Raw genomic sequence first — 72089 nt, 5'->3', positions numbered from 1 at the left:
TTAAGAAATGTAGGCACTGCAATGAAAAAAAAGCCTGGTTAAAAGAGCATGACAAAAGAAAAATGAATGTGCTTTTTTCTCGTTCTTGGATGCGGAATGACTAGATTAAGGACCTTGGGTTAATTTAGTAACAAGTGTCAAGAGAAAGTAAGTAAATGGAAAAGAATATTGAATGTTATGAGGATTTTTTTATAGCAAATGAATGTATGCTTGGTAGCAGTTCTGTATCTGGCCCTCATATCTCCATGGAAATGACCTGATAAAGAGAAATTGACTGGTTCTCAGGTCTTCATGTAGACAATCTGATAGAGAAATTGTTTACAGTCTGTTGGAGAGCGATTGGCTGGGCGAAAAAAGAGAAACCGACTAGGAGATAATGTTCTCTAAAAGCATTCAGGGGTTTTCCCACCTGGGAGAACTATAAAGATAAGACAAAACCAGTTAGCACTTAGTAAAAACACAAGCTACACCATGCATTTCAGCATGGATAACCTTTTATCTGATGTTGTCAATCTTCATCTGTTCTTGACGTCTGGGTATATGGTTCCGATCCTCAGAACTGATCCAACAGATGTATATCTCGCTTCAGCCAAAAATCTGTCGAGCTGCTAGTCTACCAACAATGATGCCCCTCTCCACATTACCTCAGATCTCGTTTGCTGCTCTTACGACAAGATGCATCAGCCAGTTCTTCTCTCATAGCTAAGTAAAAATTTTTATATACCCTCTCTGGGTCTATATTATCTAATCAAAGAGGCATTACAGCGAATGCCTCTTCATCAACCCCTAAAAAGTGAACCACCAATTATGTGAATGGCCAAATCAGCAATTTTTTCCCTAGGGAAATAAATCACTGATCCGACCATAAATAAAACATGACTAACAGCACGTCAAAATGGGGGGCTTTGCCCCCACACCCCCAAGTTTGGGGCACTTTGCCCTCACAACCCCTAACTAAATATACCAACTCTGAGATTGCACTACAGTTGGGAAAGGGGCAAATTCATGCTGATGGCCAAGCAGTTTTTTTTCCCTAGGAAAAAAATCGCTGATTTGGCCATTTGTATAACAGCCGCTTTGCTCTTTAAAGGTTGATGAAGAGGCATTTGCTGTAATGCCTCTTTGATTAGATAATATAGACCTGTCTATCTTGCCTTAATAGTTCTCTGATTTCTTTTATTCTCTAGTTATAAATTACCCTTGTGAGTGTGTGATTTCCTTTTACCATTGCTATTTTTTCCCTCTGTCATCACTGGTAATTTTTTCCCTCTCTATCTTTACCATTGGTAACCTTTCTACCATCATTGGTAGATTTCTTCTTATGGTGTGACTGAATTTCCTTTCCTGTTCTTTCCTCATTCTGTTATTTCTCTCTCCTGCCCTTTTTATTCAGGACGATGGTGGAAAAACTTAAAAGCTCCACTACAGGCTTCAGTGTACAGAGTGCAGCAAAATAATGCCAACCTCTGATAACCACAAGCATTGTGTGTATTGCTTGGGTGTCTCACACTTGTCTGTTGACTGTACAATCGGTCAGAGTTTCAGCAACAGAACTCTGGCAGAGAAGAAAAACAAACTCATTCTCAAAGGGTTCCTTAAAGTCCCATTCTAAGAAACCTTGTCCGTTGACTGTACAATCTGCCAGAGTTTAAGCAACAGAACTCTGGCAGAGAAGAAAAACAAACTCATTCTCAAGGGGTTCCTTAAAGTCCCATTCTAAGAAGCCTTGTCCAACCAGTCTCCGGATCAAAATCCTCCCAATCTGTGCCAGCATCTCCATCAGCACCAACAAAAACATGTATTGGAAAGTTCCTCTTTGGGACCAAAAACTAAAGTCCCAAAGCTTTCAGAAAAGTCTGAATCTCTGGCACTGAGAGCCTTACCGATGCCATTGACATCGACCATGACAATTACTAAATCATTGACCACTACACTTCCGATACTGGCACCAACTGTTAGTCATGCTGGCACCGATATCCCCCACGGTCCTGCAGACGGTGCTGAAGCCTGATGTTTCCATCTAACCCAGGACCACTTATGTCTCCTCCTTGGATCCCTTTGTTGGACAACTCCCTACCCCTTTCATGGAGAGACCCCAAGTCTGTTTCTGGGTTGTTCCTTTCCCTCTGTCAGAAGTCTCTCAGAAGTGGATATTGTTAGGTTGGTGGATCAGATCCTGACAGCCAGGGGTCTTCTTTCATCTTCTCAGCCCCCTCTCTCCTTTGGTACAAGGGGTTTCATCCATATGACCCCTTCTTATTCTCCTCATCTAACCTCCTCCCAGCCTTGAGAGCTCTTGACTTCAACTTTGCAGATGGCAATGATTCCATCACCAACAACGTTCTTGACTTCGACACCAAGTCCTGATCTGATGCCTATGACACCGGCGGGTCCCCGGGACCGTGTCTTCGCAGTCAGGACCGAGGGATTCAAGCCAGAGCTGAGTTTATTTTATGGAGCCAGCCTTGCCACGTTGGGCTGCGATGACAGAGGACCCCACCTCTTTTCTGGTTTGTCAGGTGGTCTCTCAGGGCGGGGTGTGGCCCCGGTTCTGAGTTTCTCTGTTCAGGGCTCCCATCCCTCCTGAGGGAGGCCTGTCTTTCAAGCCATGGAAATAGCTTTGGCCACTGCCTCATCTCTGGTGCCTCTTGTGTTCCCAGAGTCTCTCCCTATGACCACAGGCCTTTCAGTTCTACCTCCAACCTAAACCCCTGTACATTGAGCCCCAAGGTCACAAGAATTGCCCACTGCAGGCATCCCCTCTTCAGATGTTCCCACTGAAGGACCTTCTTGATAGAGATTATGTAAGAGGAAACACCTTGATTCTCCCCAGGAATCCATTACAGAGGACACATTTTGATGAAGGGAAGGGGTTCCCATGGTCACCTCAGAAGACGTCTCCTTTGGAGACATTATTGAGTTCCTGCAACAGAGGGGTGATTGGAAGCCCAAAGACTCTTCCTCTGAGGAATCTGTGTACTTGCAGGCCTTTTGTCCTCACCCGTCTACCTCCTGGGTGACCCCACCTGCTGGCAACCTAATTAAGCTGATCACTCAATGGGCTTGGAAGGCTCCTGATTCTATAGCACCTGTACCCTGGAGACCTGAAAAGATTATTTCTGCTCCTGAGGACCATCCACATTGAGCAAAGGGCTTAAGAAGTTGATGCTATGGTGGTAGCGGCCGCCACCAAGAAAGAACTAGCAGAGGAAAGTTCTACTGTACATCCCTAACTGAGAGTCCAGGGCGATTGACTGATTTGGGAAGTGGGTCTATGCGTCATCGACCTTCTCTATCAAGTCTTTGAATTTTTTGGCACACTTTACCAGACTTCAAAGGGATCTGATCAAGGAGCTGTCAGATACCCTGGTGAGAACATTCATTGAGGGAGTCCAAGAAAAAGTGGCCTCCCAATTAGCTACCCTGAAGTCTATTTCAAATTAGACCATGAAGCTCATTGCGCATGCAGCCGAGGGGGCGACCAGATCAGCAGGTTCAGGTGTTGCTATTCAGCTACATTCTTGGATGAGCCTGTGTGAGTTTGTGGAACCATTCAAGTCTTCCTTCATCAATGCTTCCTTTTGATGGAGCCTCTTTGTTTGGACCCAAAGTAAAGGAAACTCTATCCAGGTGTGAAAAGGATGGAAAATATCTGTCTACTGTGAGCTTACATTTTTCCACTCCTCAACTATCTTACTGCAGGAATCAAAGGAGTGGTAAAATGTGGCCCAAGAAGTCCCAGAAGCCTTTTCAGGACACACATGGTACGGACTCCACTCGGAGGCAGGGGGAATTACAATGGAACACACCATGCCAGAGGCAGGGGTGGTCCACAGAATCAGGGTTCCAGAGACTTGTTCTCTGGTCAACCCTACCAGCGCTCCTGAAAGAGGGTCCAATTGCTTACCTCCAGAGGCAGTCCGGGGATGATTTTCCTTGCACCCAAATGCCTAGTGATGCATAACCACTGATGCTTGGGTGCTAAGAATCATTTCCAGAGGTTATATAATCCCTTTCACTCTTTATCCAAGACCCCATCAAAACTTCCTGATGTTACATCCAGTCAGACAGCTCAAGCAGCATTAGAGATACAAAACCTGGTAGAAAAAAGTCTTCCAAGAAGTTCCACTAGACCAATTAGGATCCGGATTTTACTCAAGATTCTTTTTAGTGCCAAAGAAAACAGGGGACTGGAAACCAATTTTGGATCTCAGTATTCTGAACAAATTTGTCCAACAGTCAAAATTCTGGATGGTTACGGTTCAGTCAATTCTTAGCTTCTTAGAAGAAAATGATTGGATGTGCTCTATCAACTTTCAGTATGCGTATTACCACATAAAGATGAACAAATGCTCAAGAAAGTTTCCCATTTCTGGCTAGGAGCTAGTCATTATCAATTCAGAATGCTGCCCTTTGGTTGCACCACAGACCCAAGGGTGTTCAAATGCATGGCAGTGGTCACAACACATTTAAGGCTGCACGGATTCAGAGTGTTTCCTTACCTAGATGACTGGCTGTTCACAGCTTCAACCAGGCATCTATTACTACAAACTACAGACTTCATTCTGGAACTATCAGGGCAATTGGCCATCACAGTCAAGCTTCTGAAGTCTCAACTAACCCCTTCTCAGGATATGGAATTAATTGGAGCTTGTCTCAATACTCTTTCTTGTGTGGCATCTTTTCCCCTCCACAGGTTGCACAAAATACAATCACAGGTACAGACCCTCCTTTGCTGAAACAATATTCCAGTTCAGCAGATTCTGCAGGCATATTGGGCTCCATGGTAGCAGTGATCACATTAGTTCCAATGGCAAGATTTCATATGAGATTTCTCCAATGGCTACTTACAAACCAGTGATTTATTTTAACCCACCCCATGAATCATTTGGTCTTCATATCCAGCCAATGCAGAAATGATTTAGCCTGGTGGATGCAATCTGAGGAGAGTCTTCTAGGCCACCCCTTTGTCACTCTGCAGCCCAAGTGTGCAATGACTATGGATGCTTCCCAGATGGGGTGGGGGGCATTATCTTGGGAAGACAGTCCAAGGCACATGGTCCCCCTCTGAGACCAATCTGCATATCAACATTCTAGAGCTAGGGACTGTAGTCTGGTAAATCAACAAACAAGGGGGAACCAAGTCCTATCCACTACGCTGAGAAGCCCTTTGAGTTTGGCAATAGGCCATAACTTCCAACTGCTTTTTGGTAGCAATGCACCTCCCTGGGGATTTCAAATATGATTGCAGTCAAACTGAGCAGATTCATTCTCATGCCTCATGAGTGGTCTCTGAACTCCAGGGTAGTGAAGAAAATCTTTCTTTGCAGTAGCAAAGATCTTTCTTCCCTGGGGCCAGACTTGCTGCGACCTCTTTGTCTCACCTCTGAACAAGTGCAGAAGTTACTTTCCCTAATTACCCCTCAGGGTAAGTCCCCCAGAGACAGAGATGCCTTTCTTCACAATTGGCCCCTGGGACTCCTTTATGGCTTTCCTCCCTTCCCTCTGATCCCTCTTTTTCTCAAGAAAGCAGCTCAGTTGAGAAGCAAAGTGATCCTCATTGCACCTTACTGACCTCGACAGATATGGTTTCCCTTCCTCTGGCTTCATCTACTTCACAACCCATGGATTCTGGACCAAGTTCTGGACCTTCTGTCCCATCCTCAGGGGCTAGTGCACCCCAATCTTCAGACCCTCAACTAACTGCCTGGTTTCTCCAATTCCATTAGTTGCCATGCATAATGAAATTCCTTCTCCTGTATGACACATTTTGTTGGCATCTCATAAACCATCCACCAGAAATCTCTACCATAGTAAATGGAGGAGATTTTCTATTTGGACTTTTGAATAAATGATCTGGACCCTTTTTCAGTGCCAGTAGAAAGGTTCTAGAGTTTCTAGATACCATTTGTGATAATGGAGCTTCTGCTTCTACAGTTAACATTATCTTAGCAGCTATTTCAAATTTCCATTTTCTTAAAGGCACCAGCTGTTTAAAGCCCCCTTTCAAGGATCCACTACCACCATGGGATTTGACTACTGTACTGCAATCTCTTACTTTACCCCCATTTGAACCTGAACCTACCTGTGACTTTTTTTTTTGGAAAACATCGTTTCTCATAGTCACTTCAGTGAGAAGAGTCTCCGATTAACGAGCTCTATGTTCTAAAGCCCCTATTTAGTTTTCCACAAAAGCAGGGTATCACTCAGAACAAACCTGACCTTTGTTCCTAAAGTAATTTCAGAGACCAATATTAATCAATCCATAGACTTGCCTGTATTTTTCCCAAATTTTCTAATAAAGCTGAATACTGCCTGCACCTTCTGGATGTGTACAGGCAATTATGCTTTTAGCTGGATAGAACTAAACACCTTACACAATCTGAATAGTTATGTTTGTCTTTTCCAAGTGCAACGTTGGGCAAATCTGTGTCTAAGGTTACTCTGTCTAGATGGTTAAGGGATTGCATTTTCTTTCATTTACTTGAAAGAAAAATTACATCTCCCTATGTCAGTGAAGGCACATTCTATTAGATCTTTGGCAACTTCAGCTGTTTTTCATTCTAAAGTTTCTGTGTTAGATATTTGCGCAGCTGCCACTTGGGCTAAACCACATACTTTTATTACTCATTGTAAATTGGACATGGTCTCCAGGGAGAGAGCCTCCTTTGGTTCTGTGCTTCTCAGGAATATTCTTCCATAGGGCCACCCAGGATCTAAGGTAGCTGGGGACTCTGTCCCACAAGTCAAGAATAGATGAAGATTGGCAACATCAGATAAAGAAGTTACAGTACGTCTTACCATAACGTTCCATCTGTGTTGTCAATCTTCATCTATTCTTCCAACCCCACCTTTGCATTTCTGGTGGAGCGATATCCTATCCTGTCTTTTTATTGTTAAGTATACCTTGGACAAGTTTTCTGACTGGAGTGACAGTGCCTTCTTCAGTATGATTGCAAATTCGATCTGAGGTAATGGAGAGAGAGGCACTGTGGGTAGACTAGCAGCTTGAGAGTTTTGGCTGATGCAAGCTATATATCGGCCAGATCAGTTCTGAGGATCGGAACCATATACCCACAAGTCAAGAATAGATTAAATTTGGCAACACAGATGGAACGTTATGGTAAGACATAACTTCTTTTTTAGGTTAACTCAAGTCTGTAAGTGTGGCTGTCAGTTTGGGGTATTTGTTTCCTATTAGGAGGGTAAAACTTCAATATTTGAAGATGTACCTAGTTTTTTGTGTTAGTGTTAATAGGTTTTAGGGGGTATTGAGGATTTGTTTTTGTTTAATGGCTTTCAGTACAGCAAAATGTTTTGTAAGATGTGACAAGAAATGACTATATGAAAGTTCAACCTGCCATACAGTGTATGCATGTAACACAAAAGTTGAAACTAGACGTTTAACAAAAAAGTGTTAGATATTACAGGTGAGAATAATAAGTTTTTAATACAATGATGCTTTCTGTTGTTGTGTATTTCGGCTTTTCCCAGTTAGGGGTCGCCACAGCGGAACTCTGGTCCGCTAAATGATTGGCAGTAGATTTTTTATGTGCCAAGTTGCCAGCCCTGATGCACAACATTCAATGAAGGTACGCCCATTCACACATGTCTCCACGCAGAAGATGCTCTAGCTGAGAATCGAACCAGACAGCATCTTATTGTGAGGCGACAACGCTACCGCAGCACCACCACCGCTGCGGATATAGTGTCTTTAAATGTCAATGGTCTCACAAGTAAAAAGTAAATACAAAAGAGAAAGAATAGTGAACTATAGTAAAAAATGTAGAGTGCAAAAACCTATGTTACAGGAGACACAGTTGGAAAGAAGTGAACATGTGAATTTGATAAAGAAAGATTTTCAGGATAGTTACTCAGTTGAATATCTAGAACAAAGGAAAATAGGAGTACTTGTATTAATTGCAAGAGGAGCACCACTAGTGATAGATGAGGATAAAATACAGATTTGTAGTGCTAAGGGGCTACTGCCAAAGGAGTGGGATTACACTGGCGTGTATTTATATTCCACCTAAAACTTCTATAATGGAGCTTAAGAAAATTCTGGGAGAAATACTTAGTTTTCAGTAAGGAATATTACTTTTAGGTGGGGACTGGAATTTGATTTGCAGCAGTGAAGATGTGTCTGGGGGCCCAGAAGGGAAACTGTAACAAAGGAGGGGGTAGATTTATGAAGAAATTTATGAAAATATTTGGCATGGAAGATGTGAACTCAGTAATAGTTCAGAGTGAATTTACATATTATTCCCCAAGATATAAAAACTGGACTAGGCTAGACAGAATTTATACTTCACAGGAATGTGCATTTAATTGAAGGTCTTGATACGAACCCAGTAACCGTTTCATATCGTGTGCCAATAATAACTAAAATAAAAACAGCGTAATGAAATAAAAAATGAGACACTGGCACTTTCTCAACTATCTGTTGAAAAGAGAGGAATTTAAGGAATGGGTAGTGGAAATTATTCAGGAGCTATCGAGAGGATAGAAATTACTTCTGAAAGTATAGCTAGAGAGTGGGATAAAATTAAGGTGGAGTTTGAAAATAGGGTAGAAATGAAAGAGAGCTATGGTTAATAAGTAACAAGAATTATTTAGAGGGACTGACAAATGTTAAAGTATTGCAGAATAAGGGGAATCTCGTAGAACAATGTGAGGATCAACTGCAGAAAGCTAGGCAGAAAATAAGGGATTACCTTGATAATATGCACAAGCTTAGAAAGATTGCTGTTAAGCAACTTTTTTTGATAAAAGTTTTTATGCTCTAGTGTTTTTACCACAATGACTCGGGCAACAGAAAGAAAGGGCTGTCACCAGGCTTAGGAACAAGAAAATTAAGAGATCCTGTAAAGGTATTAAATATTTTGAAATTCTATGAAAGTCTGTATAAAGCAGAGAAATATGGACATCAAGAAATGATACAAATGAAAATGTTTATGGAAGAATTAAATATGCCAATGTTAGAGGTAGATGAGGGTCAGTTACTAACTGTTAGGATAGAAGGAGATGAGATAAAAATTGTGATGTATAAACAATCTACAGGAAATTCCCTAGGAATAGATGATATTGCTGTAGAGGTTTGCAAGCTAAGGGGGGAAGAAACTGATGAAGATCTGGATGGTTTTGTTTAACAGTATTTTAAGAGTAGGAGAAGTGCCAACATCCTGGAACAAAGCAGTGATGGATCTAATACCTAAAGAGGGTAAAGATCCATCAGATCCAGCTTCATACGGGCCTATTTCAACACGAAACCATGATTATAAAGTGTTCATGTCTATAGTGGCTAAACAAATGGCAGAAGTAATGCCACAATTGATAGATATGGATCAATGTGGTTTTGTGGAGGGGAGGCAAACTTTTGACATCATTAAAAGAACATTGATGATTCAGTGGGATGCAGACTGCAAGAAAATACCATTGTTGGTGGGTCTTGGTGCAGAGTAAGCTGGAATTTTATGAGCAGGGCATTTACTGAAAAAATTGTAAGGTTGATTAGGAGGATATATGAGAGATTGGAGGTGAAAATTAAAGTGAGTGGAGTCCTCTCTGAGAATTTATGCTTGAGCAGAGGAACCAGACAGGGGTGTCCTCTCTCCCCTTTATCATCTGCATTATATTTAGAACAGTTGGCAAAGAAAATAAGGGACTCGGAAATTCAAGGATATAATTGGCATGGTAGTCAAGAAAAGCTGGCTATGTTTGGAGATATTACTTTATACCTGACAAAACCAGAAAGAGAGATTACAGTGTTCTTGAACATTTTAAGACAGTTTAAAATCTTTTTGGGATACAAAATTAATGAAGCTAAAACAAAGGCAATAGCAGTAAATTATATACCCACATATGAATTGCTTCAGCAATATCCATATTTATTGGGGACATGATAAAATGAAGTATTTAGGAGTATGGATTAAAAATGATTTTGGTGTGGCAGCTAAGGCTATTTGGGAAAATACTAAAAAGATAATACAAAAACTGAGAAAATAGAAGATTTGTTATATGGGTATGGATAGTAAGATAAAAGTAGTTAAAATGTGTTTAGTCCCATTGGTCTTATACACAGGTCAAGCATATTTTTATCAGACAGAGAAGAAGGTGTGGGTAATTAATAAAGAGCTGAAGGACTTTATCAGGGAGGAGAAGATGGCAAGAGGCAAGTGGGATAACATGATTCTTCCAGTAGAACAGAGTGGATTGGGATTATCTGATTTGAAGGGGTATTTTAGAACTACACAGTTAAAGCTCCTGTACATAGCACAAGCAGAAAACTATATTTCAATGTGGAGAGGGGTGATGATACAGGGGAAACGCTCAAGAAACAATGAGAGACTGGGATTTTGGATGCAGGCCTTTAAGGAGAATAAGAATAATCATACAGAATATTCTATCTATAAAGTAGCAGAAAGTATCCTAGGAACTAAGTCAACACGGGAATGGAGAAAGGAGAGTCTGCTGATAGGGATGACTGCAATTAGGGATATAGACAATAGGCAAGAGAAGGATGAAATTTATTGCAGAAAACTGGCAAAGGAACCAAGGTATTGGGAGCATATAACTAGAGAGGGAAAGATGATAGAATGGGAAGATGCTAAGAATTTATTTGGACTGCAGGTTAGAGATTGCCTTTCCTATCAAGGATTGATAGAGTATAGACAAAGAGAAAGAAATAAGGGGGCGGTCTTAAATGAGAGACCAGCACTGGTAGAGTTTTTAGTAGAATCTAGTACAAAACTGCCATTAAAAAGGAATAATTAGTAGAGTATATAAAATATTGCATGATAAATATAAGAATCAATCAGAGGAGTTGGAAAGGATTGGGAAGATAGATTGGATAAGCAATTCACAAAGATTCAATGAGAAGATACTTGTCGGTCTCCCAAATATCCAACAAAATCTAGAAGATTTAGGATTTTTGCTTGGAAATGTTTACATAGATATTTTTATACCCCAAGTAGATCCCAGAGAATTTTCCTCAGGAAGATAGCAAATGATGGACGTGTGACTGGGAAGAGAAAGATCATTGGGAACATATTTTCTGGGAGTGCAGTGAGGTGGCAGACTTTAAGGATTCCCTGCGGGGTGCACTGTTGGAGATGGTGGATGGGCAGATTGGTGTGACAAGGGAGATGATTTTTCTGAACTATGATACAGAATCGGAATTGCCTAAACATGGGAAGGCCTTGCTGTGGCTAATTTGGTGGCTGGCAAAAAAAGCAATTACCAGAAAATGGAAGTCAAAATCTAAACCAAATGTACTAGAAGTAGTAATATAGTAACAGAGATAAAACAACTGGAACTGAGCTCTTTAGAAAAGTGTAGGAGCAAACTACATAGGAAAAACTGGAATTTTGGAAACAATACATACAAGGGAGAAATGAGGTTTAAAAAAGGCAGGACTTAACTCATTACATCCAATTGACATTTCCAGGTGCATCTGCAGTTAACTCCTTCTGACGCCTCAAGGCATCAAATATTGCTTGTTAATATCTGCATCAATAATTACAAAACCATGCTATGTACGAGGTTTTAAATGATTTCATCTTAAAGCTTCCACAATGGCAAACTCAGCTGCATTAATATTTGACCTGTCTAGTGCAGGTAGAGATGTTAACTGTTATTTTCATGTTACTAATGTATATAGATATAATTTTCAATTTTTTCTAAATATTTCAACAACCAAGTAACACAGACAGAACTCCGTTGCCTTATATGAAAGCTCACAGATGAATAAAATGCTGCTGACAGTATGTGTGCAACTTGAGTGGTTGCTGAGATATTGTAAGTTGTTTACAAAATATTACAAACATAATAGTTACCATGTTTACTGTGAATTATAAAATTCAATTTGAGACCTAGAACCTAAAGAAAATACTACCACTATAAAAATAGTTTGTGCTGAATGGTTTGCCATTTATATTTCTTTCATAATCCCTTTGGTTCCAGAGAGAAGAACATTTGTTTGAAATGTGAGGATATCATTTGATTCTGTCAAAAGGCTTAGGCTCCATCCATTGAAAGTTACAGTGTAAACCTCCCGTGTTTTGTTGGAGTGAATTAATTAAATGAGCTATGTAATGTTTGACTGAAAATGTTTGGGTAGATTAAAAGTGATGTAGAATGTTTGCAACTGGGAGTGTGTCACTGTAGTTTGTGATGTAAAATGCTTGCAATTAGGATTGTAAAGTGGATTGTTTTCATTTATATAAATGGATGATTGCCTATGTTATAAGTGATGGTTAATAAAGATATTTCATGTTAAAAAGGGCAGGAATTGAATCATCTATGGAATTTTGCTTAGGGTATATGATATATAGGAATATATGTGACATATATTGTTTGTAAACGTGAACTTGTTAATACAGTTTGCTTTTATATAAATCTAAATTTGCCTATGTCACGTGATAATTCAATAAAGGTGCTTAAAAAACATTTCATAATATAAACTGGATGTTATATTCAAAAACAGTTAGGCATAGTGTGCAGTCATGAGTATTTTAAATGTGGGGGGGTTCTTTTCAGTGACTGCTGTATCTGTTAATATTAAACAACCTTTTTGTTGTGAGAAATGTAGGCTTTACAGTATACAAGAGAAAGGCTGGACAAGAACAATTTTAAGTTATGATCTTGGGCTGCTGAGGTAGGGATGGGGTGTAAAAGTGCATTGATTATATGTAAAATTAAGGTAATACTTTTCCTTGTTTTTACAATAGCAGGTGTCTAGATTAATCTCCATGACTTAAGCTAAAAACCTTTCTTGTAAGCAAATAGGTTTGCAAAATAGGACAAAATAACGAAAGCTATAAATAATACTAAGCTTCTTCAATCTGCAAAGATATTAGCTTGTTTTTTTTTTCCATTACCAAATGATGTCCTTCCATTTTACTGTTGCAGTATTCTTAATATGAGGGATCCCTGCCAAGGGTGGCCTGATGTCTGGCCAGTATACCAAAGCCTTTAGGTTGCTAATGCTATGCCGTACGTCACACGCATGCTGCCCGCACAAGGCATGGGGCATAAAGGTGATGTCCGAATGTATCATCCTCAGAACTTCTTTATGGCCAGTTTGAACACCATTTTTGACAATCGGTCTGATCAACCGAGTCATTGCTGGGTTACCTAGCCATTCAGATAAGTACCTCATTGGGTTTTTTTTTTTTTTTGCTTATCCTTTTATGTTGTTGTGGGGTTTCATATCATCCAAAAAGAGTAAATGCCAGTGTGGAAGACAGAGTCCACATAAAGACTGTCACGAGCAGTGTTTAGGTGCTGCTTGTGACCGTACATCCTGCACCATTTGTCAGGCTTTTGTTCCAAAGACCTTACATATTTGCTTTCCATCCCTCGCTATCTATCTTGAAAACCAGTGTCTAAAGCTTTTAGTGAAAGATGCTATGGAAGGCTCTCCCTAGATTGAGGGACAGCCGTCTTTGAAGAAGGCCAAAAAAGTTAGGTCAGATTCTTCAGCTATGCCTCTTGTACCGGACATCTCTCTCGAGGCTGTTGAAAGCCCAGAGGATCATCCAGTTCCTGAATTGGATTCCTCTGCTGTGACTGGTTCAGAGACTAGAATGGATCTGGCTTCTCACTCATCCTCGGAGGCCTTGCAGGCATCCATTTCAGATGTTCAGGGGAACCGTTGGCTGATTATCACCAAAGGTCCTGGGTGGGGGGGGAGTCCTCAGTTACTGGTAAGAGAGGAAGTCTTGATTATGATTATTGAATGTAGGCCGATGTCAGAGCCTCCTAGGTTTCATAAGGTGGATGTCCCTTGAAAAAAGAAGCAAAAGACAAAACATATTTTTTCTGCTCTTAAAGACCCTTAAAGTGAATGGTAGAATTTTACACAGGGTTTATTCAATGCTCTTATGAATTTGAAGCCTCCTCAGGGGGTCTCTGTCCCAGCTCCTCCTTGGTCATCCTTCCCCTCAAGAGGTCTAGGGATCAGGATTCCTCTAAGGAAGAAAAGGATTCAGATGAGGAATCCCTGGCCTATTCTAATCAGATTCCTTCTCCTTTGGATTATGGTTCTGAGGAAGAGGAGTCTGCTAGTCCTGCATCTCCTTTTTAGGAGATTTCCTCTGGGGATACCATTGCCAGGATGATGGCATTCTTTAAATGGGATTGTTCCCAAGTATCTGAAGTGCAGTGGAGATATTATGAGCTCCTTCAAATGGAGTCCCCTAGGTCCTCTGCTGTTCATTTTGCTTTGGCTGCTTTATTGGATGCCTTTTATTCTGCATCTCAGGCCCCAGACTCTCAGCACCATGTTCCTAAAAAAAAAACAGGTTTTATAACATAAAGTGAAATAAAACATACTGGTTTCACTGAAAACATGCCTTGTAAGAATGAGAATAACAGCTTGGGATAATAAGGTCTTGTTAACATGCAGAACTATTAAAATTAAACATTTTAAAAAACTAAAATCCAAGCTCAAAGTTTAAGTCCTGAGGATAACAAAGTCAAAAATTACAAGTAAATCCAAAACAAAAAACGGACGTGTGAAGGTTGCCAGTCTAGCCAGATATAATTGTGCGGATAATTCTATCATTTGTAAATATGAATGTAAACTACAGGCTTGTTGTTTTAAATGTAAAGAAGTACTGTTACATGTGGAACTGGAAATAAATGTGACAACAGTGCACTCTACTGACCAAAGTAAAGCCTATGGTGACCCTTTGAAGTGGACAGTGGTGCCAAAAAGTCTAGATGAAGAAATTATTTTTATTGTTTTAACCAAGAGTTAAATTGCTAGATTTAAACATGCAAATGTATTTTTATTGCTCTGTTCCTGACCAACTGCAAGATAAAGGGAGATGTTAAGAATGTAAATGTAGTTAATGTGTAGCCTGGGAACACCAGGAAAGTGTAAAAGATGATGTAATGTTTATCAGAACTGCAATAGCAATTTAAACAGAATCAGAAGTCATTAAGCATTTTTGTCTTCACTATCCAACTCAGCACTCAGCCTGTCTTAAGTAAGTTATCTTAGAAGTGTGTTTTCTTGTAGAAATAGCTAGGACTATAAAGATTAGACTGTGTATTTTCTGTGATGTCAGAACTGTACTACTGATTTATTTTAAGTATTTCTGTGTGATCTCTGAACTCTTGACTAGCATTGTCTGTGTAGTAGAAAGTATTGTTTTGTGGTTTTAATTATTCATTATTAAATATTTTAAAACATTTTAACTGTGGCTGGATTGTGTAGAGATAATTTAAGCTCTTAAGAGTACTTGCATGCCTTTGGTAAAACTGTACAAAGCCACTCTAATAGCTTCAGCCGTGGGCTATACTACCAATTGGATAATAATATTGCACAATAATTGGACGCCCTTTTATGGGCCTTTGAGTAGCTGATAAATATTAGCTGGGTGGTGGGAAGGGGTACTACCATATAGTCTGGGTAAAAGGGGAACAGCTGGAGAACCTGTGCCAGCCTTCCTCAGGAGTGTCTGTGTGGGTGTATAAACTTATCTCAAAGTGTGCGTGTGTCAGCTACTTGGACAGGGACACAAAGCACTGGCTGGACAGAGAAGGGTGCTGGAGATTTTAGCTTGCCTAGCTAGGCTGAAATCTGGACCCTATAGCTGTGCCAGTGGGGAGTCTTATTGAGGACCTGGGGAGCAAGGGAGCGACCAGCCCAGGACTGACTGTGATCTCTGTGTGCTCTTAAGGGAAATTGCACTTTACTGCATGTATTTGTTATCCTTTCCTCATATATGAGATGGTCTCTCTGGTGTTAGTGGTGAGGATTGAAGCTCCTTGATTGCTGGGCCAGGGCATGGGCATCACAAAGAGCGTTCAGCTTAATCAGCCATCTTCAGATCCTGTTGTTTCTTGTTCCTTTGGAGCCTTTTAAAGGGTTATCATCAATTGAAAAATCTTATCAGTCTCCACCTTCTGAGTGCTGGTTTTAAAGATAACCACACCACTGAGTCCAGCCTCTTTGTCTGCTTATAACCTATCAATCGCATTTCCATATACTCACTGTAATTGGATATATCCCCTCCCCTCAAATTATCTGTAACAAGTTGGATTGCCATGAATCAAAATTTGTGTTGGATTATGTATAATATGGGCTAAAGAATTTTGTTACTTCTTTAGACGTATATCGCTTAAGTGATGAAGAATATGTACTTTAAATGCTTTGTTAGTTTTTCTAATGTAGAAGCAAATACATTGTTCACATAGTGCCAAATAAACTAGATGACAAGAAGTACAGTCCGCATAGAGTTCAAAGTTGTAAACCCGTAGTCAGATGCTGAAACAAGCCAGAACTGTTGATGTAATTGCATGCCTTACGTCTCCTGCAAGGATACATTCCCAGACATCAAATGCATTCTTTCTGGATTCCGGAGGAAGTATCATCACACAAAACTTTTTTTAAATTCTTCTTTTAAAAAAAAAAACTTGGCTGGTCTCCAACAATATTTTTAATGCCTGGATCAGTCTGTAATATTTTCCAGTTATTCCTAATGACTTGACATATGTCTGTCACGTCATTACTGTAAGTTAAAGTAAATCTAGTCCTTCTTTCACGTGTATCAACTCTATGTGTCTGTCTTGAAGTTACTTCAGTATTACGAGCTGAATAATATGGACATCTTTTCGACCTTCTCAGCTCCCGTTCTTGCCAACGATTTCTTCCACTTCTGTCTTGGTATAACTTTGTTCTATGGAATTATTCTTCAAAAACTCAACCTCAGTCTCATAGTATATGTCATTATTGCATAGTCTTGAAACCCTAAGCATCTGTCCTGTTATAATGCATGAGTAAATATAACTGGATTGCATGCATGATTTCTGTAATGTATGGTTTTTCCAACATTTCTTCCAATGAACCTGTGTGTTAATATTATGTGCGGGACTGAGATCTAGTTTAACATCCGGGAAATTGATACTAGTTCTTGAATGCTTCATGTCAAAACTAAGGAATGTAGTAGTCTTCTTGAGGTATGCAGTAAAGGCATCCAATTCATCTTCAATGTTGGCTCACAATAGAAAAATATCAACAAAACAAAATATTGTCCTTTTTTCATGGATTTATATCATTAAAGACATATTCATTTTCCCAGTATGCCATCACTATGTTGGAATAGCTATTGGTGCAGGGAGTGCCATGACTACTCCCCATTTTTGCCAATAGTAGCAATTCTCAAAAACAAAAATATTTTCCAAGATGTTTAATAAGTAGCAAATTTGCTCTATGATGTTAGTAGCAATAGTGTTACCCAATGTTAAAAAAGTACAAACTGCTTTGATTCCATATTCATTGGGTATCATGGTGAATACATTTTTCATGTCCATGGTTACAAGGCTTGGTACAATGCCATCTCTTATATTATCTACACATTGAAATAAAGATGTTAGAAATTAGGACATGTCCATAAGGATGGTTAGAACCTTTGTAACAATAAGTTTGAGTTGATGTTCAACAAAGATCAAAGCAGGTTCAGTCAGCCACCCTGTACCTGATACAGTCGGGCGCATAGGTGGATCTGACTCATTCTTATGAACCTTTGAAGTCCTTTGATGATGGGGACTATAGGTTTTTCCACTATCAAATATTCATATAATTCCTTATTTAACTTCTGTGTCAAAAACATGTTTGATGTTGTTAGTCTTCATTCATTCATGATGGATGGGTCTCGGTTCCATCCTCAGAACCGACTCTGCTGATATAACAAGCTCACGCCAGCCAAATACTCTCAGGCTAAGGTTACCCATAATGTCCCTCTCCTCAGATCTCATTTGCCGAATAGTGTTTCAAGACGAGTCAGGCCAGCTCTCAAGCTAAGTGTTTCATTTTTTCACTAAATATTGACTTGCCTTTATAATCACATAGCTCCTTTAATCTTAGTCATTTACACTTTGTGATACTTTACTTCTTGTGCGAGTGAAAAATTTCCTCCCCTTTTTGGTATTTCTTAGTATCATTGTTGGTACAGCCCCTCCCTTTCCCTTTGGTAATTTATATATACCATCACTGGTATTCCTTTTCTCCCTTCTATTACGCACTTGGGTATTTCTCGCCTTTACTATTGTTGGTAATTAAAAAAAAAAAAGATCCTTTCTGCATGTGTGTGTGTGTGTGTGTGTGTGTGTGTGTGTGTGTGTGTGTGTGTGTGTGTGTGTGTGTGTGTGTGTGTGTGTGTGGCCTATGAAGACACTATATCTTTGCTACTGTTGAATTGCTGTTTTTTTCAATGCTGTTGGTACTGTTGTTTGGATATTAGTATAATGGCAGACAAAAAAGGCACTACTGGTTTCAAAACAGTGTGATAAATATAGCAGGAAGATGCCAAACTCTGATGACCATCTCTCCTGTGTCTATTGTCTGGGGGTACCACACTTAAAAGTTCAACTTCTGTGTGAGCTCTGTAAGGGCTTTTAGTGCCTGTACCTTAGCTGAGCATAAGACTAAACTAATTCTGAAGGGTCTTTTAAAAACCCCTTTCTCGGAGGCTTTATCTGAGGTGGAGGTCTCAACCCCTCCTAAAAAAAGAGTCAAAGAAGAGGACCCAGTCAGTACCATCATCCCCTCATCTTCAGGAATCGAAAACCACTAAGGCCCAGGTTCATACGGAAATGAAACCAAAAATTACTAAACTAACTTCAACACCTGTATCGGCACCGGAGTCTAAAACTCCATCCAGGGTGCTGCTGTCCTTGCCCACTGAACCTGCAATGACTACTACTCCCACAGTACCAACATCTTCGATGGACCACGGTACCACAGACCATCTTGGCACCAAAAATAGTCTCTCCATTAAAATTGGTCACTCCCCCCCTCATCACAACCTTTTGGTCCTTTGACCATGGTGCCAAAGGTCGAGACACTAGCCAGGACCAGATATTGTCCGTCAGTTGACCCCTTTGTTGGACACCAGCTAAGTCCTTTCCTTGATCAGCCTGAATCTCCATCGGGGTTGTCAACCTGTTCCACCAGGTGCCTTTCGGAGCTCCATGTAGTGAGACTTGTAGATCAGCTCCTAGTGGCCGGTGGCATCCCAACTCCATCTAAAACCTCCCTCCCACCCAGAGCCAAGGAATTTTCTCAACAGACACCAGCATATATTCCTCCTTTAGCCTCCCCGCATATTTTGGAGCCCTCGATGCTGATGCCTACCCCAGTGCTAGCTTAATCTGTTCCACTGGTGGATCTTACCATGGTTCCAGAGTCTACCCTGTGGTCCGTGGCTCAATCAGAACTGACCCACCCTTGAGACCGTGGCTGGTATGTTGGCACCGTGACACCTAGTATGTTACCGATTTTTTTTCTACTGCACTGTCTATGGTTCCAATTGCTGTGCAGCTCTGAGTCCTCTCACAGCTCCTTCCCTGGAGGCAGGTTCATTAGAGCAGGGTGTGACACCAGTTCTGAGGTTGTCCTTCTCAGTTCTGGGCTCACATCCTTCTTTGGGTGGGCCTAGCTTCCAGGTTATGGAGAGGGCACTCACCTCAGCAGGTTCACAGTTGGCCCCTTCAGCACGGGAATGCCACTTATACATGCCTTCTGGTTCACAGCTGACACAATCCACTATGCTGGGACATCAGGCATGGGAGCAGCAAGATACCCTACCGCAGGGCACCATCTCTTCGGTGTCCTCTTCAGATGCCCCCCTGAAGAGTCACCCCATAAGAGATCATGCAAGAGGAAGCACATTCACTCCCCTGAGGAATCTCTCACCAAAGATATGGATTACAGTGAGGGGGAAGGATCCCCACGGTCACACCCTGAGGATGTGTCCTTCGGAGACATACTGGAGATGCTGAAATAGAGGGGTGAATGGGAGCCCACCAACCCTTCTGAGGAATCTGTATTCTTGTAGGCTTTCTGTGCTCAACCCTCTACTTCCTGGGTGACCCCACCTGCAGATGAATTAGTCAAGCTCATCTTGCAGTGCACTTGGAAGACTCCTGACACCATTGAGCCAATCCCCTGGAGACCAGACAAAATGCCTTCCACAGGATCACTCACATTGGTCCAAAGGCTTGACAGTAGATGCTATGGTTGTGGCACTGGCCACAAAGAAAGAACTCACAGAGGAGAGTCCTGCTGTCCGTCCTCAAAACAGGGCATCTCGGATGATGGACCGGTTAGAGAAGTGGGTTTATGCCTCATCAACCTTTGCCATTCAGTCGTTGAACTACTTGGCACATTTTACCCATCTCCAGAGAGACCTGATCATGGAACTCTCAGTCACTTTGGCAGGAGCTGTGCATGTTGAGGTACATGAAAAAGTTGCCTCACAGCTTGCCACCCTGGAATCCATATCTAACTCGTCCATGCAGTTGATTTGCCATACAACTGAAGGGGCAGCCAGAGCAGTGGGTGCAGGTGTTGCCATGACATGTCATGTGTGGATACGCTTGTGTGACTTTGCGGACCCTTTCAAGTCTTCCTTCATCAATGCTCCCCTTGATGCCTCCTCTCTTTTTAAGACACACTAGCCAGGTATGAGAAGGATGGCAAGACTCTATCTGCTGTGGGCATGCATTTTTCCACTCCCCAACATTCCTACTCTAGAAATCAGAGAAGTGGAAAGATATGGTTCAGGAAATCCCAAAGGCCTTTCTGTGACACAAGTGGTGAGTTTCCCCCCAGAGCAGAGGAGGGAACTCATCAGGGAGACACCCCCCTTAGGCAGAGAGGGTCTGCATAACTGGGGGTCCAGAGATTCTTTTTCTGGGCGGCCCTACCAGTGCTCCTGAAGAGCAGTATAATTGCCTCTGGAAGCAGTTGGGGGATGATTTTCTCTGCACCATTTAGCCTGGTATTCCATAGCAACAGATTCCTGGGTGCAGGTAATAATTATCAGAGGTTATCACATCCCCTTCGATCTTTACCCGAGGCTACAAAGGCAAATGCCCAACATTCCACCCAGTCAGTGGGATGTAGCAGCAAAAGAAATCCAAAAGCTGCTCCAAAAAAAAAAAGAGTCATCCAATTAGTCCCACCAGACAGATAGAATCCGGATTTTACTCAAGGTTCTTTTTAGTGCCAAAAAAGACAGGGGACAACCATAGCATCTACTGTCAAGCCTTTGGACCAATGTGAGTGATCCTGTGGAAGGCATTTTGCCACCCCCATAGTGCCTTTTTTAGGCAAGGCTCAAATTCTAAACCTACCACCCTAGAACACAAAAAAGGAAAAAAACTAAGGGTAATGCTGCTCAATGCCAAAAGTCTAAATCTCAAAATGCACGCACTCGAGGCCCTTCTCAGTATGGAGAACATCGATGTCTGTGCAGTGACAGAAACCTGGTTCAAGGCTCCTGAGAGCACCCCAGCACTATCAGGTTTTACCTCTTATCATGCGTTCCGGCCCCAAAATCCGGACAATACCAAGAAAGGAGGGGGGGTATCCATATTTATCAAGGACACCCACACCTCAAGACTGGTGGCAACGCACGATGCATCGGAGACCATCCAGGTGCAATTAACCATAGGCAAGACTGCTCTGCAAATTGTAGCATGTTACAGGCCACCCTCACAAACTCAGGAACCTCACATGGCCTTCCTGAAAACACTAGAGGGGATAAATGTATCACCAAACACCATCATACTAGGTGACTTCAATTACCCTAATATAGACTGGGAACACTACTCAAGCCCAAACACCCTAGCCCAAAAGTTCCTGGAATTCATAAACTCAAATGCCATGGAACAACTAGTCACCATCCCCACAAGAGGAGAAAACATACTTGATCTCATCATCACAAACATGGGAGCACAATGTTCAACACCGGAAGTATACCCCTCACTGGTGAGATCAGATCACAAACTAATCTCGCTGGAGGTCCTCATCCCACCCCACCTGAAATAAAAAGACCACAGTAAAGAACTTCTCGAAAGCCGACTTCACACTTCTAAAGACTAGTGTGGTCTCCTTTAAGGCCGAGCCAGCGGAAAACAGTACTCAAGCCGCTGAATCACTTACAAATGCCTTCTACCAGCACCTGCAGGACTGCATGGATAAGGCAATCCCAAGCAAAACAAAGACTCTTTGTACCAAAGGCAAGCGTCCAGTCTGGTGGACCCCAGCCATAAACAAACTCTACAACAAAAGGAGGAAGCTACTACAAGATAGAGCAAAATCCTTAAAAGGTAAGACACCCTTGATCACTATAAGTAAAAAACTAAGAGCTCTCATAAAATCATCCAAAGCAAATTTTGAGAGAAAAATAGCTAAAGACTCAAAAGACAATCATAAGGCCTTCTTTAGCTATGTTAGAAACCTGGGAGGAAACTCCCAGATATGCTCAGAACTAGTTCAAAATGATGTGAAGATTACTGATCCTACAGACATTGCCAACATACTGGCTGACAGGTTCAGTGCAAACTTCTCACCTCCCCAAAGGAGAGATATCTATACCAGCGATTGCAGCCCCCAAACATCTCCAACGCCCAAGTGAGAACTGCTCTCTCCAAAGCAAAACACACAGCATCCATGGGACCTGATGGTGTCCCCGGCTGTGTGCTCCACGAACTCAACGAGGAATTAAACCCACAGCTAGGACAGCTGTTTAATCATAGTCTTACCTCTGGATACGTACCCAGGGAGTGGCGCACTGCAACTGTGGTCCCACTTCTCAAAGGCGGTGCCTCCACCGACCCTGGAAATTACCGGCCCATTAGCATGACAAGCCTTATCTGCAAAGCCATGGAGAGGATCATAATGGACCTCATAAATAAAGACATAGGGAATTTGCAGACTTTGGATCCATCCCAGTTTGGCTTTGTCAAAGGCAGATCATGCCTTCTAAACTTGGTTGACTTTTTCGAAACAGTCACCAAAGCCATTGATGAGGGAAAGGCAGTCCATACAGCCTACCTCGATCTGGCGAAGGCCTTCGATACAATACCCCACTCGGGTATCATTGAAAAACTCATCAACTTAAATGTTAACCCATACATCACAAGATGGGTTGCAAACTGGCTGAGTGACAGAACCCACAGGGTCAGAGTTGCTGGCGCCATGTCAGACTCAAAGCCTGTCACAAGTGGTGTACCACAGGGCTCAGTCCTGGGCCCACTCTTGTTTGGCATCTACTTTTCCAAGTACAAGCAAACACAGGAGGGTTATGGCTGACAAAGTTTGCAGATGACTGCAAACTGGGCCATAGTAGAAAACACATCTGACACAGATATCCTTCAGAAGGGTCTCACAGAAACGGATAACTGGTGCCAGAGCCATGGCCTAAAGTTAAATGCCAAAAAATGCATAGTCATACCCTTCGGGAAAAACAAGTTTACCCTAGCTACCAAATAGGTGGCAATCCACTGAGCACAGAAGAAGTTATCAGGGACCTGGGGACCCAGGTTGATAGTAGTCTGTCATTCGACACCCATGTAGCTAAAGTAGTCAGGAAGACCTTCTACATTGCCCACCTTATCATGAAGGGATTCTCATCTAGATCAAGGGAGGTCATAGTCTCCCTATACTCATCACTCATCACTCATCAGACCAATGATTGAGTACAATGCCCCATTCGGAATGTATCTGACCCGACACTTGCAGCAGCTGGAGAGGCCACAAAAGTTCCTCACCAAAATGATAAAGGGTCTCAAACATCTGTCCTATGCTGCCCGACTGAAAGAACTCCAGCTCTATTCAGTCGCCACGCTGCTCAGAGGTGACCTTTGCCTAACATACAAGGCCATGTCAAACCCAGATTTGATGAATATGCTGCACCTCAAAAAATCTAGATCCGTCAGAGCCACAAGGGCGGGAGACTTAAACCTCGACACGGCTATTAATAGGATGTGCTGGAGGGATAGATTCATCACCCAAAGACTCCCTATGCTGTGGAATAAAATCCCGGTATATGTGAGGCAGAGCACCTTGCTGGCCTTGTTCAAGAGAAATCTTGACCAATGGATGGGAGATCGCAGATATACCCCAGGGATTAGCTCAGTGTCACTGCTCGACAGAGGCACAGCAAAATAATGGGTATAGTTCCTCATACTAAAGGGGTGGCGTAAGCCACAAAACTATGGGCTAGGCTTGTAAATGCCCTCGGGCAGATAGCCTAGTATGAATCTATGAACCTATGAACCTATGACTGGAGGCCAATTTTGGACCTCAGCTTCCTAAACAAGTTTGTCAGACAAATCAAATTCCAGATGGTCACGGTTCAGTCTATCCTCTCGTTTCTGGAGAAAGATGACTGGATGTGCTCGATAGATCTCTAGGGTGTATATTACAATATAGAAATAGACAAATGCTCCAGGAAATATCTCCACTTCTGGCTGGGAGCTAATCACTTCCAATTTTGAGCACTGCCCTTTGAGTGTTCACCTAATGTATGGCAGTGGTAACAGCTCACCTGAGACTGCAGGGATTCTGAGTGTTTCCATATTTAGACGATTGGCTCCTTACTGCCCCCACCAAGCATCTACTGCTTCATGCCTTGCACTATACTTTATGGCTTGCAAGCTCCTTAGGAATCTCAGTAAACAAAGAGAAGTCAAAACTAGTACCTACACAAAGCCTAGAATTCATAGGAGCAACATTCAACACAAGGTCTTGCCTGGTTGCCCTCCCGCTTCACAGGCTTCAGAGACTAAGATCTCAGCTCAGAGTGACACTGTCTCAGGACAAAGTCCCAGCTCGTTTCATCCTTCAGCTGCTAGGATCAATGGCAGCAACTATTACTATACTTCCTATAGCAAGACTGCACATGAGATTGCTACAGTGGTTCCTAGCATCACAGTGGTCCCTATTGACACATCCTGTCTCATCCGATCCACATAATGAACCACTGCAAACAGGAACTCTTTTGGAGTATGAAGCCAGAAATGGAGTTATGGAGTCATCCCCTCTCACCCCCTAAGCCCAAGGCTGTAGTGACCACAGACGCATCCTTGATGGGGTGGGGGTGGGGCATTTTCAGAGAAAGTCCAAGATGCTTAGTCCCCAGTGGAGGCCAATTTGCATATCAGTGTCCTAGAACTGAGGGCAGTGCTTCTGGCATTGCAACCATTCCACTCTGCCCTCCCATTGGGGACAATTGCTATCCAGTTGAACACTATGTCAGTTGTCTGGTATATCAACAAATGAGGGGGAACCAGATCCTACCCATTGTGTTGGGAGGCCATGAGAATTTGGCAGTGGGGGATAGCTTCCAACTGCTTTCTAGTACCAAAGCACATTCCCAGGAATTCCAATGTGATTGCGAACAAACTGAGCAGACGTATTCTCCTGCCTCATGAATGGTCCCTCAGTCCAGTGGTAGCAGCGGCTTTGCTGCAACTTATTTGCATCCCCCACCAGCAACAAATGCAGCAGTTACTTTGCCCTGATCCCCCCTCAGCGGGCATCCCCGAGGGATGGTCTAGTACACAATCTGCCCCTGGGATTACTGCATGCCTTTCCTATGATACCACAGTTTCTAAAGAAGGCTCGTCGGTTGAGAAGCAAAGTAATCCTCATTGCACCATACTGGCCCCCAGCAAGTCTGGTTCCCTTTCCTTTGACCTCACTTGGTTCACCGACCATGGATTCTGGATCCAACTCCAGAACTTCTGTCACATCCACATGGGTTGATCCATCCAAACCTATTGAGCCTCAAGCTGACAGCTTGATCCCTCTACTTCCAGTAATTGCCAGGCAAAATAACCTTTCTTCCACTGTTCGAAAAATACTTCTGGCTTCCCATAAACCATCCAGCAGGAAGATTTATGATAGTAAATGAAACAGATTTGTGTTTTGGTCTCAGAAAAATGGAATAGATCCCTTCTCAGCTCTGATCAGTTCAGTTTTGGAGAATTTATCAACCCTACTTCATTCAGGAGCTTCAGCTTCTATGATCTGGGTCCAGTTAGCAGCTGTCTCAAATTTTCACAATGGTTTCCAGGATTTCTCTCTGGTATCTCATCACCTCTGTAAAACCTTCTTAAAAGGGGTTTTACATATAAGATCGCCTTTCAAAAAGCCCATTGAACCTTGGAATCTCCTGCTGGATCTACAATTTTGACTCATCGTCCTTTTGAGCTTGTGGCCAATTGTGACATAAAATTCTTATCTTGGAAATCTTTGTTCTTGGTAGCCATTATCTCAGCAAGAAGAATATCAGAATTACAGGCTTTGTGCGTGAAACACCCTTACATTGTCTTCCACAAAGAGCGAGTATCACTTTGGACTAAGCCATCCTTTCTACCCAAGGTTTTTTCAGACCTGAATATTAATCAATCCATTGACTTGCCAGTTTTCTTTCCAAATTTCTCAAATAAAGGAGAATATTGTTTGCATTTATTGGATGTACATAGACAATTGCACTTCTATTTGGACAGGACTAAATCTTTCCGAACATCTGACCAATTATTCCAGTCCTCCTCAGGACCCAAGTAGGGAAGATCAGTTTCTAAAGTCACCTTGGCAAAGTGGCTGAGAGAATGTATTTCTTTTGTCTATCAACAGAACCATGAGTTTAACTACGAAAATAAAGGCGCATTCAACCAGATCAGTTGCTACTTCAGTAGCTTTTGGGGGTAAGAGGGCAGTGAAGTTTGCACTGAACCTGTCTGCCAGGATGTTGGTGATGTCAGTCGGTTCAGTGTATTTTGTGCCATTCTGCACTAAATCTAAGCAGATCTGAGAATTGCCACTTAGAATGCCTTGTGGTTATCTTTGGAATCCTTGGCAATTTTTCTTTCAAAGCTAGCTTTGGATGATTTTATGAGGGATCATAGTTTCTTGCTGATACTGATCAGGGATGTCTTCCCTTCTTGGGATTTTACTTTTTTCTGTACTAGTTTCCTCCTCCTATTGTATAGCTTGTTTATGGCAGGAGTCCACCAGATTTGGAGAAGTGAGTCTTGGTTTTGCTTGGGATAGCACAATCCATGCATTGTTGTAGGTGCCCATAGAGTGCATTAGTAAAGGATTCTGCAGCTTGGACAGCGTTATCCTTTAGCATGGGGGCTTTGAAACTTTCCACCTCGGTCTTAAGTAACGTTAAGTTTGCTTTTGAAAAGTTTTTCACAGTGGTTTCTTTGACTGGGGGGTGGGGGTGGAATGTGGATATCCAGAGTGATTAGTTTATGGTCAGATCTAACCAGCGAGGGGTTGACCTCTGGTGTGGAACACCGATCGCCCATGTTGGTGATGACCAGGTCCAATACATTGTCACCTCTGATGGGGGTATTAACCAGTTGATCCAGGGCATTTGAGTTTATGAATTCTAGGAAATGTTAGGCAAGGGAGTTTGTACTTGAATAGTTCTCCCAGTTAATGTTTCGGTAATTGACATTACCCAATATCAGGGTGTTTGGTAGGACTTTTATGCTTCCCAGTGTTTCCAGAAATGCGGAATGGGGGTCCTGGTACATGGTGGGTGATCTGAAGCAAGCTACAATTGCAGTTTTGCCCATTGTTAGTTGCACATGGATGATCTCTGAAGCATTATGCTGTGCCACTAACCTGGAGTTGTGGGTATCCTTGATGAATATGGATACGCCCCCGCCTTTTGTATTTTGGTCCGGATTTTGTGGCCAAAATGTATGGTATGAGTTGTAGCCTGGTAGTGCTGGGGTGCTGTCTGGAGCCTTAAACCAGGTTTCTGTTACTGCACATATATCAGTTTTCTCCATACTGAGGAGTGCCTTGAGTGCATGCATTTTGAGGTTTAGACTTCTGGCACTGAGTAGCATTACCCTCAGTGTTTTGTTACTTGTGCTATTTACAGAGGTGGGGTTTGTCTTTTGAGCCTTGCCTAAAAAAGGCATTATGGGGGTGGCAAGAGGCTTGGCCAGTATTCGAAAGCCTAGGGGTGATAGGTGCAAGCTGTCTCTAGCGAAGCTTCTCGACCATGTCATACCAGGCTGACAGACACTGGATCCCCTTTGAATGACACCAGAAGCTTAGCCAATTGTTGAAATTGATCATTTTTTTCTTTATACCGTGGTATCATTCTTGGTGAGGGCAGGATGCTACTCATGGTCAAGGTCATACCAACCTGGGCTACGTGATCAGAGAGCTCTTCCATGTCTCTTTTCATGTAGTCCAGGGAGGTATGGCTCAGGTCATTCAAACCAACATGGACAATGACAGAGTTGTATTTGTACTTGTTCTGGAGTGACCTGAGTGTTTGTGTTATGTGGCGGATCCTGGCACCTGACAGGCAGCTGGCAATAACCTTCTCCTTGTTCAGCCTAGTGAGTGGGACGTCAGTGTGCTTAACTATAGAGTCACCTATTACTAGTGTGTTGGGTATGGAGTATTTAAATGGATTGTTTGTGGAATAACATTTTATCTGAAGAAGTTGGATATTTATTCTGATGAAAACGTTGTGATTTTATTTTTGACGTTAATACAGTAAATTTCCTTGTGGTTGCGGTCTCCTTGCTATCTGGTTTTGTTTTTTTTTGGGTATGTTATTTTGCCTTAAGGGCTGTGATTGCGTGGCACACTGGTGTTGTGAAGTATGTGTTTCATGGTTTGTGTTGGTGGATGGAGGTTGCTTGGAGGTCTGCTTTTGAGGTCTCTGTTGCTTTTGGAGATTTTTAGTTGGAGCCTCTGAGTATGTTTTTGTGTATTTATGTGTGTTTTTTTGCCGGTGCTGGTTTCATAGATCTATGTGAGACTGGTGGTGTGATGCAAGTAATTCCTTTCTCCTCTTGACTGTCTGGTCCAGTCTTGGGTTGAGAGAGCTTAGCCTCCAGTTTGGCTGTATAATTGCATCTCTCGCATGTAATGTATTAGTGTTTGGTGGTAGGAGGAGAGGGTTGTCTGTGTACTTGATGCTGTTGTAGCATTGCCTCAAAATGCCCAGATTCAACAGTTGGATCAGAGAGTATACCTGAAACTGCCCTTTGGACATGCCTGGATAGGTACAGTGAACTGTTTTACTGATTGGCTGGTAAGGTCGAATAGAGAGCCTTGTCCTTCTCTACAGTATAGGGGGGTCTAGTGCTAAGGTTTATTAGTGCTTGCTATGAGTTTTGAGCAAGTGCTGGGCTGAAAATTGAATGGTTTGAGTGCTTAAGTTGAAAGTCTGTCTAGTTCCAAGGGAAAACTTGAAGAGTAGACTATGTGGAGCGAGAATAGTTTATACCCTAGCTAACCGGCGCTGCCCAGCATGCAAAACCACACAAATGCGGGTTTTATAGCAGGGAAATGAAAGAGATAGAAATTAGCCCAAAATGACCAATAAACTACTTTTTTCTGGGCTGAAACCACTCCTCCAGGGACAGATAGGCTGCTCAAAGCTCCCCTCTCTCACAGGTGAACAGAGAAACTTCCTTCTGTCCAAGTAAGGTATGGGCAAACATAGAAACTTGTAACACAACTCTGAATTCAGCACTAAACCGAAAACTGGACTATACTAGCTTAGAAAGGTGGGAAAACAAGTATTTTTTTTTTGAAAATAAAGCAGATACAATAAAAAAACACTTTAAATGCACAGAAATGGCTATCACACTTGAGTGTGTAGCCTGCAACAGTTAAGCAGGTAATTTAAACACAAAAATGACTGTTAAAGTACAGGCAGTAAAATAAGTAAAGCTGTACATGAATGCATAGTTATCAAATTGTTTTGAATGTATAGTTATCTAACATCATAGTGTTACCCTAATTTGCTTACTGCTGCTTAAAATCAATTTGTACATGATTGTATAATTATCTAATAGTATTGTGATTGTTTAGGTATCTTTCTGCATTTTGTATTAACTGTATCTTTCTCAGAGCTTTTCTCCTTGGGCCTCTATTGAAAATGGACATATATCCAATTAGACTAGCCCGGTCAACAAATGTAAATTAAATAAATAAAAATAAATAAACTATGTAGCTGAAACAAGCTTTTTAAATGACAGAAACTCTAAAAATTTGGCATTTTAGGCAGAATTAGCTAAAGGCAGCAAGAAAATGCAGAAAAATTATACTTAACCACTCCAAAGTCTCTCTGCTGCTGTAGAACTCTGCAGGGCACCAGGCGCTTGCTGAGCTGTATACAAGCGCAAAAACCTTGCAAATGCAAGTTTTATAGCAGGGAAATGAAAGAGATAGAAATTAGCCCAAAATGGCCAATAAACTACTTTTTTCTGGGCTGAAACCACTCCTCCAGGAACAGATAGGCTACTCAAAGCTCCCCTCTCTCACAGGTGAACAGAGAAACTTCCTTCTATCCAAGTAAGATATGGGCAAACACAGAAACTTGTAACACAGCCCTGAATTCAGCACTAAACTGAAAACTGGACTATACTAGCTTAGAAAGGTGGAAAAACAAGTATTTTTTTTCAGAAAATAAAGCAGATACAATAAAAAAAAACACTTTAAATGCAAATAAATGGCTATCACACTTGAGTGTGTAGCCTGCAATAGTTAAACAGGTAATTTAAACACAAAAATGACTTTGTTAAAGTGCAGGCAGTAAAATAAGTACAATATGTTACTGAAACAAGCTTTTTAAATCACAGAAACTCTAAACAATTGGCATTTTAGGCAGAATTAGCTAAAGGCAGCAAGAAAATGCAGAAAAAATATACTTAACTACTCCAAAGTCTCTCTGCTGCTGTAGAACTCTGCAGAGCACCAGGCACTTGCTGAGCTGTATACAAGCGCAAAAACCTTGCAAATGCAGGTTTTATAGCAGGGAAATGAAAGAGATAGAAATTAGCCCAAAATGGTCAGTAAACTACTTATTTGTGGACTGAAACCACTCCTCCAGGGACAGATAGGCTGCTCAAAGCTCCCCTCTCTCACAGTAAACAGAGAAACTTCCTTCTATCCAAGTAAGGTATGGGCAAACACAGAAACTTGTAACACAGCCCTGAATTCAGCACTAACCTGAAAAATGGAGTATACTAGCTTAGAAAGGCAGGAAAACAAGTATATTTTGCTTTTTGTTTTTTTTTTTTTCAGAAAATAAAGCAGATGCAATCAAAAAACACTTTAAATGCACAGAAATGGCTATCACACTTGATTGTGTAGCGTACAACAGTTAAACAGATAATTTAAACAAAAAAATAACTTTGTTAAAGTGCAGGCAGTAAAATAACTACAATATGTAGCTGAAACAAGCTTTTTAAATCACAGAAACTCTAAAAAAAATCGGTGTTTTAAGTGGAATTAGCTAAAGGCAGCAAGAAAATGCAGAAAAATTATACTTGATCACTCCAAAGTCTCTCTGCTGCTGTAGAACTCTGCAGGGGATGCCACTTGTGACTGGTCGACAGTCTGATTTGGAATCCACAACTTTCACTCTATGGGTCCTGTTTGTGAGCCAATTTGCAACCCACCTAGTGGTGTAAAGATTGATGCCTATTTATCAATGATACCCGAGTGTGGAATGGTATCAAAGGCCTTGGCCAGGTTGAGGTAGGCTGTATGGCACTGCCTTACCCTCATCCACAGCCTTGGTGACTGCCTCAAAGAAGTTAACCAAGTTCAGCAGGCAGGATCTCCCCTTGACAAAGCCAAACTGTGTGGGGTCAAGAGTTTGGAGATTGCCTATATCTTTGTTAAGCAGGTCCATGATGATGCACTCCATAGCTTTGCATACCACACTCATCAGGCTAATGGGGTGATAGTTCCCAGGGTCTGTAGTTGCTCCCACTTTATGGAGAAGGATGACTGTAGCAGTGCACCATTCATTAGGGACATAGCCTGAGGTAAGGCTGTGATTGAACAGGGCACACAGATGTGGTGCCAGTTCACTTTGTAGCGCATGTAGGACTCAGCCAGGGATACTGTTAGCTATATTCTTGGCTTTGGACAATGCAGCTTTTACCTGTGCGCAGAAATGGGGGTCTATATTAGAACACTGAACATTCAAAATGTTGAGTGTTCTAATATCGAACCCTAGCAATCGAAAATACAAAACATCGAACATTCAGAACAGCAAATTTTTTCCTAGGGAATAATTCGCTGTTCCAAAACACATACACACAACACAAGCACACCAACCAAACAGCAATCCACATGCATACACCTAAACTCTTACACCTAACCCTACATTAAACTATACATACACCACTAACTATCCACTTACCTTAACCCAAACCCTAACCCTAAGGTCCGTCACTATTGCACAGTCACCTCGCCTACCCCACCCTAATCCTCACATCCACACAATTGCGTACTTACCTGACCCGTGCCCTAACCCTAACTCTCCTAACCCACCCGTCCACACAATCACACACTTACCAGAACCTGACTTGTAAATTTCCACCAGAGCGCTGAAAATACTGAAGCAACAGAAACGGACAACCAAATTCTTTCCCTAGGAAAAAAATTGGTTTTCTGTTTCTTCGATATTTTCAGCGTTCGCTGAAAACAGTTCGATATTAGGACACTTGACATTTCAAATGTTCGGTGTTCTAATATAGACCCCAGAAATGGTGGGTACCAGGCTTTCTTCTGGTATTGTGATAGAGCCCTTGTGGGGGGTAAAGTTGGCACTGAATCTCTCGGGCAGTATGTTGGCTAGATCTTTTGGCTCAGTATAGGGTGCCATTGTACAATAACTCAGATCAAATCCAGGTATTGCCTTTGAGGTTTTTGATATAGGTATAGAAAGCTTTGTGGTTGTTTTGGTGTCAGCCGCAATTCTACCTTCATAGCTGGCTTTAGAAGATTTGATAAGAGATCTCAGCTTTTTGTTGAGATTGATAAGGGAGGTTTTCCAGTCCTAAGACTTAATTTTTTTCTGCAACAGTTCCTTCTGTTTTGGAGCTTATTGATGGCTGGGGACCACCAGATTGGCTTCCTTTTTTTTTTTTTTTGAAGTAGAGCATCTTAGTTCTATTTGGCATGGCATGGTCGATGCATTTGTATATGTGCTCATACAGTGCATTGGTGTATTATTCAGCAGTCATGCAACTATTTTCCATTGGCATGGGGGCTGAGAAGTTAGCCACCTCAAAACCCAAAGTCAGCTTTAGAGAAGTTTTTCAGGGTGGTCACCTTAGCCAGGGGGTGGAGGTGAGATGGAGATTTCCATAGTGATCAGTTTGTGGTCAGATTTAACCAAGTAAGAATTGACTATATGTGTGGAGCAATGGTCTCCGATGTTGCTTCCTCTAGTGGGGGTCAGAATGAGCTGGTCCAGGGAATTGGAATTGATAAATTCCAGAAAGCATTGGGCCTTGAACAGTTTTCCCAGGTGATGGAAGGGTAGTTGAAATCACCCAGTATGAGAGTATTGGGTTGGACCTTGATAGATTCCAGGGTGCTTATGAACTTGGAGTGAGAGTCTAGGGACATGTTTGGGGTTCTGTAGCAGGCTATGAATTGTACCACCATCTTACCCAGTGTTAGTTGTACCTGAGGTATCTTGGATGCATTATGCTGGGCTACCAGTCTAGAGGTGTGTGTATCTTTTAAGAATATGGAGATACCACCACCACCTTTGGAGCTTCCAATCATATTCTGGGGCTGTAAGGTATGAAATGAGTTGTAGCCTGGGAGTGCAGGGGTGCTTTCTGCGTCTTTAAACCAGGTCTCCGTTACAGCACAGATTTCAACATTCTCCATTTTGAGAAGAGCTTCGACCTGTGCATCTTGAGATTTAGACTTCTAGCACTGAGCAGCATTACACTCAGATTGCATTTGTTTGTAGCTGTTAGGGTGGAATTTTGGTCTTTGGAACACTGCCAAAAAAAGGCACTATATGGTTGGCAAGAGCCCTAGCCGGTATCCAGAATCCCAGGGGTGACAGATGCAGGCCTTCTCTGGCAAAGCAACGAGGTCTGTTGAGAATGTCATCCCAGGCAGACAGATACTGGATCCCCTTAGAATGACACCAGAAACTTAGCCAATTGTTGAAGTCAATCATTTTCTGCTCATACTGTGGTATCATTCTGGGTGACAGTAGAATACAGCTCAGGGCTAGGGTCATACCTGCCTGGGCCACATAATCCAGGAATTCCATAATATCTCTTTTCATGTAGTCCAGGGAGGTGCATCTCAGGTCATTCACACCCACATGGACAATGACTGAGTCATATTTGTACTTGTTATAGAGTGACCTGAGTGCATGTGTTATGTGGCGGATCCTGGCACTTGATAGACAACTGACTGTCACCTTCTCCTTGTTCAACTTAGTGAGTGGGACATCAGTGTGTCTCACAATTGAGTCTCCTATGATTAGTACATTGGGCAAAGTGTTTTGCCTTAAGGGCTTAGGTTGAGGGGCACACTGTGGTGGTGAGCTATGTGTTCTGGGGTTGTTGTGGTGGTTGAGTGCGTTTTTGTCTCAGGGTCTCTGTTGCTTGGCTAAATTTTTATTGAGAGCCTCCGCAAAGGTGGGTGTATGGTTTGTGTTTGTGTGTGTGGGTTATGATAGTTTGTGTTTTGTAGGGCTGTGTGTTCTGTGTAGTGAGCTGTGGGTGTTGACCTTCTCCTCTTGACCAGCTTGTCTGGTCTTGGTTGGAACATGCACTGCTTCCAGTTTGGTGATATAAGTGCATCTCTCACATGCATGAGTGTTGGGAGGTAAGAACACAGGGTTGTCTGTGTACATTAGACAGTTGCCAAACTGTCTCAGAATGTCCAAGTGTACCAGTTTAGCAGGAGAAAGCACAGGAAATTGCCCTTCAATCATACCAGGAGGGGTGGTCACAACTAATAAGTACTGCTGCTGTTACTGTGTAGGAACAGCTAGTGCTGATAGCACCTAAGTGTCCTACAATAAATGCTAAAAAGCCTGTTTAAGTGCAAGCTGATTAAGCTAATTGAAGTGCAAGAAGTAAAAGAACAAGCACGTTATAAGAGAAAAATTGAAGACCAGACATTCTGGCACCAGTAGTAGTTTACCTAAGCTGAGCGCCGCTGTCGGTGCACAAACACTGGCTTTTAAACCAGAAAGTTGAAAGGGATGGAAAAACTGCTCAAACGGCCAATAAACTACAATTTCTTGTCCAGAAACCACTCCTCTTGTGGTAGATAGGCTACCTAGTGCTTATCACTCCCACTGATAAGCTAGAAGGCTTCCCTTCAACACAGAAAGGTCTGGGGGTCTCAGAAACTTACAAAACAGTCCTGGATACAGAAAAGCTATATCTGGACTTGACTAGTTACAGGAAAGGAAGGAAACAAGCGTAGAACGTTTTTTTGCAGAAAAACAGTTAAAACAGTAGCAAAAACACTATAAATGTAGTACAAGCTAGCACACGTGAGTGTGTAGCAATATTAAGGCAAATGCAGTTTAAATCAATGCAGATAAATTAAAAATGACAAAAAAGTGCAGAGAGTAGTAAATTATGAAAAAATCAAAATGGAGGCACTTAGAGTAACTCTTTCTCCTTCCCTTTGCACTTGTAGTTTTCAGGACACCAAAACTGGATCCGCTGAGATTAAACAAGCATAAACCCATGCAAACACAGGCTTTTAAACCAGAATGTTGAAAGGGATGGAAAAACTGCCCAAACGGCCAATAAACTACAATTTCTGGGCCAGAAACAACCCCTCTTGTGGTAGATAGGCTACTTAGTACTTACCACCCCCACTGAAAAACTAGAGGACTTCCCTCCAACATAGAAAGGTCTGGGCACTCAGAAACTTTCCTGGATACATTAAATCTGTATCTGGACTAGACTAGTTACAGGAAAGGCAGGAAACAAGCTTAGAACTTTTTTTTTTTGCAAAAAAAGTAGTTAAAACAGTAACAAAACACTTTAAATGCAATACAAGCTAGAACACTTGAGTGTGTAACAGTATTAAGGCAATTACAGTTTAAATACATGCAAATAAATTAAAAATGACAAAAAAAGTGCAAAGAGCAGTAAATTATGAAAAATCAAAATGGAGGCACTTAGCGTATCTCTTTCTCCTTCCTGTTGCTCTTGTAGTCTGCAAGACACCAAAACTGGATCCGCAGAGCTTAAACAAGTGCAAACCCACCCAAGCACGGCCTTTTAAACCAGAAAGTTGAAAGGGATGAAAAAGTTCCCAAACGGCCAATAAACTACAGTTTCTGGGCCAGAAACTATTCCTCTTGTGGTAGATAGGCTGTATAGTGTTTACCACTCCCACTAATAAGCTAGAAGGCTTCCCTTCAACACAGAAAGGTCTGGGGGAGATCACAAACAGTCCTGGACACAGCAAATCTATATCTGGCCAAGACTAGTTACAGAAAAGGCAGGAAACAAGCTTACAACTTTTTTATTTTTCAGAAAAGTAGTTAAAACAGTAGCAAAACACTTTAAATGCAGTACAAGCTCGAACACTTGAGTGTGTAGCAATACTAAGGCAAATACAATTTAAATAAATGCAAATAAATTAAAAATGACAAAAAAGTGCAAAGAGCAGTAAATTATGAAAAAAAAATGGAGGCACTTAGAGTATCTCTTTCTCCTTCCTGTTGCTCGTGTAGTCTGCAGGACACCAAAACTGGATCCGCAAAGCTTAAACATGTGAAACCCACCCAAACATGGGCTTTTAAACTAGAAAGTTGAAAGGGATGGAAAAACTGCTAAACAGCCAATAAACTACATTTTCTGGGCCAGAAACCACTCCTCTTGTAGTAGATAGTCTGTCTAGTGCTTACCACTCCCACTGATAAGTTAGAAGACTTTCCTCCAACACAGAAAGGTCTGGGGGGGATCAAAAACTTACAAAACAGTCCTGGATACAGCAAATCTATATCTGGATTAGACTAGTTACAGGAAAGGCAGGAAACAAGCTTAGAACTTTTTTTTGCAGAAAAGCAGTTAAAACAGTAGCAAAAACACTCTAAATGTAGTACAAGCTAGCACACGAGTGTGTAGCAATATTAAGGCAAATACAGTTTAAATCAATGCAGATAAATTAAAAATGACAAAAAACAAGTGCAGAGAGCAGTACATTATGAAAAAATCAAAATGGAGGCACTTAGAATAACTCTTTCTCCTTCCTGTTGCACTTGTAGTTTTCAGGACACTAAAACTGGATCCACTGAGCTTAAACAAGCATAAACCCATGCAAACATGGGCTTTTAAACCAGAACATTTAAAGGGATGGAAAAACTGCCTAAACAGCCAATAAACTACAATTACTGGGCCAGAAACCACCCCTCTTGTGGTAGATAGGCTACTTAGTACTTATCACCCCCACTGAAAAACTAGAGGACCTCCCTCCAACACAGAAAGGTCTGGGGACTCAGAAACTTACAAAACAGTCCTGGATACATGAAATCTGTATCTGGACTAGAATAGTTACAGGAAAGGCAGGAAACAAGCTTAGAACTTTTTTTTTTGCAGAAAAGTAATTAAAACAGCAGCAAAACACTTTCAATGCAGTACAAGCTAGAACACTTGAGTGTGTAGCAATATTAAGGGAAATACAGCTTAAATTAATGCAAATAAATTAAAAATGACAAAAATAAGTGCAAAGAGCAGTAAATTATGAAAAAAATCAAAATTGAGGCATTTAGAGTATCTCTTTCTCCTTCTGTTGCTCTTGTAGTCTGCAGGGGTCTATATTAGATCACTGAACGCTTAAAAAAGTGAACAGTGATTAATCGACCCTATGTAAGTGAAAGCTTACAATTTCGAACTGTCAGAACAGCGATTTTTTTTCCTAGGGAAAAAATTGCTGTTACAATAACAAAAATAAATAAATAAAACACTTTAAACATTACATTAAGTGGGGGGGGTTTGTCCCCCCACACACACCCCCACTTAAATATACCAACTCCAAGACCGCACTACAGTGCAGAAAATGGCAAAGTAACAAAGCGGCCAAGCAAATTCTTTCCCAGGGAAAGAATTCACTTAAAAGCCGCTTCGATATTTTGCCATTTCAGGCTTTTGAGTTTGTCCAAGACACATTCGAAAGAATGCGTCTTCAGTCTTCTAATAGGGAACCATCTGCAGGACGCCAAAACTGGATCTGTGGAGCTTAAACAAGTACAAACCAACTGAAACATGGGAGTTTAGACCAGAAAGTTGAAAGGGATGGAAAAACTGCCCAAACAGCCAATAAACTACAATTTCTGGGCCAGAAACCACTCCTCTTGTGGTAGATAGGCTGTCTAGTGCTTACCACTCCCACTGATAAGTTAGAAAGCTTCCCTCCAACACAGACATGTCTGGGGGGCTCAGAAACTTACAAAACAGTCCTGGATACAGCAAATCTGTATCTGGACTAGACTAATTACAGGAAAGGCAGGAAACAAGCGTAGAACTTTTTTTTTTTTGCAGAAAAGCAGTTAAAAGAGTAGCAAAACACTTTAAATGCAGTACAATCTAGAACACTTGAGTGTGTAGCAATATTAAGGCAAATACAATTTAAATAAATGCAAATAAATTAAAAATGACAAAAAAGTGCAAAGAGCAGTAAATTATGAAAAAAATCAAAACGGAGGTATTTAGAGTATCTCTTTCTCCTTCCTGTTGCTCTTGTAGTCTGCAGGACACCAAAACTGGATCCACAGAGCTTAAACAAGTGCAAACCCACCCAAACACGGGCATTTAAACCAGAACATTGAAAGGGATGGAAAAACTGCCCAAACGGCCAATAAACTACAATTTCTGGCCTGAAACCACGCCTCTTGTGGTAGATAGGCTGTCTAGTGCTTACCACTCCCACTGATAAGCTAGAAGACTTATCTCCCACACAGAAAGGTTTGGGGGACTCAGAAACTTACAAAACAGTCCTGGATACAGCAAATCTGTATCTGGACTAGACTAATTACAGGAAAGGCAGGAAACAAGCTTAGAACTTTCTTTTTTCAGAAAAGTAGTTAAAAGAGTAGCAAAACACTTTAAATGCAGTACAATCTAGAACACTTGAGTTTGTAGCAATATTAAGGCAAATACAGTTTAAATAAATGCAAATAAATTAAAAATGACAAAAAGTGCAAAGAGCAGTAACGTATGAAGAAAATCAAAATAGAGGCACTTAGAGTATCTCTTTCTCCTTCCTGTTGCTCTTGTAGTCTGCAGGACACCAAAACTGGATCCGCGAAGCTTAAACAAGTGCAAACCCACCCAAACATGGGCTTTTAAACCAGAAAGTTGAAAGGGATGGAAAAACTGCTGAACAGCCAATAAACTACATTTTCTAGGCCAGAAACCACTCCTCTTCTGGTAGATAGGCTGCCTAGTGCTTACCACTCCCACAAGTTAGAAGGCTTTCCTCCAACACAGAAAGGTCTGGGGGGATCAGAAACTTACAAAACAGTCCTGGATACAGTAAAGCTGTATATGGAGTAGACTAGTTACAGGAAAAGCAGGAAGCAAGCTTAGAACTTTTTTTTGCAGAAAAGTAATTAAAACAGTAGCAAAGCACTTTAAATGCAGTACAAACTAGAACACTTGAGTGTGTAGCAATATTAAGGGAAATACAGTTTAAATAAATGCAAATAAATTAAAAATGACAAAAAGTGCAAAGAGCAGTAAATTATGAAAAAAATCAAAATGGAGGCACTTAGAATATCTCTTTCTCCTTCTGTTGCTCTTGTAGTCTGCAGGGGTCTATATTAGATCACCGAACGCTTAAAAAAGTGAACGGTGATTAATCGACCCTATGTAAGCGAAAGCTTACATAGCCGGCTTTAGGCACCAACGAACCCTGCAGTCACTGGGGGGCCCCAACCACAGCAGTTACCTTGATAGTTTGTAACATGTCTGTCAAACCAACAAACAAAAGCTAATACAGTAATCTTATATACATAATACCCAAGACCTATTAAAAATCCATAAACCCAAATCCAACACAGGGTGCAACTTATATAGCTACCATCCCTCTATTGCATGGAACAAACTCCCACTAGAAATAAGGTCCCTGACTCACCCCAAACAATTTAAGCTAGCAACCAAAGACCACTTTAAAAAACACTGGTCCTGCCATTGTACTCACCCTCCTGATTATTACCTACCTTTTATACTACAGTCAAACTAACTTACTAAAACTTACCATTAACTACTTCATCCTATGCTTCCTACACATCCTCCAAAGCTTCTTCTATACTCAGCTCCCTGATATTCTTATGTAACCTTTTAAGTTTCTGCTACTCTGCATACAAACCTTATATTTACTCAACTCTCTTTTTAAACCAAAACATACAACTTATTCTACTTTTTTGACATTCTCCTTTTTGTTTATAGTACTATTTTATCTGTCAACAATATACATATATGTAGCTTACATATTTTAACTATCAAAATTATCTATTGCTATTTTTATTGAAATGTATCTGTATTGCTATTTTTATTGCGTTGTATATCTTTGGAGCTTTTCTCCCCGGGCCTTCGCTTTAAAAGGGCAATCGCTCAGCTGGACACTTCCGGTCAACAAATGTAAAATAAAATAATTAATAATAATAATAAACCAGGTGGGCAATAACTCTTATGTATATCACCTTTAAAATTCAAAGATATCTCTGTTAATAGTAACAGTGTTTTATCAAGTTACAGGGTTCACGATTCCATTAATATTTTGCCTCTGACATTGTGCCTCTGGTGGGCATTCCACTAAAACTAAAAACATATCCAACTTTAGGTACTGGCAATACTCGTGAGTAAGAGCCGCACAAAAGCTGTTGCTGTTTGGGGAAAAATGTATTAATTTCCAGATCATGCTTTTTAACCTGAACAGGGGTGTGCCATGACCCTGTTAGGATAAACTGATAATAAAAATGAGGAAGGTAAGCACTAAAGAGATCAGCAGCCCAGAGTGATTGATCTCAGTGCAAAACTTGGATTTTAAGAAGAGCTCATGCTTCCAATCTTCAGGAATGCTTTTCTCTTTCAGGGAGTTTTATAAATATGGTAAAACACCACACCACATACTATTACTCTCACTTCTTTTCTGAAGAATTCACCACAATGCCAAAAATAATAGCAGAATAAAAGCTCAAAATCATGAACATGTTTTAAATATTACTCTAATTAATTTAAAAAGTTAATAGAATAGCACAGTTTCCATTAATATCCATGTATTGAACTATATTAAGTATAAACCTTTGATGTCCAGATTTACTGACTGTCGATAATCCTGAATGATTTTCTGGCAAATCAAACTTTTTTAAGAGAGACAGAGCAAAATTATCAGCAAAATCGGGGAAAGTCTGTGAAATCAGGCACAATGACAGGTATACATTGCTCTTCAGTGAGGTAAATAAAAGTGACTTTTCTCTGCTGCTGTTTGACAACTGCTAAACAGCAATCATTGATCTGGTGTGGCAGTACCAATGTTGTACAGTGTATTGCTATTTGCTGAAATAAGTACATTATTATTGCTATGGCGTATGTGTGTGTGTGAAAAATATCACTGATTTTATCTGTGAACACATCCACTAATGCCAGGACATATACATTATTCTTCTGGGTATCAGTAAAAACTGCAGCTAGCAAGTAATTGTATTTCAAAAGTGGGGCATAAAATACATCACACATCATTCAGCTACTTAGATCTTCTAGGAGTCTGGTAGTCCCTCTCAGGCTGTATAAATGGAAACAGTGGGCTCCCTTAATCATCCTTGACTGTGTGGGGGCTCCACAAAAGCTGTTGCTGGTCAAGGAAGAGTGGGGAGAAAAAATGTATTATTTTCCAGTTATGCTCTTTAACCTGAACAGAGCTGTGATATGACCCAGTTAGGTAAAACTGATAATGCTCTCTGCTGTCAAACGTACCCATTATAAAACCATCCCTGCTTAGGTGTGTGTATACAGAAAGCTACTGTAGGTTATATGTATGGGGATTGTGTGGTTATTACGTCTATAATTTCCTTCAGAGTTAAACCTTAGAGGTGTGCACAGGAGGTTATAGCTTGTGTTTGGGTTGAGGACTGTTATTTATTTTTTTTTTACTTATCTTATAGACCTCAGAGGTGTGCAGAGAAAGTTACTATAGCTTATGTAGGGACAGTGTACTGTCTGGGAGCAACAAGCATTACTTTTATCATTAGTTTTTCACTTTCCTCACAATCACACATCAGGCACGTATACAAGTGGTTGCCTTTGGGGGTTTGGGGTGAGGAGTAAAGAGTGAGGTGGCATGTGTGTGTGTGTGTGTGTGTGTGTGTGTGTGTGTGTGTGTGTGTGTGTGTGTGTGTGTGTGTGTGTGTGTGTGTGTGTGTGTCTGTGTGTGTGTGTGTGCCCATGTGTGTGTGTGTGTGAATGAAAATGTCCCTGTGAAACCTGGTGGTGTGAAGGTGTTAAAGCCTCAGTGTGTGAAAATGCTGTAGGTGTGTGTGGTGGTGTATTTTGAGTGCCCCAGGCTTGAGTAAGAAAATTTGTACCGTTGGTAAAGGTTCTACTCCACTTGTTCCTCATAATATCTCTGTGTTCTTATTGATTCTGATCTTGTTGTTTGTCAGAAGGTTTTTAAGTAGATTAATGTTTATTTGTTGCTGGTGTTCCTCCTTTGTATCTTCTGGGGCCTGTCTTGTAATTTGTGTGTTTATTCTTCATGTCTGTTTGTGTGGGTTTGCTTTTGTGCCCTCCCTTGTTACAAAGACTTGTCTGTGTTCATTCTTTGTCAGCAAGCAAAAGCTGATTATTAAAAAATTTGTTTTGGAATTAGCTGTCATTTGTTTCAGTGTTAAAAGGGTTTGATTCTTGAATTCCCTCCTTTTCGAAATGTTTTAAGGGTTTCCTGGTTGGCTTTTATGGTGTGGTTTTCTGGTTAATTCCCATTGATAGATGTGGCTTCTGTGTAGGTTTTTGGGTTGCTTCTTTGGTTTGTGTGTTTGATCTCTGTGTGTGGCATCTGTTTTACGCTCTGTTTTCCTGCCTGAGTCTTGTCTTTGTGCACTGTCCTGTGTGGGTCTCTGATTTCCTGCAGAATGCTGTTGTTTGTTTTCTGTTTGTTCTGTGATTTTCAGAAATTCAGGCTTTTGTTTTTAGTGGTGTTGTTTCACTGATGTTTGTTTAATTTTGGTTTTTGTGTGGTGGTGGTCTGTGTTTAAGTTTCTGCTATAGGTTTTCTGTTTGATTCTTGGTTGGGGTGGCTTCTGTGTGTCTGCATTGATGATTTGCTGTTGTTGTGGTTTATTTTACAATCTCCAATTATAATTTCAAAATCCCAGTCTCTGCATCTACTGCCTGAATTTGTGTTTTCATGAATTTCAGACTTCATGATAATTAGAATTTGTCTGCTACTTTTTTTTCTTCGAATACTTCAGAATATTTTTTTCTACATTTATTTTTTTTTACTTTCTTGGTTTTTTAAATTTGTCCCTCTTTTTTCCATATTTTGTTTACTGTTATTTTTTGATTAGATTTCGACAGCACTGTAGGACTGGTGGCGCGAAACTGAATTCCACTGAATATGTGAATTGTAATTGCGTATATATTATGAATAGAACTGACTGTGTGCATATTTACTAATAATGGTGGACTGTGGAATTGGCATATTATTTAATATGGTGGACTGATACGTGGAATTTGTGATTGTATAATAATAATAATGGACTAAATAAGTTATTTTATACTGTAATATATTGTGTGTGTCTGAGGTGACTAGACTAGGCATTATATAAATTTAAATTGCTGGCCATTTGGTACATTGGAAAACATCAAAATGTATTTAAAAAACTTCAAAACAAATGTAACACATGTTGGGTGTTGTGTAGTATACATATGTACAATATTGTACATTTAGGCCCAAATTTAAAGTACATAAGGTGTATCAAACTGTATTGTCTGCCTATGAGGGCAAGGGGCCTATGATTTTGTCATTTTTAGTCAAAATTTCTTTGTATGTTTTTGGGGTTTTTCTTGCATGTGGGATTAAAAGTTATGCCTTTAGAGGAAGGGCAGAGAAGTTTTTTGCTAAGTTTTTTGTGTGACTTGCAACTTAAGAAGTTTAACATAAATAAATCTTTGTGTGCTGTAAAATACAAAATAAAACTTTCAGTATGAAAGTCAATCATTGAAGTAAAGCAATATGCACATTAGTGTTTATGGTAAATGGAGGAAAGAATACATTAGTAAGAGCTAAGAAGAACCATTTCACTGTCCACATTTATTAAGCTGAATCACTGTGGGGCAAACTAAACCACATTCCCAACTGAGAACATTTTCAAAACTGTCCATTTTTTTTGAATTTTTGATTTGGTTTTTTGTTCTATTTTTTTGTTGTTCATAAAAATTTTTTGTTTTAATTCACTAAATAATAAGTTTCAGACTTCATAACCTTCATAAAAATGCATGTTAAAAGTAAAAAAAAAATTAGTAAAGTGTCTCAATTTCTATCAACTGTCTCAATTTTATACAAGAGCAATTTTTAGTACTGTTTTTATTATGTCAGATATATTTGGTAACTTGTTGAGAGATTTACTGCACATAAAATTGCTTTATAGAATTAATAATAATTAACCTCTATAGAGGTACAATTTTTTCCTCCTCAAAATGTTGCTTTCCCTAAAAAAATCTCCTAATAATCAAATTTTGGCTCAAATATTTTGGATTTTGACAATTTAGAAATAAAATTAATCACAAATAAAGACTATAATAAAAGTAGTTATAGATTAGATTCTTATGTTGATTCTTTTATTTAGCAGTAGCTCTTTATAGTGTCAGTCACTTCTTTGACAGGTAGAAGCTGTATTGTGTGTCTATCTGTTATTTATTTTTACATTTTTGTATTTTTTTTTTTCATTTTTTTTTGAAATTTTTTTTTTTTTTTCATTAAAGAAAGATTGGCAAAAAAGAAAGAAATAGAAATTTCAGTTTCAGACGCTGAAAATTCATACTAATGCAAGACCTATATACTTATCTTTCTAAGTTTATTAGAGCAATATTTAAAATTGTCCTTTCTAAGTTGCCTTTTTTGTCCTTCCTTTGTGTGCCTTCAGATTTCTTGCTCTTGAGCTCTTGAGGTATGATTGCTCTTGGTCTTTGGCAAGTAAAGTCAGTGTGTATCATCAAGAATGGTCATTGAGATTTCAATGCCCACATGTTTGTTGCACCCCACTCCCATGTCCAGACTGGATGTGTCCAAGCAAGGAGCAAGTAGGGGAGTGTGGATGGGGAGGGGGAGGACACACTGCTACACTACATCTTCATCTTTTCTTCTTTTTTGGCATTTGAATCGTTTTGGTTTTGTCATATTTTGTTACCATTGTTATTACTTATGATCTCTGCTTATGTGCTTCTCTGTTTAAGTATTAATGTTTAAGTAATGACTAAGCATATTGCTTAAGGTACAAGTGTTAGTTAATATAATGATAAGAAGTAATATGTAATTAAGAAAGAATTACTGTTATTGCCTGCCTAGATTGGAATACTTTGAGATGATATATAATAGATGGGTAAGTTTATTAATGTATAATTTCATTATCCATTCATTTAACTTGTCATTACACTAAATGTCTCATCTACAGGCTTTACCATCTAAAAAAAACAGAACCAATCATGTGTGTCCACCCATGTGTGGTCCATAACCTTACAGTAAACCTTCTTTTGAGCTTGTTTCTTTTTTTTTTTTTTTTTTTTTTTTCATTTTTACTTTTTACAATGTTTTCCAGCATGTCGTTTTTTTTTTAAAGGAATTTTTACAAGTGGGGGGGTGGGGCGGGGGTATTTACATTTCAGTCTTTCTACTTGTGGTACTTTAATAAAGCTATATATTATAATTAGAACTGCAGTGCAAGGTGTTGAGTTGAGTGCTTTGAGTTTTCTTTTCTTTGATTTGATTTTGACTGTGGCATTCCAGTAATGTATTTAAAGTATTTTTTTTTTTCATGCCTCACGTTTTTTTTGTTTATCAGATTTATATAAGCTGTCATGCCTGTCATGCAGATAAATATTTTATTCTTCTTTATTCTTTTACACTTTGATTGGACTTTCATAATGAATGATGGTTTGCCCACAGGGCAGTATTTAATTAAGTTAGTTTTTTTTTTTTGGTTTGTAGCTCCTCCCCTTTGTTTGTGGTACCACCCTTCCCTTGACCCCGCCATTCAAGCGTCTCCTGCAGCCCCTGTGATTTGAAGTCGTGGCATGCTGTGTATATGCATGTTAGCAGTCACTTGAAAAACATGACTGTGGCAATTTGAACCTTGGCTTTCATCCCTAACACCAGACAGATGCATAGGCAGTGATGTTTTTTTTTTTTTTTTGTGGGGGGTATAGGACCTGTGTATCTTTACAACAATTGTCTTGTCAGTTTACTGTGAGCTACTATTTTGTCAGCTTTGAACATTAAGCCTTGGGAATAGCTTATGTCTTTCTTGAAAGAAAAAAAAAAATAAGACTGAAAGTCTTTTCTTAGTCATGATTTTTGTTTAGCCCACCATTGGATTAAAAGGCTGGGAATGCTGTAAAATGCACTCCAGAGCACCTGTAACCCTATCATTATGGGTTCTTGAAAAAGCTAAAAGGTAAGGCAAAATGTGAGACATGTAAGAAAAAAAAAATAATGTGCATAGTGTGGGGAGCCACAGATCAGGGTAAAACATAGGGAAACACTGGAGGCTGTGTGTGTGTGTGTGTGTGTGTGTGTGTGTGTGTGTGTGTAGGTCTAGGGTGCCATTTCACCTAAGTCCAATACGTACAGTTGCTGCAGTATATCATTGCTGCAACTAAATGCCAGTAACTGTAATGTCCCTTTATGAGAAGGGCCAGCATAGTGCGGTACACAGGCCTGTTGTAATGTAAGAGCATTGTAGCCACAGGTCAGTCTGCGTGCACTACTCCTAAAAGTTTGCAGCATGAACTAAAAGGCTGCTTAGGAGGGGTGACAGGGATAGGGTGATACTTAGACTGGAAGTGCCTAGGGGCCCCCCGACTTGACATTTGCTGGGGACCTCCAAAATGCTAACACTGGCCCTGAAGCTTACAATTTCGAACTGTCAGAACAGTGATTTTTTTCCTAGGGAAAATAATTGCTGTTCCAACAAAACAAACACTTTAAACATTACATTAAGTGGGGGGCTTCGCCCCCCACCCAAACACACACCCACTTAAATATACCAACTCCGAGACCGCACTGCAGTGCCAAAAACAGCAAAGTAATGAAGTGGCCAAGCAAATTATTTTCCAGGAAAATAATTTGCTTAAAAGCTGCTTCGATATTTTGCCATTTCAGGCTTTTGAGTTTGACCAAGACGCATTTGAAAGAATGCGTCTTCGGTCTTCTAATAGGGAACTGTCTGCAAGACACCAAAACTGGATCTGTGGAGCTTAAAAAAGTGCAAACCAACTGAAACATGGGATTTTCGACCAGAAAGTTGAAAGGGATGGAAAAACTGCCCAAATGGCCAATAAACTACAATTTCTGGGCCAGAAACCACTCCTCTTGTGGTAGATAGGCTGTCTAGTGCTTACTACTCCCACTGATAAGCTAGAAGGCTTCCCTCCAACACAGAAAGGTCTGGGTTGGCTCAGAAACTTACAAAACAGTCCTGATTACATCAAATCTGTATCTGGACTAGACTAGTTACAGGAAAGGCAGGAAACAAGCTTAGAACTTTTTTTTTTGCAGAAAAGTAGTTAAAACAGTAGCAAAATACTTTAAATGCAGTACAAGCTAGAACACTTGAGTGTGTAGCAATATTAAGGCAAATACAATTTAAATAAATGCAAATAAATTAAAAATGACAAAAAAAGTGCAAAGAGCAGTAAATTATGAAAAAAATCAAAATGGAGGCATTTAGAATATCTCTTTCTCCTTCCTGTTGCTCTTGTAGTCTGCAGGACACCAAAACTGGATCCGCAGAGCATAAGTGCAAACCCACCCAAACACGGGCATTTAAACCAGAATGTTGAAAGTGATGGAAACACCACCCAAACGGCCAATAAACTACAATTTCTGGCCCAAAAGCACTCCTCCTCTTGTGGTAGATATGCTGTCTAGTGGTTACCACTCTCACTGATAAGCTAGAAGACATCTCCAACACAGAAAGGTCTGGGGTACTCAGAAACTTACAAAACAGTCCTGGATACAGCAAAACTGTATCGGGACAAGACTAGTTACAGGAAAGGCAGGAAACAAGCTTAGAACTTATCTTTTTTTTTTTTTTTTTGCAGAAAAGTAGTTAAAACAATAGCAAAACACTTTAAATGCAGTAGAAGCTAGAACACTTGAGTGTGTTTTAATATTATGGCAAATACAGTTTAAATGGTGGCACTTAGAATACCTGTTTCTCCTTCCTGTTGCTCTTGTAGTCTGCAAGACACCAAAACTGGATCCGCTCAGCTTAAACAAGTGCAAACCCACCCAAACATGGGCTTTCTAACCAGAAAGTTGAAAGGGATGGAAAAACTGCCCAAACAGCCACAATTTCTGGGCCAGAAATCACTCCTCTTATGGTAGATAGGCTGTCTTCTGATCACCACTCCCACTAATAAGCTAGAAGGCTTCCCTCCAACACAGAAAGTTCTGGGTGGCTCAGAAACCCACAAAACAGTCCTGGATACAGCAAATCTGTATCTGGACTAGACTAGTTACAGGAAAGGAGAGAGACAAGCTTAGAACTTTTTTTGTTTGTTTTTTGCAGAAAAGCAGTTAAAACAGTAGCAAAACACTATAAATGCAGTACAAGCTAGCACACGAGTGTGAAGAAATATTAAGGAAAATACAATTTAAATAAATGCAAATAAATAAAAAAATGACAAAAAAACAAGTGCAGAGAGCAGTAAATTATGAAAAAATCAAAATGGAGGCAGATTATTTCTTTCTCCTTCCTGTTGCTTTTGTAGTCTGCAGGACACCAAAACTGGATCCGCAGAGCTTAAACAAGTGCAAACCCACCCAAACACGGGCATTTAAACCAGAACATTGAAAGGGATGGAAAAACTGCCCAAACGGCCAATAAACTAAAATTTCTGGCCTGAAACCACACATCTTGTGGTAGATAGACTGTCTAGTGCTTACCACTCCCACTGATAAGCTAGAAGACTTATCTCCCACACAGAAAGGTTTGGGGGACTCAGAAACTTACAAAACAGTCCTGGATACAGCAAATCTGTATCTGGACTAGACTAATTACAGGAAAGGCAGGAAACAAGCTTAGAACTTTTTTTTTGCAGAAAAGTAGTTAAAAGAGTAGCAAAACACTTTAAATGCAGTACAATCTAGAACACTTGAGTGTGTAGCAATATTAAGGCAAATACAGTTTAAATAAATGAAAAATGACAAAAAGTGCAAAGAGCAGTAACGTATGAAGAAAATCAAAATAGAGGCACTTAGAGTATCTCTTTCTCCTTCCTGTTGCTCTTGTAGTCTGCAGGACACCAAAACTGGATCCGCTCAGCTTAAACAAGTGCAAACCCACCCAAACATGGGCTTTTTAATCAGAAAGTTGAAAGGGATGGAAAAACCTGCCCAAACAGCCACTAAACTACAATTTCTGGGCCAGAAATCACTCCTCTTATGGTAGATAGGCTGTCTTCTGCTCACCACTCCCACTAATAAGCTAGAAGGCTTCCCTCCAGCACAGAAAGTTCTGGGTGGCTCAGAAACCCACAAAACAGTCCTGGATACAGCAAATTTGTATCTGGACTAGACTAGTTACAGGAAAGGAGAGAAACAAGCTTAGAACTTTTTTTTGATTTTTTTTTTGCAGAAAAGCAGTTAAAACAGTAGCAAAACACTATAAATGCAGTACAAGCTAGCACACGAGTGTGAAGAAATATTAAGGAAAATACAATTTAAATAAATGCAAATAAATAAAAAATGACAAAAAAACAAGTGCAGAGAGCAGTAAATTATGAAAAAATCAAAATGGAGGCAGATTATCTCTTTCTCCTTGTTGCTCTTTTAGTCTATAGGACACAGAAACTGGATCCACAGAGCTTAAATAACACAATTTAAATAGACTAAAAACAGCAGTAATAAATGTGGTAGAGAAGATGCAATTGAACACTTTAGAGAACAAGTAGCAGAAAAACTAAGATTAAGTAAGAGAGTTGAAGGAGGAAATACAAATACTGTAAAAGCAGTCGAATATTTTTTTTTAAAGTAAAGTGGAAAGGAGGAACAGAAGATAATTCAAGGTTAAGAAACTAAGTGGGTTGGCTTTTTCAAATGTTCTCTATGTATTAGTTAGAATGAGCTAATGACACTAGACTGGGAGGAGTGTGCCAGATCAAATTTACAGTAGGGGCGGGCAACTGCAAAGCCACCAAGTATAAGAACAAGACACCAATAGGGAGAGAAAGTGGGAAACTATGCTACAGCTACTAGCTACACTATTTTAGTCAGAAAACACTACAGAAATTTTTATCACAGCAGAACAACAGCAGTGAGCCACTAAATGAAAGTTTTAAACAGATAAAGGAGCAAGGACACTCTAGAGAATGCTTTTAACTGCAAACAAATCAGTTATATGATGCACTCCTTGACAGGAAATCAGAACAAACAGATGCTTAACAAATGGAGAAAATTACCAGTTAATACCTTTCACACTGTGAAACTAGCTAAAAAAGCTTTACAAACAGTGTGACAGTAAAAACCTTATTTATCAGGCCCCGTAAGGCAGTCAATTTTAGTACTACCATGCAGATTAGTTTATAGCAATAAAATACAGTAAAAAGTATGCAGCAGACAATAAAAAGTCCTATAAATGGCTAGAATAAGCAATAACAAGTAAAAATAAGCAAAAAAAAAAAAAAAACAGGATACTTATTGTTATGTATCACAGATCATATTTGTGGTCAGTGCCCCTCCGCCACTCAGCTCAGTGTGTATAGACAGAAATCCTCTCAAAGGTAAGGCTTAAATATCAGAAGGTACAACATGAAAGAACTTAGAAAAGCTCATAAGAACCAATGAGTACTTTCTCCAAGCCCTAGACCAGCCAACCTTTACCAGACAGTAGTCAATTAACAACCATTACTCTCACTAAAGTGAGAAAGGCTTCTGCTAAGCTAAGATGGCCTGGAACATGTGCTGAGAACAAGCAAACACTGCAAACAACCAGGCCCCAGAGACAGCAAACCTGAACTGAGCTGTGCTACAGCTACTAGCTACACTATTTTAGGCAGAAAACACTCAGAAATAAAGAAGTTATGTTCTTACCATAGCGTTCCATCTGCGTTATTGATCTTCATTCATTCATGACATACCACCCTCCTATCCCCTATGAAAGACTCCTACAGGTTCAGATTTGATCCTGGTTACATGATAGGACATTTGCTTAGACAAAGCCTCTGCTTTCTTTTCCTTATGGGCAAACTCGATCTGAGGAGATGAGGAGAGGGGCATTATGGGTAACCTTAGCTTGAGAGTTTTTGGCTGGCGTAAGCTTGTTATATCGGCGGAGTCAGTTCCAAGGATAGAACCGAGACCCATCTGTCATGAATGAATGAAGATCAACAACACAGATGGAATGTTATGGTAAGAACATAACTTCTTTATATATGTCAGTGTGACACTGCCAGCTCAGCTAGATAGAATTTTGTAAATAATTCCATGTCATTTGTGAATAGTAATATTATTTGTATACTTACCTTAAAGAAATGTAAGAAAACTATATGTTCTGTACTGAGCTTCAAGATTGTAACCACAGTGCACCCTGCTGGAAAAGAGCAGAAATTTGCATAAACTCTATGCCTATGTAAATGTCTGTTTCATAGTAGAAATTGGGATATAAAAAGTTAACTTGCAAAACTCTAAGAAAATAAGTTGATAAGTAAAGAGTATTATCATGTATTATAAAGTCAGTTTCTCTCAAGATAAGAGAAAGGATGTCTAGGCTAGGGCTTATTTCTATTGTCCTGAAACAGAGGTAATTACAGGTTTCCAAGGTAATTGTTTTACGACTTCCAGTTCAGGCAAACTTCTAAGAGAGAATTGTCAGCTTCTGAGAGAGAAGTATTTTTAACAGAGACATGTTAAAATTTTAAGTTCCTGCTAGCCTAGGAAACTAGGCAGAGGTGACAAGAATGATGTAGTCTGAGATGATTCAGCAGTAATATGTATTTATCAATTTAAGAACTATCTCAGAGAGAAAGATGGCATTTTGTATTTGTCTCTGGATCTGTAAACTTACATTCAGTCCATTCAGCCCTTCTCATCTGTATTTGCCTTGCTCTGTAAGACATTCAGAGAATAGTTTCTCTTAGAGATAGATAGGAATATAATAAGATTAGTGTAGATGCTTTCTATATTTATTTGAGACTGTCCTACTATGTTATTTTAAAGTATTTCCTGTGACTGTGCACTCTATTGTCATTGTGCTGAGTTAAAAAACATTGTATTGCACTTTTATTTATTATTAAATATATTTAAACCTATTAATGGTGACTGATTTTGTGTAGAGATATTTAAGCTCTTAGAGTACTGACATATATTTGATGACACTGCATAGGCCACTCTAGAATAGCCTTAAAAGTCTTGTCACACTTACCATTTGGAGAACATTAACATTACACAGTGGAATTGGTCACCCTTTGAGAAGGGCCTTGTAGTAGCTGATAAGTAGGCGTTCTGGTGGCAGTGCTAACTACCTTATGGTCTGGCCAGAAGGGGGCATAGCTAGTAAACCTGTGCCAGCCTTCCCCAGGTGTGTCAAATCTCAAAGTGTGTGTGTTTGTGTGCGTGTGTCAGCTACTTGGGCAGGGACATAAAGCACTGGTTGGACAGAGAGAGTGCTGGGAGGACTTGGCTTGGAACCCTGGCTAAGGACTCCACTCTATAGCTGTGCCAATGGGGAGTCTCAATGGGGATCTGTAGAGAGAGAGAGAGAAACCAACCCCAGACTGACTGTGATCTCTGTGTGCTCTTAAGGGAAATTCTACTTTACTGTGTGTGTACTTGTCATCCTCCCAATGTGCACATCCCTCACTGGTGTTAATGTTGAGGATTGAGGCTCCTTGATTACTGGGCCAGTCACCTTATATAATACTGTCCATAACAACGATGCCACCTCCTTTATCCGCCAGTCTAATACTTATGCCATAGTTGTTGCTTAGATTTTTTAAAGCTCTGTTTTCTTCATAGGTCATGTTGCGAAAAATCTTTTTATGTTGTCTGAGTCTGAGCTGGGACATCACAAGCCATCATCAGAGACAGGGAGAAAAGTAAAATGATGGAATGGTAGAGAAAGATGGAACACTGGTTTTCAACCTCTCTAAATACATACTTAATGCTGCAGAACTAGCAGTGTTAAAGGTTTAACATTCATAACAGCACTTTCATCCACTTTGGATGAATTTGTCATTGATATTAAGACTTTGGAGGTAATATTTTATTAAAGCATGCTTTTGGAAGTAATCTGTATGGAAGTTTAAACATATTCAAGAAACCCAGTACATATATGCCACTACCACATTCAGTAGTAGATTTATTAATTAAAGTATGTGAAACAGAAGTTTCAAAATCCAGACACAAGCAACATATAAAGATTTTTTGCAACATGACCTAAGAAGAAAACAGAGCTTTAAAAAATCTAAGCAGAAATTATGCCAAAAGTATCAGACCAGCAGATAAAGGAGGTGGCATCATTGTTATGGATAGTATTACATATAGTAATAAGATGAAAGAGATGTTGAGAGAAGCACAGACTTACATGACATTATCCAAAAGGGATGTGAATAAAGTGATGGACAAAGTTCAAGCTGAAATATATGATATGTTTTTGATACAGAAGATCAATAAGAAATTGTAAGAATAATTGATAGTGGAAAAACCTATAGTGCCCACCATCAAAGGACTTCTGAAGGTACATAAGAATGAGTCAGATCCTCCTTTATGCCTGGCTGTATCAGGTGCAGTGTGGCTGACTGAACCTACTTCTATCTTTGTTGAACATCAACTCAAACTTATTGTTACAAAGGTTCCGACCATCCTTATGGACATCTCCCAATTTCTAACATCTTTATTTGAAAGTGTACACAATATGAGAGATGGTATTGTACCAGTGCTAGTACCCATGGATGTGAAGAATTTGTTCACCATGATACCCAACAAATATGGAATCAAAGCAGTTTGTACTTTTTTAACATTGGATAACAGTATTGCTACTAACATCATAGAGCTAATTTCTCCTTATTAAACAGCATCTTGGAAAATAATAGTTTTGTTTTTGAAAACTACTACTATTGGCAGAAATGGGGAGTGACCATGGGCACTCCCTGCGCCAATAGCTATTCCAACATAGTGATGGCATATTGGGAAAATGAATATGTCTTCAGTGATATTAATCCATGGAAAAAAGTCATAATATTTTATAAGCGTTTTGTTGATGTTTTCTATTGTGGATCAACAATGAAGATTAACTGGATGTCTTTACTGCATACCTTGAGAAGACTACTACATTCCTTAGTTTTTGACATGAAGCATTCAAGAACCAGTATTGATTTCCTGGATGTTAAGCTAGATCTCAGTCCTGCACATGGTATGAACACACAGGTTCATCGGAAGAAATGTTTGAAAAACCATACATTAAATAGATCAAGCATGCATCCCAGTTATATTTACTCATGAATTATAATGGGACAGATGCCCAAGGTTTCAAGACTATGCACTAATTGCATATACTAAGAGACTGAAGTTGAGTTTTTGAAGAATACGTTCATAGAACAAGGTTATACCAAGAGAGAAGTGGAAGAAATTGTTGGCAAGAACAGGGAGCTGAGAAGGTTGAAAGGACATCCATATTATTCAGCTCATAATACTGAAGTAACTTCATAACAGACACATACCCCGGGACTCAATAAAGGGATTTGTTTGTGCCAGACTAGTGCAGCAGCTTCTGCATGGAATATGGCTGCCGAGCGATTCAGTAAACAAGGCTGGGGGCATGCACAAGCTTGCTAGCACTATTCTGGCACAGACACCACTGAATAATGCTAATTACCTCATTTGCCAGTGAAAAACGTGCAAATAAGGTGAATTAATGATCCAGTAAGCAGGCAGGCATCCGTGCCAGAACAGTGTCCATTGCAGAAATGTATTTGGTTACTGACCATGTGCATTTCTGCAAAAATCAAAACAGGAGCATGACAGCTCAAAGTAAAGCATGTATTATAATCATTAGGCATGCCAATGGCCAAAAAATGCCATTGGCATGGAAAAGAGTTGCACAATTATAAAAATTAGTTTTTTTTTGGGCCGATTTCAGTCGTTTAGCCCAGCAGTGTGCAAATGAGATCATGCCGAAAATAAAAAAAAATGTGAAAAGACAATTTTAAGTGAAAGTTGCCTTTTGCCATTATAGTGGATAGCATGCAGAATCAAAACAATAACAGGTAACACTGTTTGTTAAAGGGAAAGGCTCTGGTGTAGTGGTGTAACAAGGGACTAAGGCAGTGGGGTATGCAAATGAGCAAAACTTACTGAATCACAAAATGGGAGACCATTGTCTGGCTGCACCTAACTGTGCAGGAGCTATAAGGCAGTGGTGTAAGCAGGAGAAGCAGCTGACATGAAAAGGGGGTGTGTCATGCTTGGTGCAAGAACATTGGAGCTCCATGGCTTCTATTTGAGATTAGCTAAGCACAGCTATGCAAGGGGGATGTCTGACATTGTATTTACTCATTCTATGAAATGAGCGTATTCACATCCAGGGGAGGGCCATTTCTGCTTAAAAATGTTTACTTTAACTAAATGGGTTTGTGAGGCACACACTGGCTCTTAATCAAAAAAAAAAACTGGAAATAGCAGAACTGTTTACATTTGGGCAGCAGGTTTGCATGGCGTACTGTGAGGCTTAAAAATGGGAGGAAATGGGAAGGGAAAAAAAAACAGGAAATAGCAGAATAAGAGCACTCAAGTACAAATAATATAGATAGCAGGTGGACGTTATCACAGTCAGCAAATCATACAGGCAGCATCTGCAGCACAACAGTATAAGCTATGCAAACACCTTTCAGTCTGTTTTTTTTCCCACACATTCTGCACCATTGGTGTACACACTCAAGGGGAATTTTAACCGACAGAATGTTAGGGGCTACTATCGCTTTGATACATCAGTATGTGCTAGATGCTGAGGGCGATGAGGAGGATAATGCTGACAACCACCCCAGACTGATGAGGAGAAGAATGTTCAGACCCAGGGTAACCTACCAGAGGCTGCATGATCTGGTGATAGTAGAGTGCTACAGGGTGGACAGGGACATACTTCAGCAATTCATTGAGCTGTGCCGGCCTCACTTCAGACTCAGAGCCAACGGAGGGGAACCCATCCCAGTGGATACCAAGGTATGTGTAGCCTTAAGAGTACTAGCTACAGGTACTTTTCAAAGACCTACTGGGGACATCATGGGGATCTAACCGGCATCTACATCCAGGGTACTACACCAGTTCCTGGATGCCATGCTACCACAAGCCGGCGAGCACATTTACTTCCCCAGCACCCGTGAGGAGACGACCAACAATATGCACCTCTTCCACCATGTAGCAGACTATCCGGAGGTACTGGGTGCCATAGACTTCATGCACATCCACATCAAACCACCACCCAGTGAACAAGGTAGGGTGTACCTAAATTGCAAGGGTTTTCACTCCATCAACTGCCAGGTCATGTGCAATGCCCAGGGCATTATCATTAATGTGTGTGCTGGCAGCCCTTGAAGCTATCATGACTCCCACATCTGGCATTCCTCACAGCAGTACCAGGGATTTGCCAGGGGGGACATCCCATAAGGCCATCTGGTGGGGGATGCTGGCTATGCCCTGGATGATGACACCCAACAGAAATGCACACACACCCACTAAAGAACGCCATAGTGAGGCACACGCACAATCCAGGATCATTACAGAATGTGTGTTTGTGATCCTCAAATCACGGTTCCACTGCCTTGACATATCTGGTGGAGCCCTGCAGTACTCTCCAGCCAGCCACATGTGCACACATGTTCATAGTATGTGCCATGATACACAATATGATCCTGCGGAAACAGCTGCAGCAGGAACAGCATGGGGAAGGGCCATACAGCCCCCCATTGCCAAGGTCCCCACAGGCATAGAGGGACTCAGAGGAGGAACCCCCCTGAGCCAGCTCCTGTAGGCAGACTGAGGCATGCCCAGTATGCCCTGGCCTTGGCAAAGAGGCAACGCATAGTACACACACTGACACTGTAGGGACCCAGGGACTGACACCTCTCTACAACTCGCATACACAGTAAAATGGATGCCACACACAGCAAACTACTTGCACCTTACCATGTATAGGCAGTGTGCTGCATGCATACGACATAGGCAGCCCTCAAGCACCATCCCCACAACTGCCACAGGCACAAGGTAAGTCAGTCTTCTTAACAATAAATAAATGGATTAGTAAGTTCTGATAGCATATCTATGGTATTTCTGCATGCATGCAAGGGAATGCGGTGGCCTACTGGGATAGCAGCAGACAACTGACAGCTATGTGGGACACCAGGAAATGTTTGCCCAATACTGGCTTCCCCACACTATGCAGTTGTAACCAAGATGACATATCCCACTGCATGGGGGGCCAACTAATTGGGGAGTCATAGGTCACAGGCATGGATGTCAGTGTGGGAGTCCCATACTCGCCCCTCAGCCTCAGTCAGCAAGTCAGCTGTAGGAAACCATAATGAAATGTCTGGAAAAGGCCCACAAATGGTGACAATGATGAAATACCCTCCTACAGACTTACACAGTGATAGCACAGCAGGTCTTGCAGTTACAGTAAGGCTCTGAAAGGTAAGAAGTCTGAAACTCAAATGTATGCCATTACAATCTGACCTGTCGTCTTTAGTGATATGCCACTAGTCTCCAAGACAGGGCACAATACTATGCTAAAGGGAACCAAAATGTAAAGCAAATATCATCACAGTCTGTGCAAATGTGTACAGTTGGCAGGGGTGCCCCCCACACATATTCCCATAGAAATGCAGTAACATGCATGTTTGCAATGAAATAGCAGCAGACCACACATTGCCAGGGCTATCCCAATCAACATGATAACTTGTTGCATGTCCGCAATATGCAGGGGTCAATGAGCTAAGTATATGTGTGGTTAATACTGTCAGGATGTGATCAGCACTTACTCACGGCTGTTGTATCATAGTGGCCTATGTACAGTGCTATCATTGACAGGGCCATGCTCCTTGAACTGTAGTGCCAACTATTCTGCATGTCAGGTACACCTATGGTAGGAGTTATACACACTGTCCAGATGTCAGTATCTGTTAATGCAGAAAAGCTGTACAGGTCATGAACAGGGGGCCACACATATGGACAGTACACAGCTTGGAGTAACCGACACAATGCCTATCATACCTCTCAACTGTACAGACCTATTGCAGAATGTCCAGAGGTTTGCATAATAATTGTGGTCTATATAACTTGAAATAGTGGTTGTCTGGCAATTCATTGGCAAATCACGTAAGACTAAGGTCAGAAAATAATGACAGATTGTCGTATCAGACTTTATACCCTATAGAAACATGCATGCTAATGCAAAGCCTGTTATTGAATCACCTTTCTAGGTTTGTAAGGCCAATACTTAAAATGCTCCCTGTAGTTAGGGCTCTGTCCCCCAGTTACTCATGGCTTTGTCCAAATATCTGGCTCTCAGAAGTTGAGACATATGGTGCCTAGTAGGACAGCAGGTACCTGACGGTCAAAGTACTGCCAGTGTATAAAAGGCTGCCACATTTCTGTGTCAACACTGACAACATGTCACTGACCAACAGCCATACCCCTGAAATGACACAGGTTGTCACAGAAGAAGCACAATTATGCCTTGTATATCTATTCTGCTTGTCCTAACATTGCATTTGTCTGCCAACTATTTGCAAAGCAAGAAAGGTTCATGTCAAACAGCAATGGCAGACAGTGGGGAAGCAGAAGTCAAACCCATAAGAGCAAACAAGCAATTATCAAACCGGTCTCCCAGCCGTCTATGTTTGACAGCACATTATTACACCCTGTCCCCATGTATGGGCCTTTGTCTGTCATATTTGGGCCTGTCTAGATGTCAATCTGTGACTGTATGACAGCTAGGCCTACAAGTAACCTCATAATAACATATAGCAACACAAACCATCTAAGGACCACAACCAATGTATTGGTGCAGTAATGGACAACCTGCAAAATAGGTACACTCAGAGGTGTGAGGTCTACAACCCTGTATGCGATGAAACAGCATGTACCCCACCCACATCAGAATTACAAATATATAACAGCAGCCACTGTGGCCAAAGCCTGTGACTGGACTACAGAAGGACAAAGAGACACAAATAAGGGGAAGGGGAACCACTGGCCAGACAAATGGAGAATGTACACAACAGAACAGAGTGTGCAGTAACATAGGTGCCATGCAGTGTAAGGAGTCAATAAACATCCCCTGCAAATACACAACACACATCCATGTAAGTGGTCTGCAACAAAACAAAACCCAAACAATGGACACCTCAGAGGCAAAAATCACATGACAACTCCACAAACCTACACACCACAGACCTTGTAGACTCCACACACCAGGGTCTTGCAAACACTAAGGCCTTACCACAAACCCCAAACACCTACCCTACACAGATAGGCTAATAGCACTATCCCTCTATCCCATTCCATACAGACTCTGCTGAGATGACCCCTGTCTGGCATACAAAGCAGTCCAGACTCTGCCTTAATGGGATTGTTACAACATCTGGAACTCAAGGCCCACTCCATCAACCTATAGGCGCAGCATCAACTTGGGCTGTGATACTAGTATGGCTTGTTGGTGTGACAGATATGTGTCCTACACACTCCCCCATCTGTGGAATACAGTCCCTGTCAACAGCAAGCCAAATACCTCAATACCACTAGTGATGTGTTCCCTGTATAAGTGCAGGGGAAGCACAAAATAGAGTTCTGTGATCCCACCTGTGTCCCTGCTGGACAGGGGCTCTGTGGGTGACATAACATGGACTACACTCTCATCTGTGTAGGTTATAAGGGCTTCAAAGCCAACACCCTACTAACATCATAGCAACCTATCAACCTATGCACAACTGTCTGTCAGTGGTTCACTACATTACTCTGTACTGGTCTGTCACTGACATACCTGGAAGTTACAATTCTATGTGGAATGTACTACACATATAATGGACATTTCTGCACAGTAGAATGTACTCTGTACCCACTCCCATGCCTCCCAACCTCTAACAGCAAGACATCTGGACAAGGTCATAAATAAAAGTGTGACAAAGGTACATTGATGGGCATGTGTTGTAAATATTGCCCTTACATACTGAGAAAGGTAGGATAAGGGGTTTTACATTAGCTGGAATTATCTGAAGGTTATGAAGTCTGAAACACTAAAGTCTGTCATTATTTTGTAACATCAGTCTTCAATTATATGCAACTAACTTTCCATAAAAACACAAGTTTATGTAGACTGGACGAAACTTCTAGACAAACACCTGGACAATCTGCCAAAAATGTACGGTTGAGAGGTATGGACACCAGGAAATGACTTTTCAGGTAAGAAGAATATCACATAAGTAGGAGATCCTCAACCAGTATATCACCAAGTTGATGGACTGTTTACACAGCTTCATCAGTCAACCAGATGTAGCCACACCTCTCAATTGGCCTTTTTGGGCAAGAATGTATATAGTTGGGCTCATAATATTGGTCTGTGCATCATACATCTTGTATTCCTCTGGTAAAGCAGTGTGATGATCTGAGGATGTCTGCCACTAAGTAATGACACAATACTTTGCAGTGTCAGACTTCAGATATGTCAGAAAATGTCTGTTAAAACAAACCCAGTACCTCTAGGAAAGTCCTGTTTACTTTTGAGATGTATGGCTGTACCACACAAAACCCCAGCCTGGAGTACAACTATCTCTGGAATGGAGTCCCACTCTCACTATAGAAGGTCATACTGAGCATGCTCCTACACTTACAGAATCACAGGCCATGTTGGAACCCATATCAAACTAACTGTATTGTGCATATATGTCTTTGCATACAAACAGCTATCCCTAAACACACCGCCATCAGATAGGATTACCCTCAGCTAGCTGTAGGTGGCCCATATGTGACATATCTGCATATGTTGTGAGTGATACACACATATATATATATATATATATATATATATATATATATATATATATATATATATATATATATATATAGGTAACAGATAACAATATGTGAAGCATATACACACATAAATGTGGGGAAGAGAGAGACAGACAGTGATAGAGCGAGAGGGCGACACAGAGGGACACACAGAGAGTGAGTGATACACATGGATACCCTAAATGGCATAGTGATGTCCTGCAGACAGTGACATACCGGTCGTAACCAGTCACACACATGCCAGCATGAAGGCGTGCTCAATTGTGTAATAGTACTGAGGTGGGGGTTATGATATCACATCACCTGTGTGTGTGTGTGTCTGTCTGTCTGTCTGTAGGTTTAAGTATTAGGAGGCTGTTCCCACTCACTACACTTCCCATTTCCCTACTTCTGTCATTCACATTAGAAGTATCATTGGACACCTGTCAGCCCTATAAGCTCTATAGCACGTGCCATAACTGCGTAACACTATAGTACAAATAACTAGATAGGTAGGGGTTCTAATCTCAGTTCTGGCAAGTTTAAGTGTGTGTGTGTTTGTGTGTGTTTATTTGTAGGTGAAGCAGTCTTAGGCCATTTCCACACAGTACACTTCCCAGTACCCCACTTTAGCAGTCCTGCTGATGTCATTCCCCTTAGAAGTACCTTTGCACAGACCCAGTCCTATAAGCTCTGTGGCACATGCAATAACTATGTAACAATATAGTACGAATAACTAGATAGGCAGGGGTTCCATTCCCAGTTCTGGAAAATGTGTGTGTGTGTGTGTGTGTGTGTGTATAAGTGTGTATGTGTATAGAATGATGTATTTTGAGGACTTTCCCACCCACAACACTTTTCAGTGCCCTACTTTAGCAATCCTGCTGATGTCATTCCCCTTAGAAGTACCTTTCCATATCCCCAGCCCTATAAGCTCCATGGTGTATGCAATAACAATGTAACAGTATAGTACAAATAATTAGATAACCAGGGGTTCTGTTCCCAGTTCTGGCAAGTGTGTGTGTGTGTGTGTGTGTGTTTATTTATGTATTTTGAGGACTTCCTTACCCACAACACTTTCCAGTGCCCTGCTTTAGCAATACCTTTGTGCACTTGTCAGCCCTATAAGCTCTGTACCATGTGTGATAACTGCATAACACTATAGTACAAATAACTAGATAGGCAGGGATTCTATTCCCAGTTTTGGCAAGTGTGTGTGTGTCTGTATGTTTGTAGACTGAAGTATTTTGAGGACTTTTTCATCCAGTACACATCCCAGTGCCCAACTTTAGCAGTCCTGCTGATCTCATTCACCTTAGAAGTACATTTGTGCACTTGTCAGCCCTATAAGCTCCGTAACATGTGGGATAACTGTGTAACACTATAATACAAATAACTAGATAGGCAGAGGTTCTATTCCCAGTTCTGGCAAATGTGTGTGTGTGTGTGTGTGTGTGTGTGTGTGTGTGTGTGTGTGTGTGTGTGTACAAGTTTGTAGGCTGACATATTTCTAGGACTTTTCCCACGCAGTACATATCCCAGTGCTCAGCTTTAGAAGCACCTTTGTGCACTTGTCAGCCCTATAAGCTCTGTAGCATGTGCGATAACTGTGTAACACTACAGTACAAATAGCTAGATAGGCAGGGGTTCTATTCCCAATTCTGGCAAATGTGTGTGTGTATGCTTGTAAGCTGAAGTATTTTGAGGACTTTCCCACCCTGTACACATCTCAGTGTCCAACTTTAGCAGTCCTGCTGATGTCATTCACCTTAGAAGCACCTTTGTGTACTTGTCAGCCCTATAAGCTCTGTAGCACGTACGATAATTATGTAACACTATAATACAAATAATTAGATAGGCAGGGGTTCTATTCCCAGTTCTGGCAAGTGTGTGTGTGTGTATGTTTGTAGGCTCAAGTATTTTGAGGACTTTCCCACCCAGTACACATCTCAGTGTCCAATGTTAGCAGTCCTGCTGTTATTCACCTGCGATAACTGTATAATACTATAGTAGAAATAACTAGATAGGTAGAAGTTCTAATCCTAGTCTGGCAAATGTAAGTATGTGTGTGTATGTTTCTTCATAGATGAAACAGTTTTAGGCCATTCACAACCACTACACTTCCTAGTGCCCTACTTTAGCAGTCCTGCTGATGTCATTCCTTTCAGAAGTATCTTTGGACAGCTCTCAGCCCTTTAAACCCCATGGTGCATGTAATAACTAAGTTACAGTATAGTACAGATAACTAGATAGGCAGGGGTTCTACACTCAGTTGTGGCAAATGTGCATGTGTGAATGTGTTTGTGTGTATGTTTGTAGGGTAATGTCTTTTGATGCCCTCCTTCCCACCCAGTACATTTCCCATTGCCATACTTTACAAGGGCTCTTGATGTAAATCACCTTAGACATATCTTGCGACACTGTTAAATCCTTTAAGCTCTCTGGTGCATGTGATAACTAACACTATAGTACACATAACTAGATAGGTACGGGTTCTAAACTTAATACTGGCAACTGTGTGTGTGTGTATATCATATCCTCTGGGGGTGTGGGTTATACAATTTTTGAGGCCTGTACCACTCAATACACAGACCATTGCCCTACTTTACAAGGTCTGCTGATGTCATTCACCTTAGATGTACCTGTATACACTTGTCAGTCCTCTAAGCTCTGTGGTGTGTGCAATAACAGTGTAATACTATAGTGGAAATTAGATAGGTAGAGGTTCTAATCTCAGTACTGACAACTCTAGTAGTGTATGTGAAGCATATCCCCTGTGGCTGTTGTGTGTGTGTAAGTTATACCATTTTAAGGCCTGTTGACCCCCTACCCATGACATTAAAGAGTCTGTTAATGGCATCTGTCTCACGTGCACCATGTAATACTATACAGCCCATACCAGTCATCTGTACAGATGTACATGGAATATACACATTTGAAACCCATATGGGGTCTGTGTCCCCTAACAATGAGCATTCCTGTGATATCATTGCCAAATATGTCACAGTTACTGTAGTGACACACATGCCAGCATCAGACATCATACCTGACTGCCAGCTCATGCTGATACAATGTTTGTCACTCTATCACTTGTGCAGGTTTGTAGGAGTAGTAGACGAGACCAATTGCTATGTCTGGTGGGTTATCCCACCATTCATCAAGGCATTTTCAAGATTACCTGTTGTAAGAGGTTGCATGTTAGATCCCAGGCATATGATCTATGTGGAGCATATCATGTGTAACCAGCACTATAGTACATACAAGTGGATACATAGGGTTACTAATATGTTTATTGGCAACTGTTTATGTGTTTCTGTATGCACAGCTCCTGTGGCTGTCTTTAGTGTGTGTATATGATGGCTATACCATTACGTGTACCTCTTCCACCCTGTGAACTCCCACATTGCCAACGTACTATCAGCCCATACAGATGTCATCCACCATACAAGCACAATTACACAGTTTCTAACACCAAGCCACTGTGGTGCATGCAATGGTCGTATAATTGTGTATTGTACATTAATAGATGGATAGGTCATCTACTCTGTCACCTTAATGTGCATGTGTGTTTCAATGCATGTCCCCATGTAGCACTGTGTGTGTGTGTGTGTGTGTGTGTGTGTGTCAGATGGCTCTAACATGTTAAAGGCCTCTGAACCCACCATTGGCAATCCTAACAGCCATTGCAATTTTCACCCACTGCAATAGTAGTGGCAGACACTGCCACCCTACAGTACCGCTGTGCTAATTTTATGTATCTAGTGCTATTGTTCATAAGACTGTACAGATAGGGCCTGTGCTCAGCCCTTCATCAGCTGCCCCATGTACAGGCTATGACTCTGTGTGCACTACCAGAATAAGAAGCCAGACATGCATATGAGATAGCAGACAACATGGTTGAGTAGTGACAATGTCTCACCCCACTGTCGATCCACAACATTGGCAAGATGATGTATGGCATCACAAATGTTGTTGAGGATGTCATGCATGGCAGGGAGCACTGCATTCATGACCCTGAGCATCTATCTGGTGTTGTGGTCAGTATGCGCTTGTGTCTCCCTGACCGACCATAACATGTTCTGGTAACACCTGCTGTGGCACTTGCAACAGGGGTTTGATGGCCAGCAGGCCTCTGTTGAGCATCTGCCTGTGTGTGACTTCACCTGCTCTCTGGCCATGGCTGATGTCTACACTCACACTCACCATACTCAGCACACTAGCCTGTTCCATGCCACCACCCTTAACCTGTCCATTATCTGTGGTTGCTGGGGACTCGGTAAGTGTAAGTATACTGACCTGTGTGTGGGGACATGGTGAGTGAAAGTGGGATACCAAACAATGGCACAGATTCTGGCACCAACAACCCCACCTGTGCCTCACTATGACCACCATCATCATGGGAGTCTGCTAAGACACTGACATCAGGTTGTGAAGGGGGTGGAACCAAGCCCTGTGTTCACCTGCGAGGGGAAGACAACATATATAAATGAATACCCTGCAGTATTATGTTTGCTGATAGACACACATACACACACACACACACACACACACACACACACACACACACACACACACACACACACACACACACACACACACACATACACACACACACACACACACACACACACTCCTGGTACAGTCTAGCACAGCTGTGACACCTACAGGTCCTTCAGGGCAGACTTTATTGTAGTTCTGCCTCCCACAATCCATCTCTTTCACTGCTACTGTAAGTCCCACAACAAAGGGTGGTAATCCTACTGTGTGATGGACCTAGTAGCAGAATGGTAATTGTTGCCAAGACTAAGGCTATTGGAGTGAGCAATACAGTGTCACCAAGTGTATATGCATGTACTGTAGGAGCTGACTTGCTGCTATATAGAACACGTACAATGACAAGGTGTAATGATAACAGATGAATGAACAGGACTATACACTATCATTGCAGTTCCTATACAGTTCAGACTCACAGGGATTCATTTCAGACAACATTGCAGGACAGTCTGCAATACATACAGGAAACGTGTAAGGTACTGGTGCATAGCCTCATAGGATGATACCAGGCTATTGGCCCTGATGCCCATGTCCTTCCAAAGCTAGCACCTGTTTCCCCTGTCCAGCTGGGACACACATGGGATCCCAGGGGTGTCTCATCCATTTTCCATGCAGTCGTCCAGCTTCTTCTTCAAGAGGGCTATACATGTACTCTGCTAGACATGGGGTGGGAGTGTATTTTACAGACAGTGTATTGTGTGGGACACTACACAACAAGTACTATGCATGTCACAGACTAGGTGAGGGCCTTGTATGTGTGATGCATGAGAGGGGTTTGTCTTACTGATATACAGAAACGCCATCAAGGTTGGTTTGGAAATTGCCTTATATGCCAGACACAGGTCACCTATGATCAGTCTGTATGAGACTAAGTACAGGGACAGCCTACCTTCTGTAGTATGAGTGATTGGGTAATAGCAGAGGCTGAATAGTAATCTGATCTTCCAACTCTTCCATTCTTACTGTTATATAAACCCTGTGACTTATAAAAGTTCTGCTTGTATTGCTCAGGTTCTGGATTGCATTGCATAAGTGGAAATTCCTTAAGATTCCAAGAACAGGATAAGTTATTTCTTACACTTATTTCACTGAACTGCACTACTGAAATGCTTATAATTGTGCTATACAGTTGATCTATTATATTTTGCACTGTTATAAAGCTTTATTTATTGTTTCACTGCATTTATGTACTGTTTTATACTGTTTTAACATTACTTAACTGTAAACTACTTTTTCATACTGAGAGTTGTATTTTCTTTATGAGTGCTCTATCTGAGCTTTTCTGTGCATTTTTGATAATTGTTTACAGTTAAAAGCATTCTCAAGTCTGCTCCTTGATCTGTTTAAAACTTTCATTTAGTGGCTACAGCTAGGAACTGTAATTTTTTCCCACCCACCCTACCTAGTGTTGTGTGTTATACTTGGTGGTTTTGCAGTTGCCCGCCCATATTGTATATTTGATCTGTGACACTCCTCCCAGTTTGGTGTCATTAGTTCACTCAGTCTAATAGAGAACATTTGTGAAGGCCAATCTACTCAGATTCTTAACGTTGAATTAACTTCTGTTCCAGCTTTCTCCATTTCCACTTTACTGGAAAAAAAAATTCTAAGCTTGCTTCCCCCCCTTTCCTGTGGCAAGTCTTGTCCAGATATAGATTTGCTGTGTCTAGGATTGTTTGTGAGCTCCTAAGCCCCACCCCCCACTTAACTGGGGTTAAACTATTCCTGGTGCTATAAAGTCTGTTCTTCAAAATTTCCCTTGCAACTAGCCAGCTTTTAGTTTTAGCACTCATCTGTTTCTTTGAGCTCAGCACTTGTTCAGAACTCATTGTAATCACTAAATAAGTTACAAATTACTACAGCACTCAACTTTCCTCACTTGTCTAGAGGAAAACAGTTTTTATTTATTTATTTTATTTATTATTTTACATTTGTTAACTGGGGGTGTCTGACTGAGCCAAAAGGCCCTTTTCAGCAGAGGCCCGGGGAGAAAAGCTACACAAAGAAAAATTACAGACAGATTTAGTTATTTAGACATGATCAGTATACACACAAATTACAAGAGACATGTTTTTATAGTGGTATGCGGCACATAAATAGTTACAGTGGAGAGAAACAAACAAAAAAATATTAATTTTAAAAATAAAGGTAATTAATAGATTTGTGGTGTACAGCTGAAATTTGGAACATAGGTAGAATACATACATAGTACACATGTACAGTACATACATTGTAGATTAGCCAGTGTTTGTAAGATTGAAAACTATTATCAAGTGCTCTAGATTTAGTATGTATATGTTATCCGCTTTCACTAGCCTGGGGAGCAATCATGGCACTTCCATCTTTGCTTGAGATGTTGCTTGATGAGGTCTTTAAAGGAGACTTTGGATGATGTGTTTTGAATGCAAGTACTTAACTTTTAGTACTTAATAAATAAGTAATTATTCAGGCATGTCTAAAGATCAGCTCCCAGTGTTTTCTCCTGTCTACCTGATGAATCTGGGCATCTTGAGACAATGCAGCAATTGCCTCATGTACACAGACAACCCTCTCCTCCTACCATCTAACACTATGACCTGTGAGAGATGCACTTATATAGCCAAACTGGAAGCAAAGCTCTCTTCACCAAAGACTGGCCTAGACAGTCAAGAGGAGAAGATGAACACTTGCACCGCACCACACTCATCACATAGTCCATCAAAACCTACACCACCAAGACACACACAGAAGCACAAAACACACACCTACATTCGCGGAGGCTCTCAGTACAAATCTGCCCAAACAACAGAGACCTCCAAAGCAGAAATGCAAGCAACCTCCAACCCCAACATAACCCAAATGACACATAGCCACATACTCAGTGTACCACTCAACTACAGCCCATAAGGCATAACGTACCCAACACTCTAGTCATAGGTGACTCTATAGTCAGGCACACTGATGTTCCACTCACCAGGCTAAACAAGGAAAAAGTTACTGTCAGCTGCCTGTCAGGTGCCAGGATCCACCACATAATGCACACACTCAGGTCACTCCACAACAAGTACAAATATGACTCTGTCATTGTCCATGTTGGTGTGAATGACCTGAGACACTCTCCTGGACTGCATGAAAAGAGACATGGAGAAGCTCTCCGATCTTGTAGCCCAAGCAGGTATGACCCTAGCCCTGAGTAGCATCCTGCCATCACCCAGAATGACACCACAGTACAAGGACAAAATGACTGACTTTGACAATTGGCTAAGCTTCTGGTGTCATTCTAAGAGAATCCAGTATCTGTCTGCCTGGGATGACATGATCAACAGACCATGCTGCTTTGCCAGAGATGGCCTGCACCTGTCGCCCTTGGGATTCCGGATACGGGCAAAGGCTTGTGCCACTCCATAGTGCCTTTTTTAGGCAAGGTTCAAATGACAAATTCACCACCATAACAGGTACAAGCAAGCAAAATCTGAGGGTAATGCTACTCAATGCTAAAAGTCTAAACCTCAAAATGCACTCACTCGAGGCACTCCTTAAAATGGAGAACATTGACATCTGTGCAGTGACAGAGACCTGGTTCAAAGCTCCAGAGAGCACCCCTGCATTACCAGGCTATAATTCATACCACACCTTTCGGCCACCAAACCAGGACCGAAACACTAAAGGTGGAGGCGTGTCCATATTCATTAAGGATATCCACACCTCCAAGCTTGTTGCTCAGCATAATGCATCCAAGATTATCCAAGTTCAATTAACTCTGGGAAAAACCGCAATCCAGATTGTAGCTTGCTACAGACCACCCACCATACCCCAAGATTCCCACTCCTCTTTTCTTGATACACTGGAAAATATTAAGGTACAACCCAACACTCTAATAATAGGTGATTTCAACTACCCTACCATTAACTGGGAAAACTACTCACGTACCAACTCTTTTGCTCAACGTTTTCTGGAAATCATCAATTTCAATGCCTTGGATCAACTTATCCACACCCCACCAGGGGCAGCAATATCCTAGACCTGGTCATCACCAAGATGGGTGACCGCTGTTCCACACCAGAGGTCAGCTTCTCGTTGGTCAGATCCGACCACAAGCTAATCACCCTAGACATCCACATCCCGCTCCCACCCTCCATTAGGAAAACAACCGTAAAAAATGTCTCCAAAGCCAACTTCACACTTCTTAAGACAGAAGTGGCAAACCTCACGACACCCATGCAGATGGACAATAGAGGTACAACTGCTGAATCCTACACAAATGCACTTTATAAGCACTTACACGAGTGCATGGTTCGTGCTATCCCTAACAGAACCAAGATGCTCTCCTCCAAGAAAAGGAAGCCAATCTGATGGTTTTCTGCCATAAACAAACTCTACAACAGAAGAAAGAAACTGTTGCAAAAAAAGAGTAAAATCCCACGATTGGAGGAACTCCCTGGTCAGCCTCAGTAAGAAGCTGAGATCCCTCATAAAATCCTCCAAAGCTAGTTATGAAAACAAAATTGCCACTGATTCTAAAGACAACCACAAAGCATTCTATAGCTATGTCAAGAATCTCAATGGCAACACTCAGATCTGCTCTGAGTTACAGCACAACAACACTAAATATACAGAACCAACTGATATTGCCAACATTCTGGCAGATAGGTTCAGTGCTAACTTTACCCCCCTCTCACCCCCTAAAGGGACCATCTTTATCCCGGAAGAATGCAAAGATCCTGTAATCACGGCTGCACAGGTAAAAACCTCACTCTCTGAAGCCAAGAACACAGCATCCATGGGACCTGACAACATCCCAGGGTGCCTTCTACATGAACTCCAGAATGAACAGGCACCCCCCTAAGTACCATGTTCAATCATAGCCTCACCTCAGGCTTTGTGCCCACTGAATGGCGCACCGCAACAGTTATCCCACTCCACAAAGAGGGGGCCACAACAGACCCCGGGAACTACTGCCCCATTAGCCTGATGAGCCTCGTCTGCAAGGCCATGGAACGTATCATCATGGAACTCATAAACAAAGACATTGGAGATCTCCAAACTCTGGACCCCACACAGTTTGGGTTTGTAAAAGGCAGATCATGTCTCCTAAACCTGATAGACTTCTTTGAAGTAGTCACCAAAGCCATAGATGAGGGTAAGGTGCTTCACACAGCCTATCTAGATCTCGCCAAGGCATTCAACACCATCCCCCACTCTGGAATTATAGATAAACTCACTAAACTAGGTATAAATCCCTATGTCACAAGATGGGTCGCCAACTGGCTTACTGACAGAACCCACACTGTGAAAGTAGCAGACTCCAAATCAGACTTCAGACCAGTGACAAGTGGAGTACCACAGGGTTCAGTCCTGTCTCCTGTTTGGTATCTACTTCTCTGAAGTACAGGCTAACACAGAAGGTCTTTGGCTAACTAAATTCACAGATGACTGCAAACTAGTAGCCATAATCGAAACTCCTAATGATGTGGACATCCTACAAAAGGGCCTCACTGAGACAGATGCCTGGTGTCAAAGACATGGTCTTAAGCTCAATGCCAAAAAATGCATTGTCATCCCCTTTGGTAAAAACTCTGTACCCATGAACTACCACATAGGCGGTAGTCTACTTAACACTGAAAGTGTGATAAGAGACCTTGGGACACAGGTGGACAGTAGTCTCTCCGTTGATAATCACATCGCCACAGTGGTAAGGAAATCATTCTACGTGGCACACCTCATCACAAAAGGTTTCTCATCCAGAAAAAAAGAGGTCATTGTTCCCCTCTACTCATCACTCATTAGACCCATTATAGAGTACAACTCCCCTTTTGGTATGTAACTCACAAGACAGCTACAACAACTGGAAAGGCCGCAAAAATACCTCACAAAGAGGATTACTGGCCTCAAACAGATGCCTTATGCAGACCATCTAAAAAAACTCCAGCTTTACTCCGTCGCATATCGCCTACTCAGAGGCGATCTCTGCCTAACATACAAAGCTATGTCAAACCTAGAGCTGTTGGACATGCTCCACTTAAAGAAATCCCAGTCCCTCCAAGCAACACGCTCTAGGGACCTAAACTTGTCATCACAATAAACAGAACATGCTGGAGGGATAGATTCCTGTCCCAGAGACTTCCCATACTCTGGAACAGACTACCTATCTATGTCAAACAGAGTTCCTCATTAGCAGTCTTCAAGAAAAATCTTGATGATTGAATGGGTAATAAGAAAGTCACCCCAGGGATCACTTCTGTGGTTCTGCTTGACAGGGGCACAGGAAAATAATTTTCTTGGGTGGCAAAAGCCAGGGTACCTTTTTGGCTAGGCTTGTATAGGCCCTAGGGCCAATAGGCTAGTTCCTTCCTATGAACCTGTATATGATAGGTGTTGCAGACCCTCGATTAGCCTGGTCAGGAACCTCTGTGGTCTCTGCAACTGCTGCATTTGCTTGGCAAGGTACATGCCAAAGGAGCCGTTGTACTTGGTAATGTGTCTGATAAGGGTGGAGTACAGGGATGTATTGGCCTCCTGGTTCCTGGATGACATACCTGTATTTGTGAGGTGGGCCATGTAGACAACCTTCCGTACAATGTTGCCCACATGGTGGGAAACTGTCAGGTTGCTGCCAACCTTGGTGCACAAGTCACCTCACACCTAATTGCATGCTCACTACATTATTACTGTCATAATTAGTGTGGATGACATCTGCCAC

The sequence above is a fragment of the Protopterus annectens genome, chromosome 2.part2 (assembly GCF_019279795.1).
Source record: "Protopterus annectens isolate FY-2018-M chromosome 2.part2, PAN1.0, whole genome shotgun sequence".
Taxonomy (NCBI): domain Eukaryota; kingdom Metazoa; phylum Chordata; order Ceratodontiformes; family Protopteridae; genus Protopterus; species Protopterus annectens.
Note: the sequence above shows the minus strand (reverse complement) of the source record.